The sequence below is a fragment of the Musca vetustissima genome, unplaced genomic scaffold (genome assembly GCF_032173495.1).
Source record: "Musca vetustissima isolate MV318-11 ecotype Yass unplaced genomic scaffold, APGP_CSIRO_Mvet_v1 utg8434, whole genome shotgun sequence".
Taxonomy (NCBI): Eukaryota; Metazoa; Arthropoda; class Insecta; order Diptera; family Muscidae; genus Musca; species Musca vetustissima.
The window spans coordinates 1-64076 of record NW_026877912.1 but is presented as its reverse complement, the minus strand read 5'-3'; the positions used below and the strand labels follow the sequence as shown (position 1 = coordinate 64076).

At 35.2% G+C, this 64076-nt stretch overlaps 3 protein-coding genes across 3 annotated transcripts; 1 reads left to right on the top strand and 2 right to left on the bottom strand.

Moving 5' to 3' along the window:
• The first annotated feature begins 9461 nt into the window (after positions 1–9461).
• LOC133322597 (protein kintoun) lies at positions 9462–16724 on the top strand. Its single transcript, XM_061531575.1, has 4 exons — positions 9462–10118; positions 10842–12820; positions 13767–13884; positions 16494–16724. Exons 1-4 carry the CDS (start codon positions 9462–9464, stop codon positions 16722–16724), a joined length of 2985 nt encoding a protein of 994 aa, XP_061387559.1.
• Positions 16725–23449: 6725 nt separating this feature from the next.
• LOC133322595 (DNA polymerase zeta catalytic subunit) lies at positions 23450–40468 on the bottom strand. Its single transcript, XM_061531574.1, has 19 exons — positions 40348–40468; positions 39095–39324; positions 38544–39033; positions 37947–38472; positions 37754–37870; positions 36922–37365; positions 36796–36862; positions 36624–36737; positions 34974–35143; positions 31434–34877; positions 31006–31268; positions 28612–29091; positions 28213–28547; positions 27935–28153; positions 27298–27868; positions 24626–24739; positions 24375–24565; positions 23915–24142; positions 23450–23858 (listed from the first exon to the last, which is right to left on the bottom strand). The coding sequence occupies exons 1-19, from the start codon at positions 40465–40467 to the stop codon at positions 23462–23464; spliced, it is 8520 nt and encodes a 2839-aa protein (XP_061387558.1). The 5' UTR covers position 40468; the 3' UTR covers positions 23450–23461.
• A 10548-nt stretch (positions 40469–51016) lies between these two features.
• On the bottom strand, positions 51017–60310 carry LOC133322594 (calcineurin subunit B type 1-like; the record flags this gene model as incomplete). The annotated part of the gene is made up of 3 exons (XM_061531573.1): positions 51017–51246; positions 51317–51615; positions 60265–60310. Coding segments are annotated over 3 exons (516 nt in total), but the record flags the coding sequence as incomplete, so codon positions are not given.
• Between the last annotated feature and the right edge of the window lie 3766 nt (positions 60311–64076).

Here is a 64076-nt window from a genome sequence, read left to right as displayed (position 1 = left end):
ATTGCCCTGTTCCATAACCTGAAAGAATCTTTAATCGATTTTTTCGGTTTACTCTTTTTTGAATACGATATCTAATAATAATATTTTACAAAGTATTCTCCAGAAAATGGTTTATACGCTCAATCCAATTGTTGAAACTCTTTTTGCAATCCGATTGAGACACCTCCAATACATGGTATTTAAATGCTTCAACATCATCTTCTGATGTATTTTTTTGGCCTTTATGGAATTGACAATATTTTCATATATTGGTTAAGAAAATTCGGAACAAATTTAGTTTAGGGGCTAATCTCGGATTTTTCTGAATAGGAGAAAATCTTAAATATCAGAAAAATCCGAAATGAGACCTGAACATTTTCTTAAGCCGGAAATTCTTCTTATCAATGCCATTCCACATTTTGAGTGTTTCAGGCCCATTTGTCTGCAGAAACTGTGGGAGAAAACACATTCTTAGAAAATCCGCGGTTCTTGCTCTGATATTTCCCTAAAAAATATTCATAAACCACTGATGAAAGTTCAAAAGTCGGACTATACGGGTCGACTATATGATACCCCTAACCACTTTGTGTACATACAAGATAAGCTCATACGTACAATGACTTGTCGATAGAACTTACATACTATCTTTAGAGGATCATCGACATTCAATCGGACGAAATTAAATATGTGATATACATAGATATATGTACCAATTTAAATCAACCTTTAAACATGTCATTCTGAAATCTATGCAAAATTTCATGTCATCATTCCGTGTAGGAGCTTTGGTGCACGATTAACATAAAATCGGACGAAAATATATATGGAGATATAACTAAGTCTGAGTCTACCCTCAAACATAAGATTGAATTAACAATATTTTCATATATTGGTTAAGAAAATTCGGAACAAGTTCATCGGAGCTCATCTCGGATTTTTCTAAATAGGAGAAAATCTTAAATCTCCGAAAATCCGAAATGAGACCTGACATTTTTCTTAAGCCTAAAATTCTTATCAATGCCATCCCATATTTTGAGTGTTTCAGGCACATTTGTCTAAAGTAACTCTAACAGAAAACACATTCTTAGAAAATCCGCGATTCTTTCTCTGATATTAATAACATATAAAATCGGACAAAAATATGTATGGGATATATAACTAAATCTGAACCGATTTTCATATAACTTAGCAGACACTATTCTACACTCAATTCATTACGCTGTGCCAAATTTTGTGAAAATCGAAAGAAATAAAGGGGATTCGGTGCACCATTTACATTAAATCGGAGGAAAATATATTTGGGAGCTATATCTAAATTTGAACAGATTTTCACGGAACTTAGCATACATCATTCTAGACTTTATTCAATGTGCTGTGCCAAATTTCATGGAAATCGAAAGAAATTTAGGGGCTTTAGTGCTCCATTAGCATAAAATCGGAAAAAAAATATAAATGGGAGCTATAACTAAATCTGAACCGATTTTCATACAACTTAGCACACACTATTCTACACTCAATTCAGTACGCTGTGCCAAATTTCGTGCAAATCGAAAGAAATAAAGGGGATTTGGTGCACCATTTACAATGAATCGCACGAAAATATATATGGGAGCTATAACTAAATCTTAACCGTTTTCCATGAAACTTAACACCCATCATTCCAGACTCAATTCAGTACACTATGCCATTTTTTTTTTGCAAATCGAAAGAAGTACAGGGGCTTTGTATTCCATTAACATAAAATCGTTCGAAAATATCTATGGGAGCTATATCTAAATCTGATCCGATTTTCATGAATCTGAGCACAAATTTCGTGCAAGTTGAAAGAAATCTATGGGCTTTGGTGTTTCATGAACATAAAATTGGACGAAAATATATATGCGACCTGTACTTTGTTTACAGTTTAACATGGACAGACAGACGGACGGATATGCCTAATTGGACTTGGAAAGTGATTTCAAGCATATTCTAAAAAGGAACCATGTGTCTATCTCGTTTCCCTTTGCCTGTTACAAACTTATGCACAAAAACATAATATCCTGTGTGGTCAAGGGTATAAAAATCTGCTGTTATAGTCTTGACAGTCCTTGCCATTGAAAAAATGTTGAACCGACTATTCGTGCTCTGATAGTTCCTCAAAAAATATTCTTTAAAATTTCGAGCTTCTAGATTGGAACCAAGTTTACGACTGAAATAAGATATTTTGAATGGCCACTTCATGTTAGAGGAGTTTATAAAAGTTTCGGCCCGGCATTTTTGGTCAGTCACTAAAGGCCTGTTGTGAGAGCTTGTTTTAAAACAACGTTTCTAACTGTAATAGTTTCGTAGAAAATATTAAAAACATTTACACTTCTAGTTCTGAAAATATCCTTTAAAATTAACGCACTGTTATTGATCTGGTCTACCTTCAAATAGTATTTCAAAATAATTTTCTATATATCTGATACAAGTTCTAATTTTTTAATTCACGATTTTAGCTCTGACATATTTTTATAAAAGATTCAATATACATTTATTAATAAACTTTAATATATATTCAATTTTGTATCCATTGTATCAATATATGTATCGATAAAACAAAACAAAGTATCGTGTCTAGTAGTGGTTGCTTTGGAAATGAAATAAAAAAACACCTGTTCCCCCAAAAAATATATACTTTTGTTTGTGTATCCCCTAAATTCACAATACATAACCTAGGAAACCTAAAGTGTTTTATATGCCTTAACAAAACTCACAACCCCACATCCCCTCCACATTACTTAAAGATAGTTAAAATCATTCAATATTTACATTCCTTTCTATCGTCCCACCTCTATCCCTTTTCAATGCAAAATTATGTTTTATCGAAAATTTTGTTCTACAGCAGAATAAACAAAAAAAAAAACCAAAGGAACTGAAAATTGTTAACAATAAACAGCTGATAATGAATGTATTGCGTGGTGTTGTTTGCCCCCAATATAGCTAAAGTCTCAGAGCCGAAGAGAACAGCTAGCCAACCAGCCAGCCATCCAACCAACCAATGATATTACAACAACGTTGTGTATTGCTAATCAGACGTTGTTGTTGTTTACTATTTGTTAGTTTGTTTATAGTAGTTTATTTTTTTGTCACATTATATAGATACATTTTTTATATGTATATATATTTATACGTATGTACATGAGAATATAAATGAAACAACAATACACTCTGTTTTGTTAAAAAAAATATATTTTGTATTTATTTTTTCCTGCGATTTTTCACGTACACCACATTCTTTTTCATATTTTCTTTATTTATAAAGTACACACGTGGTGTGAAAATACAAAAACAACAACCAGAACACTTCCTTTATTAAAGGACATATCAGGTCAGGTCATTATACGTGAGAATATTATGAAACAGATAAATATGGAGTAATGAAAATTAGGGGAAAACATGTGTAACGAAGAGGGTCGACAATGCACGTAATAGTATCCGTGAATTGTTATCTCACAGATGCTAACTTCCACATTTTTTTCGCTCTAATATTCACTCAAACTCTTCTTTAACCCTTTGTGGCCCAATGTTGCCCACAGGCAACAAATTGCTTTAGAGCTTATATTTTATATGCAGCTAGTAGATATGTATTATTTGGATTTCATATGTCAAGACCTGATTATGGACGACGCATATCAAAAGAAAAATCAAAAAAAATTCAAAATTTTGGTAAAGTTATGAGCTTTTCAATATAGAGTAGAGGCTAAATTTGTGTACAGTACTAATTTGTGTATACAGTCCAAATTATTTAAATCGCTTCGTATTCAAATTGTACAAATTCTACCCTCAGAATTCTTTTTGATTCCAGTAAAATTGAATATAGAGAATAATATAAAATGATTTTTCTGATGGTTTTGCATTTGGTTTTCTTGATATTGGACTTTAATTTTTCCGAAAGAATGTACTGTATCTCCCGAATGCAAGGATATATCGATGTCAAATTTTGTGCATATCCTATTTAGGATAGTTGCATCAAATCTATGAACAGAAATTTGTTCTAAGATTGCGGAAAAAAATTCTGGGCTCAAAGGGTTAAAAATCCACGCTTCTTGATGTGATAGGTCACGTAAAATATATTCTTAAAGACATTCACATTTTTAGATCTGATAGTTCCTTAAAAAGGATTCTTTATGTTGTTTGTTCTGATGGTCTTCCTCAAAAAAATATTCTTTTGAGATCCATTTATCCGAATTAGCTCAATATTTAGCGGGCCAATTTAATGGCGAATATATTTACTCCAGAAGGATATTGACCCGATAAGATGATAGTGGTTGACCTTTAAATTGATACCAATTATATTGTCGTATGTACTCGGTGTGGGAGTTATACGTAAATATTTAAAGGCGTCGGTGTGTTATGCTATTATTTAGTATTACTATTACATCACTATAGGGCCGAAATCTCGCGCTAGTCGCTTCGAAATTTTACATTTTACTTGATCCACCTTCACAATGATCATCTATATATATATATAAATAAAAGAGCTTAGTGTTAAGTGAGTGAGTGACTGACTGACTGACTGACAGATCATCGCCCAGACGAAACGGCTAAAGATAGAAGCTTGAAATTTTGAGTGTGGGTTGTTGTTGTTGTGTAGGCGTGAGAATAGGGCTGGGTTTTTGGAAATTCGAATAGAAGGGTATGAAAAGTTCTAAAATGTACCAGATATGGTACTTTTATATTAGGCGAACGGGAAGAGCTATTTGGAATGTGCACTGATGGAAAGTTAAAAGTAAAGGGTTATTGGAAATTCGACCTATAAGCGCACTAAAAGTACTAAATTTAGTTCTAATTGTATATATTGAACATATATAGCTAAAATCTTGAAATTTTTTATTGAATACAGGTTGGGAAGTGGTGTTGACGTATGGAAATTGTTTAAGAATTTCGTACTTATGTTTATAAAAAGTACAAAATGGTACTAAATTTGGTACTATTTGCAATTAGTTGAGTGTATAGAGATGGAATCCTAAAAATCAGAATTAGGATTACTGTTGGAGTACAGGATTGAGGTAGATTTAAAAAATCGTACTTATGTGTACGAAAAGTACTTAATGGTACTAATTTTGGTGCATGTTAGATTTCGGTTCACAGATGGTGCTGGAGTCTTGAAATTGGGAATTAGTACACGAAAAGTACTAAATTGTACTAACTTTAGTACATTTTGGATTTTGCTTGAATGAGCTGATGATGAGCTGAAAACCAGAAATTTGGAAATCAGATTACTGTTGAAGATTTAGCTATAGATACATCTTTGGAAATTCGAATTTATGTGTTCAAAAAGTACTAAACGGCACTATATTGGGTAAAATTTCGATTTGGGTGAACTGGAAACCTAAAGTTTGGAATAATGTTTGCTTTTGGAATATATAATTAAGATATGGAAGCATAGTACTTATGTGTACTAAATGGCACTATATTTGGTACAACTAGATTAAGTGTGAATAGATAGAGTTGGACTCCAGAATTTTGAATTTAAAATTACTTTTGGAATGTACGATTGACGTAGTTTAGGAAATTCTTAATTATGGAAACAAAAATTACTAAACTGTACTACATAGTTAACAACTTGTTTTTGTGTGAACGGATTGGGTTGAGATTCTGAAAATTTGAATTAATATTACTGTTGGAGTGCAGGATTGAGATATGTCGGTAGTTTTGAAAATTTTGTCATTACGTGTACTAAATTTGGTACAATTTAGATAAGAGTGAACGAATAGAGTTGGAAAAATTAAATTTGGAATGCAAATTACAGGATTAAGGTAGGTACTTATGGATAAGAGAAGCACTAAATGGTACTAAATAGGGTACAATTCGTTTTGTGTGAGCGGGAATCCTAAAATTTGGAATTAAAATTAAGGTTGGAGTGTAGGATTGAGACATGGAGGTAGTTTTGAAAATGCGTGATTGTGTGTATTAAATGGTACTAAATTTAGTACAATTTAGATTTAAATGAAAGGATAGAGATAGAAAACTTATATTTGAAATAAAATTACTGTTAGAGTACAGGATTGAGACAGTGTTGAAAATGCAAACTTAAAGTACGAATAGTTCTAAATGGTACTAAATATGCAACAATTTGGTTTTATGTGAACGGATAGGGCTGGGATCATGACATTTATGAATCCTTAAATGTGGACTAAAGGTTATTATTGGAGTGCATGACGGAGGTAGTTTTGGAAATTCGTACTTATGGGTACGAAAAGCACATAATTTGGTACAATTTGGTTTTTGATGAACAGACAGAGCTGGAATTCTTAAATGTTGACTTACGATTACTATTTGAAATCAGGATTGACGTACATTTGGAAATTCGTACTTATGATTACGAAAAGTACTACATTTGGTAGAATTTGGACTTTGGTGGAATTAAGATTACTATTAGAGGGTAATAAAATTGGAACTTGAATTTGAATTTGGTTGCATCCTGAGATTTAGAATTTAGATTACTGTTGAAGTGTAGTATTGAGCTATGGAGATAACTTTGGAAACTCGAATTGATGTGTACGAAAAGTGTAATAGAAATTTCGGAAAATAGTGTTTATGTTTCCATATAAAATAGCAAATCAAAATAATTGTTTTAATGAAATTACTCTGCTATGGCCTTTTTTGGATCTTAGCTCTCCCATAGTTGCTGGTGGATCTAATCAGTCCATGCTTAAACTATTATTAATATATTGTGATCATTTAGTGGTGTTCTATATAGGTTAAAATATAAATTGAGGACATAATTCGATTTGTTAGTATTCCTCACATCGTTTTTTGTTATTTTCAACTTTCTTTTCATTGCTGTTGTTGTGGTTTTTTTTATTTTTATTATATTTTTTTCTCTTTATTCCATCTCTACTTAATTGTTTTGTTTTTTTTTACAGACACACACACACTGTTTTTATTTGTTACATACATACATTACGTATATGTATATGACGTATAAAAAATATATACTAACATGTGTCTTCCATATATATACAAATATTTAAACAAAATTGTTGTTTGTCGTTTCGTTTTGTTTTTGTCGTTATTCGTCGTTTATCTTTCTACCGGCTGACAAACAAACAGACTGGCTGGCTGGCTAGCTGCCCATTACCGGCAACCAATTTTTTTGTTTGATTCTCCTCAATATTTTGTATTTTGTGTGTGAAATCTATTCACTGTTGTTCGCTCATAGCGAAAACATTAAGAATTGTTCGCTCCCTTCATCGCTCGTTTTTAGAACCGACCGCCACGAGTTTTCTGTATTTTCTAAAACGCATTTTACTTATTTGAAATCGGGGAAAAAGTTGCGTAAGTTGCTGTGTAGTGAGTTATTTGTTATTGTGTTTTGTTGAAAACCCTCGCAAATAATAACAAATATTTTTTTGTTTTGTGATGGTGTTAGAAAGCCGGTTTTCTGAAATGCCGGCTAAAAAAGAAATAAAAAGTGGATTTAAGTACATGTTTATAAAAATACATTGACTTCAAAATATAAATAACATTAAATGGATTTGAGTATTATTATTTTTATAAAATACAATATGTAAAAAAATATTCAAAAATGCAAATTTTAAAATAAAATATTTTAATAAAATATTTTAATAATTTAAATACAAACCACCACCATTTAAAACCAAATTATGAAGTGCATCAAATACAAAAACAAATGTGTAGTTGGCTATTTTATTCCCAGGTTCCATAATCTACAAATCGTGCTATATTTAATTGAATGATAATTAGATTGAAAATTTATTAAGTAAATATAACAAGATTGTGATAATTTCCATTACACCATGTTAGTGTTATTGTAAAAAAAATAAATAAAACAGATATCGAAAGCCCAGAGACACACAACATGTTCACATCTCAATGTTAATTATAGTATATCGCCTCATAAATAAGTATATGTACATCAAAGAATATTTGAGGTAAAAAATATTTGTGATTGATACCAATGTTCGTCGTGAGCACCTGAATAGGGAAATATAGAATAGAGGAAAAATTTGAGGAATAGAAGATGAGATTAGATGCTATATCTAGCTAGTAAAGCATTTGGAGCTATGCATTTTAATGGCATCTATTCCTGAGAGAAATTTCTAATCAAACAGTCGATGTCCTTTGCTACGTAGCGCCGGACACCTACATATAGCAGGTGAACAACTAGTTCTTTCTCGTCCTCACATATACCGGAGGGATCTATGAAATCGGATAATAAAACTAGTAAGACGAAACTTAATACAGATTGGGACGATAGTATAAAGCGAAGCTACGGAATATGGACTATCTTTGGCAGAGATACTCTTGATCTTATATCATCAACCCACTTCCCTGGTTGTATGGGCCATAACGCCGAAGTGCGATATGCACATCGGTATAGGGTTCGAACCAAGGAAGAGGAAAAGTTGATTGAAAACACTTTAAGAACACCCAAAGCTGGTATGGGCAATAAATAGCTTCTAACTCTACAAATCCCCGGGTCCAGATGGCATAATACCGGCCATGATGCAGCACGTAGATGAAACAGTATTGATCACTCTGCTGGCGATTTTTAGGGCTTGTCTGCGTTTATCGTATATACCAAGTCTATGAAAAAAGGTAACGGTCACTTTCATCCCGAAAGCTGGGATGCCGAGTCTCATACGCTACCTAAAGACTAAGTCTACCTTACATTTCTAAACTCTTTAGTAGAAAGAAAAATATGCTAATTGGTCTACAAGGGCTGTTCGGAAAGTTCTTAGTCTAGCACGATATCGATACTCATTCAAAAAATATGTTTTTAAAATCCAAGTTTTAAGAATTCTATATTCCTTCAAATTATTATTTTCATTATAATATTATTATTTTTTTTTCAAAATAATTTTTAAAAATTCTCAAAAAACAATAATTTTTAAACCAACAAATTTAGATTGTTATTAAATCCAAAATAATCAAATTATGATTTTCTTTTCACAACCTGCATTTAATTTGAGTCACAAACATATCAGCTGGTAGCTGTTATCAGGAAATGTCAAAATGACGTCTTAGAAAACAATTGCCGGTGAAATTGTTTCACTTTTTTTCAATAACAAAAGAGTCAAAATCTAGAATTTTTTTCAAAACAATAACAAAATCATTTAGCTAAGGTAATACGCCATACAAAACAAGGCCGAATATTTTCTTTTCAACTGATAACACTTTTTTACCATACGGCGACTCACATGGTTCGCCTATCATAAAACAAATGAACCAATTATGATTTTCAGATAATGAACTATCTTCAAGTGGGTATTATTACCATTGACTAATTCCTTTAACTTTTCTATACTATTTCCAGATAAAAACAACAAATACAATCAAATAACTAATACAACTTTTCAATACAAAAAAGGAAAAAAAAATATTTTCAAATTGTTAAAAAGAAGGCATTGCAAAACGGATCGTTTGTGTGGAATACAAAAACATTTGTTTAAAATCATCGACATCATAAAACTGTATACGGAAACTGTTCGGCTATGTCCTCTGCTGCTACAACGGTCCCATCCACCGCTCATCATAAAACTAAAACAACGACAGCAGCAACTAAACAATCATTATCAAATATCAATAGTAAAGGAACAAAATCATCTGCACCACCACCTAAATCTCCATCGTCCTCCTCATCATCAGCATCACCTCAATTCGATATAACAAAGGACGAATTTGAACGCATCTCGGAGGCATTAAAAAAGGAAGAGTTCCGTAAATTATTTCTCGACTATATTGAAGAAATACAAGATCCGGAAAATCTTCGCCGCTATGAAGAAGAAATCAAACAAATTGAGGCTGAACGTGGTGTCGATGTCACCTTTGTACATCCCCATCCCGGATTTGTTATCAAAACCTCACAGAATGGCGAACAAAAATGTTTTATAAATTGTGCCAAAAATGAAAATGTGGGCAAGCCCACAAGTCAGGTCTCGTTGAATCATGCGACCGGTCAGAGAGGATTGAGCTGGTCTATTCCCATGGCCCAGGCACCGCCACGTGATGATTTCGATAATAATAAGAAACGTTGTTGTGTCTATGATGTTGTCTTCCATCCGGATGCCTTGTATTTGGCCGAAAAGAATTCGGCATTTCATAAGTGCCTGGTCGATACAGCACTGGATGCCGTTGAAAGGGAATTTAAGGTAAGGGTAATAAAATAATAATATAGTCCATAAAATAAGTAAAAGATCACTGCTTAAAGATCCGATGATGGTCATTCAATAAATAATTTTTAAAAATCCAAATGTTAGGTCCTTATAATGGGTCAAAAATAATTTATTTAAATCCGCATATAGGCCCTTGAAAAACTATTGTTAAAAATACACCATAAGATTTCTGATAGTCCTAAAAGAAATAGTTTTTTTTTATTCACCCTTAATGATCTGAAAAAATACATTTAAGATGGTAGTTCGGAAAGTTCTTAGCCTAGCACAAAATGCGCAGTATAAACAGAAAAATGTTAAATGTTTTGGAAACATCAATTTCTGTTATGAGCACATATTAAATTTTATTTCGATCTGGCAACTTCTTCATATAGAAACAGGCGCTCAAAAAATATTTAATATATAATATCAACGCTTATAGCTTCGATAGCCTTTCAAAAACAATTTTCAAAAATACATAGATGTTCAAATATAATTTTTGAAAAGCCATCAAATCGTGGCTTTTCAGCATGAAGAATATCACTCATAAAAATCCTCAAAACTTCAGGCTTGTAGTCCGCATAAAACTTTTTTCTTTTAAAAATCCACTCTTATAGATTAGATAACCCTTAAAAATGATTTTAAAAATTCCATATCTCCGCTAACATTTTTCCAAAAAGTTCTCCCTACATCTAACAAAAATCTCCACTTTCTATTTTGCAGGTAACACTGGATCGTGTTAATATCAAATTTCCCAAGCTACAATACAAGGGACTACCCAAACGAACTGTGATACGTAAATTATCAACAAATCCTCCAAATGACGCCGAGGAACCCCATCCATTGGAACATATATATCCAGCAAAACCATCTGTCGATGCAGATAAACCCAAAATGTTGCCCATGAAAACAATTGAAAGCGTTAATAAAAAATCCGAATATTGCACCCCAAAGTACACAATAACACATCGTCATGATGTCGATCTCAGTCAATATACAAATGAATTAGATGCTAAACTAAATGCCACCAAACCTCGTGAATTAGTTGTAGACATAGAACTGCCACTATTAAATTCCAGTAATGAATGCCAATTAGATGTTACGGAGAAATCGATATTTTTGCTTAGCGAAAAAGTTGGCGCTAAATATCGCCTTAATCTCGATCTACCCTTGAAGGTGGATGATAAAAATGGCTCAGCCAAATTTGATGTGGATACCAGGCATTTGGTTATAACACTGCCTGTTGTGCAGCCTTCGCTGGCCAAACAAAGGGAAATGCACGAAACTTTGTTACATTTAAATCGTGAAGATAGTGGTGTGGAAAGTGACATGCTAAACGAAGACTTGCTCTCATCATCCAGTAATACCGACTCTCCAGTGGAGGAATTGAATTCTTCGCATTTGGATGAAGTTCTACAAAAGGCTGTGAATAATAACGTTGCCACGGAGAGTTTTCTCAAGGCAAATGTCGACTATCAAATTCCAAATAAGTTCGATTGTAATGTCCTGGACAATACCATGTCAATGATACTGCAAGTACGTAACGTACAAGAGGATTCCATAAAAATGCAACAGCATGAACGTGCTCTACAAGTACAATTTAGCTCGGTGGGCTCTGGCTATTATCCCACATATTATGCCTTTTACATTGAATTGACCGAAAGCAATGGTGGCGTTATGAAGATCAGCCACGTTGAAGCTGAGGCCTGGGAAAATAATGTCATTCTTAACCTGCATCTCAATCAAACTGCCGAAAATTTAACTAGCTATCTAGCCGGTTTGGATAGTGAACATCTCAAAGAATATTTCATTTATGGCAAAACTAAAATGGCACACAAATCAAGGCAACGGCAAAAAATGGCCAAACCACAGGTCACAGTACAGCAGCAGCAACAGACAAATTTGGATATAACCATCGAACGTTCAGAGTGTGATAAATCCGTTGATATAGAAATTAAACCACGTTTAATGGAAAATTCCACCTGTAATGCAAATACCACAGAAGATGAAGATTCTCATGGGACGAACGGAAATGCGGATAATGCCACCGTGCAGAGTTCCAAGAAATTGAATAAAAAACAAAAACGTAAAAATAAAAAACGTCGTTCATTATCTGAATCGGCTTGCGATGATATAAAGGCATATCAACAGCAACAGGAGCAGGATCAACAAGAGCAACAGGAAAAATCACCTGCCATTATAACGGAAAATGAGGCTGACGTTGACGCCGACGACGATGAGGATGATGAAGACTCCTCACCTGAACGTTGTGATAAATCGACAAAGCCACCCAATCATCCCATATCATCATCAATGAATGTACCAACCGCGTCCGCCGCATCATCCAATAATGTTTCGAATTTAAATGCCATGGGACCACAGCAACGTAACAAACAACGTAGTTTCTCGGAATCACGTGATAGCGTTATAAGCCTCAGTGCAGGAAGTTGTTCCTATAAAGGTATTCTAAAACACTATAGCCGTTATGGACCACGTCCATCGCTAACCGATTCATGCTCCTCCATCGATGAATGTTCATCGTCGGCCTATTCCACGTCCGTGGATGGCATGACAAATGCATTTAATGCTTTACGTTTTTCACAATCATTCAGCGATATACCGGAAGAGAATGTTGTCGGTCTGTCGGAGAGCTGTAAGAAAACTGTACGCTTCAGTGAAGTTATACGCAAACAAGTGTTTAGGTAAGAATAAGTATTTTTTTTAGATTTCAATTTTTTTAAAGAAACAAGTACACGTACAATCATATGTTCATGGTCGATAATAAAAACCGTTAAAAATACTCCTTTTCTAGCCATTTCAAAAAAATGAGGGTGTGCCCATCTCCTATGAAGTTTATAGATAAAATGTCTTCTATATGCCCTCCATATTCATGTGTTATTGGATTTTCAAAAATAGAATATCTATTGCATTAAATAATTTTGACTTCGATAGGCATTCAAAACTGTTTCCTATTACATTAAATAATTTTGACTTCGATAGGCATTCAAAACTGTTTCCTTTTTACCGTTTAAACACATTTATCTAATGAACCCATTTTTAACCTCAGTCTTAAGGCTATTTGAAAAAATCTACGCCTTGTACTGGTCCCTGAAAAATATATTGAAAAAATCTATGACTTTTACTGGTCCCTAAAAAATATATTGAAAAAATCTATGCCTTTTACTGGTCCCTAAAAAATATATTTAAAAAATCTACGCCTTTTACTGGTCCCTGAAAAATATATTTAAAAAATCTACGCCTTGTACTGGTCCCTAAAAAACATATATATTTAAAAAATCTACGCCTTGTACTGGTCCCTGAAAAATATATTTAAAAAATCTACGCCTTGTACTGGTACCAAAAAAAGTCTACGCCTTGTATTGGTTCTTGAAAAAATTAGTTAAAAAATCTACGCCTTATAATGGTCCCTAAAAAGTTATTTAAAAAATCTCATATGGATACATAAGGATCCTTCAAAAAAATTGATTTCCTGCATCAATTTTTCAAAAAAAAAAAAAATGATTAATATAAGACACGCATTTTACGTCCAATTCATTGACTTTCATTCATCTTTGTTCTAAATTTATTTTTATTAATACAATTCTAGAAATCACCTCTTTCATCTGTTTTTTTTTTTTTTACTTTCAGATTGGATTCCAGTATCTTGGGTCAACGTAAAAAGAATCAAAAACGTCGTGATCGAAAACAACGAGCTCTACAGCGGCGTCTTAGTGAAGGTGATTCTGCCGATTATGAAGACAATAAGGTAATTGGAAGATATAAACGGTGGTTAAACAATTTAAAGATAAACTATTATCCACTTATAACACATTATTTATTTGTATTGTAAAAAGTGGACATGAACCCACGTACGTCACCACGAGATGTATACAAATTGTCACCACGATAACAACGCTGATCATGAACCTCTTCCGTCAGTTAGTGTTGTTTATGATTAGGGCAATTTAAATCTGCTGTTGTTTTTTTTTTCGGTTCTCAAATTTCCCCTATAGTATCTGGTGGTCGCACTAGATGGCTTGCGTCTTTGTTTTTTGTTTATCAACAAATGTTCTAGTTATTTATTTAATGATTTGCATTCGCCTGATGCCAAATCGAGTTGGCGATGACGTGCGATATTTTTTTATACGTTCTTTTTACAAATTGGCAAAGTTTATTTGTTTTTATTTTTTTTAATGATAATGTTTATTTTTTTATAACAACTTTATACCCAAGTTTTTATTTTATGATAGCTATTTTTTTCTTGTTTTCAAACAAACGTCATGGGAAGTAAATGCATGCATGTTCCTTTTATTTAGAAAAAATGCAAAACAAAAAACGGCAATCAAAGTCTTCCAATAACAACGACGGACGGGCGATATCATTAGAAAATTGATGGCATTAGGCCAAGTGTGTCTCTTTAGAACACATATTACGTATAGAGTAGTGCTTTTTGTTTTATCAATACTATAAATATTTTTTATGCAATTTATTATTGTGCATTTTTATATAGGACATGCTTCTTCTTATCTATTAATTTTATTTCTAGTTATTATTTAAGAGATTAAATCATCATATACTCGCGCATACGTATTTGTGAAATATGCTCATTTGGTGTAGGTTAGTTATACGTTTGTTGTTATCGACCACAACACAAGTGTCTATCGGGGCATGTATAGAAACATTTGACATTTGTTGATAATAAAAAAATGTAAGGCGCATATTTCTGATTGTTTTCGAAATGCCTTATTTTTTATTCGCAAATTATTTACTTTCTTTAAACTTAAACAGGAATAGGCCAATGTTAGTGCAACGCAATGAAAAAAATCTTCAATCCTTTCAGAATGGTGCCCTCAGGACTGCACCACCAGGATAGCTACCGTGTTCGTCACTGTAGTATTAATCACTGTAGTTTCCATGCTATTTTCCACGTCTGACAAGGGTGAGTCGTCCGAGAGTTGATTCCGGATGCTCTCCTGACTAAGGCGAATGGAGCCGGTTTTCTCTAATAAATTGAGGTGAAGATCCGTCTGACTCTTCAGGCCTTCGTTCACGTCGTCGAGAGTAACCTGACTTGAGGCAAAAGAGTGGTCCATGGGATTAGCTTCGGTCGTTAACATGTGTGGGGTTCATTGAAGTCTGACCTTGTAGAGTTCGAGACTGAGGGTGCCAAGACAGCCACACCAGCATCAGTCAAAAATCGCATACCATATTGTTTTTGTTTTTAGAAGTGGGGGGAAGGTGGGTTTATTAAAATTCGGTTCCATAGAATATGATTTTAGTGAGGGATTGAGGTCGACCATACGCCTGAATGATCTTGTTAAGGCGCCCAGGTATCAACAAGCTGTATTATCAAAAGCATAATTAGAATTAGTCTCGAATAATCTACACAATAAAATGCATTGGATAAGTCCAGGGCCACGAGAACACCACTTCCACCTCCATCAATTGTCTCTCTGATAAGATCAGTTAAGTCTACTAAGAGAGATGTAGTACTGAGCCCACGCCTGAATCCATATTGGTATCCATTTATATATTTTCGCTCATCAATAAATTCTTGAATTTGCTCCAATATGACGTGCTCGGCGACTTTAGAAAGTGCGGGTAAAATGCTTATGGGTCTGATATTTTCTATAGTAGGTGTTTCTTTAACTTTGGGAATGGGGACTACTCTTCTATCGGTTCAGATTTTGATATAGCTCTCCTATATATAAAATCGGCCGATTTGTGGTAAATGGTTCGCCAAAGGCCCTAAAAATCTTCTGATATGCACGAAATGTGGCATAGCATACTGAATTGAGTCTATAATGTATGTTTCGTGAAAATCGGTTCAGATTTAAATATAACTTCCATATATATTTTCGTTCGATTTAATAGAAAAGGTGCACTAAAGTTCTTACATATCTTTCGTTCAATTTCGACTTCCGGCGGAGATTATGTAGTATATACCCAAAGTGGTGAAGGATATGATAGATTCGGCCCAGTCCGACTTTACTACTTTTCTTACTGTCATATTTTTTTTTTTTTTTTTTTTTTTTTTGGGTACGTCACAGAAAAATTTAAATGTATATTCATGTTTTTGTTTGGCCCGCCATATTCGTTATTCAGCTGGTTTTCAAAGTTATTTGGCCTTCCATGTTCTTGATCAATTTACACAATTTTACCCCAAATTTAGGTTTTTTGATGGTTCTAGAAAAATTTTCCAACCGAGAACAGAAATTTTAAGTAATTTCCACATATCAAAAGTCAGCGTGTGGTATATTCTTGGATAAGTTAAATCAAATCGTATAAATCATTCCATTTTCTAAAATTTAAATCTTATCTTTTGAAAAGAAATCCAATTAATCTAATTCATGTCTTTATTTAATCTATTTCTAGCCTATGGTACCTCTACCTACTACTAATTCCAGTGCTCAATATTTGAAAACAAAAAATAACAACAACAGCAACAACAATGGTGGCTCAGCAGCATCAAATAATAAAAACGGCTGCAATAAATCCAAGGATAAAAAATCTAATCCGAAAAATAATCGACCAAGACTGGAGTCGGAATCATCATCGGATGTTGATAATCACAAGAATGCTATGATGTTTGAAATGGATATGTAAAGTTCAGATAATCATATATATTTTTCCCCATAACACCCACCAGGCAATCAAAGTATGTGGAGCCTAATACAACAACAATACTACAATATTTTTGGTATTGAACAAAAAATAAAAATCGGAAATCGAAACGTTTTTCATCGTTACAACATACATGCATTCATAAATACATTCATACCATCATCAGCACATGAAATTGTTTACTTAGCTATTAGAGAAAGTAATTTTAAATAATGTTATATAAAAAACACACACACACAAAATATTGAACAACAAATGGTAGGCTAGTTATAGTTAACTATAGTAGTTTTCATTTCAGAATAGTACTAAGCAAAAATATATTCTGAATATTCATATATTAAAAGAGAGTAATAATTGCCTTATAAGAAAACAAAAACAATACCTTATAACCACAACAAAAACAACATCAGCAAAAATGCATGCTTAAATATATAAATTGCTCACAAAACAAATTTTAATATCCCGCCCAAAAACAAGGGAAATACTTAGTTAACTTGAACACAGAGGCAGCGAAAATTCGATCCTTTGATTTGTTTTCATAAATTTGGCCTTTTTGAACAAACAAAATGTTTTATTTATGTGTTTTTATATAGTTTTATAAAGAATGAAAATTATATTAATTTGATTTCTTCTTTATTTGTAACACACACACACGTATATATTGCAGTGGTAAAAATTCCAAATAATACACTGCACTACCTTATTAACAAAGACTTTAAAATTGTTTGAAAAAGAAAAAAATTGTTAAAAAATTTAAAATTTATTTTGTTGCCAATTTAATTATTTTTATTTTCTTTCTCTTTATAGAAGAAAAGAAAAAAATAGTGTTAAAATTTATTTTGTTAATTCATTAGAAAGAAAAAAGCACTAAACCACCACCCTAAAAAAAAGAAAAACCTCTGGAGCATGCATACGCGACCCCTTCTAACTCTATTATTCAAATTGAAATACATCTGAAAAAATGAGAGAGGAGGAAGAGCATGATATTTTCTTCTTCTCAAACACACAAACGGAGTATATTCATATTATATAGGGTTTACTTCTATATTCAATAATTGTTCATATCAAGCAAAAACACATTTATATAGAGATTGTATGTAATTTGTATTGAGAAATCATCTTTTTTTCTAATGTTATGCTACATATATACATATATTGAAGTTATTCCTTAACACACATATATATTATATACAAACGTTTAATATTGTAATGATTACACATACGAAGGAAGAAACCTCAAGAGTTTTTTTTATTGTAACAATATTATTATTATTATGTACGTACACACTATTTTTTTCCTTAATTGTGAATAAACGAAAATTTTAAACGAAAAAAATTGAATAGTTTTTATTTACTTTTTATGGCAAGAAAATTAAAAAAGTTATAATTTCAACCAGGGATGGTCCGTGTGACGAATTTTTAGGTTTTCGACTGTCAAAAAGGTGTAAACGTCGAAAACGTCATATACCTGTATAAAATGTAAAAAATGTAGTAAACGTCATTTATTTCAATATTATCAACATATACAGTTATTTTCAAGAATATAATATATATTTTACATAAATTTTTTAAATAAATTTTACATTTTTACATAAAAATTTCTAACCTTTTCTGAGAAGAAATTTTTGAAATTTTATATGAATTTGAGTAAATCATACGTAATTTCCAAATTTATTAATTGAAATAGCTGTTTTGTCAAAAACCTTATGGTTTTGGGTAGGTTTCCGACGTTTCTGACGTATGTATTATACGTCGGAAATGTATGTCATTTACGTCACTGTTTCTGACAGACCATCTCTGATTTCAACGAAAGCATTAAAAATTGCAATTTTGACTGAGAACGTAATGTAGAATACCCGATCAGCATACGTTATGGGCCTACACGTTAGCCGCATCTCTTTACTTATACCACCAAAATCTTTCGTTGTCACCTGTAGAAGCGTCACCACAAGCTTCGTAGTTGCAACAACAACACGTTTTGAATGTTTTTCGATTTATTCGAAATTTACTATTTGCATGCAATGTTACCGCTGGAAATTAAAAAAAAAAGATGCACAACAAATTCGTTCCCTTGAAAAAAGGAAGTCGCACCGAAATTTAATTTTGTCAATAATTAATTTTTGTTCCGAGAATGTGTCAGATACCCTTGGAACTCAAGAACAACATAGATGAATCCGAATTAGTTTGAATTTACACCTAAAAAGGAAAATTCAACTTAAAAAACACCGAGAAGAAAAGTTGCACAAGGCATAAAAAGTTGCAAACAGAGTCGCATGGCATCAAAAAGGTTGCAAATTTCAATTTTAGTCGCTCAACCGTAACCCTACCACAATGAGTTCCGCTGGGAAGGGACATTGGAGAACAGGGGCCAAATCACCGAATTCGTCATTGAGTTCTGTTTCGTATGGAGAAACATTGATTTTCTCGTCTTCGAATTTAGAGGATGAGTACAATGTGTCATTAATAAGGAATTTAGTTTTGTTGTCAAATCGCGCGACAAGTTTTGGCTCTTTAATATTGCTTGAGTACAGTTTTGCAACTTATTTTTGGCTAAGTCTGGATGCTCCAAAATAAATCCAGCCTCTTTCTTGTTTGCATTTACTTTGTTTCAGTTTTTTTTTCATGCCGCTGCTGATTGATCCTTTTTTGATCCGTGTCCCTAAACGCAAATAATATATATTCTTGAATATATTTTGCCAACTTCAGTAGTGTTGGCGGTTTATTTGGGATACCATTTGTATTTTGTTTTTGCAAAATAGTCAGGCTGAATCCCAGTTTGTTGTTTTTATAAAAAAACAACTATTTATTAGTGGGGAATGTATGGCATTGTTTGCCGAGGGGTAAGGCAGGGAAGACTATATTTTCGGATCACGCCACTGATCCTCATCAGTTCCCTTAGTTTTTTGTTGGGATATTCTCCCCAGAAGCTATTGCTTCTATACAAAAAACCTTTCATACCCAAATGTCTCTTGTAACAAAGCGAAGTACTTAGGTGACCAACGACATAAACTGCATGAGAATTTCGCTGGAGCCTCACCTCGAGGTTAACAAAACATTTACAAACAATATGCACACAACGACTTTGTTGGTGTTGCTAGTATACAGCAACAAACCAAACAGTTTAACCGTGCCTGCGTCTACAACTTCAGTAGTGTTGGCGGTTTATTTGGGATACCATTTGTTTTTGCAAAATAGTCAGGCTGAATCCCAGTTTGTTGTTTTTATAAAAAACAAGTATTTATTAGTGGGGAATGTATAGTCTTCCCTGCCTTACCCCTCGGCAAAAAATGCCATACATTGCCCACTAATAAATAGTTGTTTTTTATAAAAACAACAAACTGGGATTCAGCCTGACTATTTTGCAAAAACAAAATATATTTTGCCAAAATAAATAATTCCTATATTTTCACCAACTTCTTGTTCCTGTTTATTTATCTTTTTCCGCGCAAAAATCCCTTAGTATGTAGTTTTCGATAGCATACTACCTATCGTGAACAACTTCGAGTAGAAACAATTCGACAACGACGTAAACTACATAACGATGCCGATGTACTCGACTGCGGTGATTGGGTCCCTGCTTGGGGTCTATTCCGGAGAAAAAAGTCTAGATTATCAATTTCATATTTACCAAACTGTCGGTGTCTTCTTCCACTTGGCGATGGACACCTACAGAGTATATGTTTAATTGTTTCCAACTCTTCCTCATCCTCACATAGACGGCAATAATCCACTTCGTTAATGTCCCATATGAAAATGAGATATAATCCCGCAGTGACCTGTTATGATTCTCACAATAATTTTTATCTTCCACATTCCATGAGACTGCAGCGAAGAAGTTCGATGGCTAGAGAATTTTGGTCAGATGGTTTTTGATTTCTGCATCCATGTTCTACCAACTACCTCGCAGTAGCTCATACAAATTTTGCCAAATAATTAGTCAATAGGAGGTTGTACAGATCGCTCAATCGGTAGATTGGACGACTGTGGACCCCTCGAACAAGCTCATGGGCTATCTCATTCCCTTCTATTTTACTGTGTCCTGGAACCCAACATAATTTAACTATGCGTCGTATATCATGAAGAGCATCCTTGCAATCATGAACCGCTTTTGAGCTAATAGTGCACGACTTGTGTGCCTTAAGGGCCGCCTGACTATCCATATATATAGTCACCGGTACTATGTTGTCGACAGTAAGTGTTTTGACTATCTCGACCGCTTTCATGATTGCCAGTATTGTTAAGTTTATATGAGTTGTAGATGGCTAGTTCCCTGCAGTAAACACCTGCACCAATACCTTAACTCCATCTTCGACCCGTCTGTAAAAATTTACTGTGAAACTCTACTCTAATGTCGTTAAAGTCGTTATGAGAGGGAGTATAGTCACTGATGTTAGCTCTCCTCTCTAGAAGGTCACAAACTGGCATTGTGTTTAGTTCAGCGACTTCCAGGCATCCGTTTCCCGGAGCCCTAGGGCATATCTTGCAGCCTGGAATTTAATCAGAAAATCCAGTGGTTGGAGATTCAGGATTGTAATTAAGGCTGCCTGTGGTGTGCTGCAAGGTGTAGCCAGAGGACTCCATATTCTTCTCGATACGTCCAACCACCTCATGTAAAGCAGTATTCACTGATTTGCCTTTGATGTAGTCATGCCGGCATTTGCTAATTTTATTATGGTTGATACTATTCCTAATTTCAGAGTCTAGTAACCTTTCTAAAGTCTCAAGAAGAAAGGAAGAGATTCTAATTGGTCTATAGTCCTTGGGTAGCGTATGACTCGGCTTCCCGGCCTTCGGGATGAAGGTCACCGTTTCCTCTTTCCATAGACTTGGTATGAGCGGTAGAGGTAGACAGACAAGCCCTAAAAATTTCGTGCAGCGAGGCTAATACTCCTTCATCTGCGTGTTGCAGCATGGCTGGTATTATACCATCTGGACCAGGAGATTTATAGGGTTGAAAACTATTTATCGCCCATACCAGTTTTGGGTAGCTTATAGTGTTATCATTCAACTTCTCCTCTTCTTTGGTACGAACCATATGCCGATGTGCACACCGCACTTCGACATTATGATCTATACAACCAGGGATGTGGGTTGACGATAGAAGCTCAACGAGTCTCTCAGCCAGAATTCGTCCACGTCAAGTCGCTTCGCTTAATACTGCCTATAGACTTTTTATCTTTATATAGTACTCTGCGAACTCTGGCCGCTTCGTTGACTCATTCGATTGACTCACTATAGCAGATCCAAGACTCACGTTTGGCCTTCTTCGATTTCACTGTTGTACATATTGAACTGTTCTCTATAAACGTCCCAATCTGTACTGAGTTTTGTCTTACTAGCTCTATTGTATGCTTTCCTTGCAGCCTTCCTCAAGGGTGCAAGGTTTCGTGACCACCATACCGGCTGATATCTTGTTTTCTTAGGGTATGTTAAAGGACATAAAGCCTTATAGCTCTTCAGATGAGTGACCGTGACATTGGTCACAGCTTCCTCAACATCCTCGACCGTTTTGAGATCTTTATGTTCCAGGATTGAGGCTGCTGTTTTGGCTTTGTTTTTTCCCAGTTTGTATTCCGATGATTATAAGGCTTATTCTGTTTACCTCTGGAGGTAGGAATTTGAAAAAATATCAGTCTATGATCTGAAAAGGAGCATTTCTCAGATATTTCCCAGTTCATAACCCCAGGGTCGTCCATATTACATATGCGGGTTATGTCAATGACTTCACCTATCACTCTATTAACGAACGTTGGTATATTGCCCCTATTACAAATTCTAAGATTATAACTAAGTATAAAATCAAAAATGGACTCACCCCAGAGGAAGTGCTCCCCCAGAGGAAGTGATGTGCATTGCCGTCACAACCGATGATGAGATCACCATTGCTACTCATCTCCTCCATTAAGCGGCGTACTTCAATACTGGGCGGCTCAGGAGCCTCATAAGGGAGTTTCGTCTTACTAGCTTAATTATATGCTTTCCTAACAACATTTCCCAAGGATGCCGGGTCCCACAGTTAATAATTATCAACACTTTCACCAAGAAGGACGGTTTAGCAGCCAATATTGCCACGTCAAAGCAGGAGAAGAATATCTGAGGAGAAAATCATAAAAAAAACTTATAACAGTAAAAGCCCAAAAGTCCGCCGGTGACAGCTTATCACTACTTAGTTGAATCATACAAATATGTGAAGTCATTTTCTTTTGTAAAATCAAAAATGGACTCACCTCTCGTATTGGTGTTGCTGCTCCCCCAGAGGAAGTGATGTGCATTGCCGTCACAACCGATGATGAGATCACCATTGCTACTCATCTCCTCCATTAAGCGGCGTACTTCAATACTGGGCGGCTCAGGAGCCTCATAGGGGAGTTTCGTCTTACTAGCTTAATTATATGCTTTCCTAACAACATTTCCCAAGGATGCCGGGTCTCACAGTTAATAATTATCAACACTTTCACCAAGAAGGACGGTTTAGCAACCAATATTGCCACGTCAAAGCAAGAGAAGAATATCTGAGGAGAAAATCATAAAAAAACTTATAACAGTAAAAGCCCAAAAGTCCGCCGGTGACAGCTTATCACATCATTTTCTTTTGTACCAGCAAAAATATGTATATTTTTCTCATAAAAAAATTTTAAGTTACAAAACATTTCCCAATATAAATATAGTAATAATAATCATTTACAGCATGCATGCATACAGAAAAAAAATAGCTTAGCCTAAAATTTCTCTTCAATTAAATTACGAAAATGTACAATTTGTTGCAGATCACGACGTTTTACTTCTAAAACATACAACACCGGGCAATCCAATGAACTACATTTCAGATCACCAACTCGACCACAACATGCCTGACAAATATGCTGTGTTGTTAAATAGCCTTTTTCGATTTTGGACATTTTCGTTTGCAGGATAATCAGCGAACGTGTTGGATTGCCACAACAGACATCACAAATTCCCTGTTTCGTATGTCGTCCACAATCCACCATACAATTGGTGGATGAGAAGAATTGGGAAATTGTACTTTTCTTTGATTTGTTATTGCCACAGGGAATGACTTCGTTAGCCGATGATAGAGCTGGTGTCATTAGAATTTTACGTGGTAAATTAGTAAACCTGGAAATGGCAAAAATAGGTTAGTTCATTGTTTAGGGAGGCTGGCGAGTAGTTACCATTCATTTACATCAGCTCCAATTAAGAGTAAACAACGATTTAATGGCGGTATAATGGCTTTGGTTATATAATATATAGCATTAATTTTAAGGCCCTCATCGGCTAATACGTCATGCGGGTGACGTATTAGGCGGATTAATGGCACCCCCGGTGGTCCATTGGAGATTATGAATGGTACACGTTCGCCACGTCTTGGTATGCGACGTGGATCGGTTTGTATCCATTTTCTGTTAAAGAAAAAATTTATAACTTTAAATATTAAAATTTAACACTTTCAATAAATAAAGAACTTAACGTGCGATTTTGAAAATTTAGCTGGAGGTAACATTGAGGTGTTATTATTTTTAAAATTTTTAAAATCAATCTTAACTTCACATTTCCTTCAATTGAATTATCTCCTCAGTATCTCATAACAAAATTCAAAAAATAAACATAATCTCAGAATACTTTGCCCCTTACCTTGTTAACTCCAGTGCTGGTACACAGGCATTGGCCTTATAACCATTCATGCCTCGAAATTCTTTGGCAAATATTAAATCTTGTATGTTTGCACGACCCGACAATAGTTTTGTAAATTGCCTACAAACATATTGCTTAACTTGACTAACGTCGGCCGTTTCAAAAAGTATGCGCAGGACTTTTTCCAACATCTGCAGGTAACATGTAATTAATTCAACATTTGAAATATAGATAGCAAATTTGGCTCTTACCTTCGCCACCATGGGACAACCATCTCTTCGTACTGTCTCAATACCCTTTGCCTCATAAACGGGCTCTTCTTGGTCGGGTGTCTCATACATATAGCCCACATAACGTTTTTTGGTCTAAAAATTAAAAAAATGAAAAATCGGTTAAAAAAACTACTCTACCACGCCATAAAATTAACAACCTAAAAAAGGTCGTAAGGTTAAATATTGTCAATGCAACGATGACAATTTCCTGGCAAAGCTGTAAATGATTTTGGAGAAAATCTTTAACGTTTCCTTCGCGAATCTCCCTAAAAGTTTATGCTTTCTGTATCGAAGCATGGGGTATCGACAAAGTAGATCTTCGATATTTTCTGTTTTCTCTTCATTCTCACATAGGCGGCAAGAATCCAACTCATTATTCTCCCATTTTGAAAAAAAGATCTGATTCTGCAGTGACATTTTATGATCCCTATGGTTGTCTTTATACCTTTTCTGTTCGTAAAAATTATCGGTTAATATACACTTAGAAATTACAGGTCAGATAGATTTTGAGGATTGCTAAAATCTCTGCTTAATTGCTAAAATCTCTGCTTTTTATTTTAGCCATGTCAATGTTTTAACAAAGCTAAGGATCTGCCGGAGAAGTATGTTAGATTATCAATTTCATATTTACAGAGCTAAGGATCTGTTTTCAGCAATGGAGATATGACGACAGTCAGGCTGGATGGGAGTAGCTCGAAACCCCTGATGGTCTCTGCCGTTTATCTCCCATATGAGGCTCATGACCCGCCCGGTATGGAACTGGTGATCTCATCATCGGGTGTGACGCCAATGCACATCACTTCCAATGGGGAAGCAGTAACACCAATACGTGAGGTGAGTCCATTTTTGATTTTATACTTAGTTATAATCTTAGAATTTGTAATAGGGGCAAGGCACCAACTTTCGTTAATAGAGTGAAAGGTGAAGTCATTGACATAACCCTCACTAATATGGACGACTCTGGGGTTATGAACTGGGAAGTATCTGAGAAATGTTCCTTTTCAGATCATAGACTGATATTTTTCCAAATTCCTACGTCCAGAGGTAAACAGAAGAAGCTTTATAGGAATCATCGGAATACAAACTGGGACAAAAACAAACTAGGACAAACAGCAGCCTCAATCCTGGAACATAAAGATCTCAAAACGGTTGAGGATGTTGAGGATGCTGTAAACAATGTCACGGTCACTCTTCTGAAGAGCTATAAGGCTTCATGGCCTTTAACATACCCAGGGAAAGGATATCAGCCGGTATGGTGGTCACAAAAACTTTCATTCTTGATGAAGGCTGCAAGGAAAGCATACAATAGAGCTAGTAAGACAAAACTCAGTACAGATTGGGACGTTTATAGAAGACAGTTCAATGGGTACAAGAGCGAAATCAAGAAGGCTATACGTGAGTCTTGGGTCTGCTATAGTGAGTCAATCGAAGGAGTCAACGAAGCGCCAGTTTTCGCAGAGTACTATCTAAAGATCCAAATTTGGAGGTAGTATTAAGCGAAGTGTTGGAACGTGGACAAACTCTGGCAGTGAAACTCTTGATCTTCTATCGTCAACCCATTTTCCTGGTTGTAAGGACTATAGGGAGAGTGCGCAGTGTGCACATCAGCTTATAGTTCCAACGAAGGAGGAGGAGAAGTAGATAGAAAATACTATAAGCTACCCAAACCTGGTATGGGCGATAAATAGTTTTCAACCATATAAGTCTCCTGGTCCAGATGGTATAATACCGGCCATGCTCCAACACCGAGATGAACGAGTATTAGCCACTCTGCAGGATATTTTTAGGGCTTGTCTACTTCTATCGTACATACCTAGTCTATGGAAAGGATATTTGTGTGCCCATACCGTGAAGTTCGCCATGTCCCTATGTACTTCATTCTAAATGAGCTTCTGGTTCCATGAAAGCGATTAATACATTATTATCGCATACAGATTGCTGCCGATCTTTGCACACTACTTATTTTAGACAGCAGTGTTCTCTTCCTCAGTGCCTCTCACAAGACTAGTCATCCATAGGTAAGATGGGAAAGGACAATTGCATCCAATGTACGATGAACGAAGACAGTCCCCAGCTCTTCCCTATTGAGTTCTTGAGTCCAATTTTGATTTTTTTTTTTCTAAATACAAGTTATATGAGTCACGAGAGTAATCGGTAGAAGTTTCAGTTTTTTATATTTGCGATAAAGTTTTTCATTGCAATTAACTCAGGAGTAATCCAAGGAGGTCTATTAGAATGGATAATACGAACTTTGGGTATGATTTTCAACAACAAATTATTTAAGATTGTGTAACAATTTTCTACAGCAACTTCAAGATAAATAGATTTCCAATCGACAGAAGATATTAAAGAATTAATTTTTGGATATTTTTTTAATGGTTTCTGATTAAAAAAGAGATTGATTATTTAAAATTATGATTTTCTTCTGGAGAAGATAAGGGAGAATTTATACATACATATGTTAAATATCTGAGGAACATTAAGAAATACCAAATCTAATAACCTGTTATTACAGCTTATTAGAAGGCTGAAAAAAGGCTGACAGCTCCCCGCCTTGTGGAGTGCCTCTGTTGAGAAACCTCCCATATGGAGATATCCCCAAGGCTTGCATTAATTATCCTGCTTTTCAGCATAATCTGGCTCCAACTTACCTGCAGTATACACGGTTGATAGACCTTTTCCAATTTCAATTTAACCGGATGTGGATTCTGTTTGGTTACCACATCGGCAATTTCTTCGCCGATGCGAAATGCCTCCTCACGATTGCGACCCGGAACCAAAACAAATAGCGAATCTGTATCACCATAGACAACCTTAACATTCCATTTTTCATTGGATTCCACAGTCTTAATTGCTCTCTCTAGAGTTTCACGACCTTTGGCTACAACAGAATCACCAACTTCGACACAAGGCATGCGACCACTAAAATTTGCCGCCGTATAACCATACGTGACATTTGCCATTAGCTTCAAACCCAATTGACGTGAATGGAGAATACGCTGTAAGGCCGAATTTGTTTTGTGTAGTTTCATTGACTGTTTTACCATTTGACGGGTATCTAAAATTTCTGTCAGCATTCGCGGTAGAATACCTTCACGCACTGATGATTTAACAAAAACCACACCACAGGGTGAAATTGTAATAAGATCACGATCTACAAGTTTTCGCAGCATTGTGGGAGAGACACGCAGCTGGGAGGCACCAAATTCAAAGGGAGTTGATCTGGAGAATGTGGGAGAGAGGAATCAAAATAGGTTTAAGTTTATTTGTTTATAAGGACATATTTACATTCCCAAATGTTCCACACGGCCCAAACAAGTGGAGAAGCAATAATTATAACCAATTATCATACTAGGGTATAAACTTTGAAAATCCAAAACAATTAAGGGATCAGCATAAAAACGGGATTGTGGCTCCAAAATGAGAGGTAAATATTCGGGAGCTCTCATGTGGGCTCTTTGCTGGACACTGGGTGAGGCGGGTACCAGATTTTTGGGTTTTGCTATTCTAAAGAAGTAACAACAACATTTTATTTGAAACCTGAAGGACGATTCAAAGCGATTTACCTTAACATCATACTTTCCACACGAAATTGTGAACCTCTCGACAACACCTCATAGAATTGTATGCCGATTAATTTGGCCATTTCACTGGTGCGTCCAATCAAGTCCAATTGATCCAATAATGCCAAGGTGCCTCGTACTCTTTCCAAATAGTATTCCAAAACAATCCAACGTGAACCGGGTGAAAAATACCATTCTGTCAGGGTGCGATAGCTGTGGCAGGGGCAACGTTTATGCATTATGTGATACATAACATTTTCAAAGGTGTATGATGTGAGGGCGATTTCCGAACGCATAAGACGCCAAACATCCAACAGAATGCGGCCACATAACTTCATCTGAAACCCAAAGAACAATTTTGATCTATATTTCATAATCTCTTAAAAAGGTTTAGGAACTTACCTCCACATCCAAATCGGTAAATGAATCACGATCTTCATCAATAAATTCCCGAGTCTTTTGTGATGGAACTCTTGACAACAGCGGTGCAATATTCAAACATAAATACTTGGCCCGATCAATAATATAACCCCATGAAGACATTTCAATTTCATAGCCGGCATATATGTCTGGGTCCCAACGTGAACATAAACCCAGCAGAGCTTCCAATGCCTCAACTTCACTATTAACAATTGTCACTTCAATATCTTTATCTAAGCCATGAATATGACCCTCTTTGGTTACCTTATCGCGTGGATCGTGTACCATAATGTAACCACATGATTTCCGTGGCAGCTTCTTGTCGTTATCGATGTGATCACTGGGTATACTATTTTCAATGGCATAAAATATACAACGTATCTCGTCGACTTGTGGATTTGGAAAGAAATCTTCACGTGTGGCCACAAATAATTCCAGTGCAACAATGGTAAGATAATTAAACTGAAAGTACATGGAGGGGAATTAATTAAGAAGGAGTTCGAGGAAGTATTGGAGCATTAAATGAAAACCTATAGAAGGTTTTTTCTGTTTATAGAAGAGGTCCAGACGGTATTATATCTACGGAAGAACTGAACAACGTCTCTGGTATATATAAAAGCTATTAAAGTTGTTCTATCTATATACGATTTAAAAACGAGAACTGGAGGAAAAGTTGGACGCAGTCATCGTAACGAATATAATCACTTATGATATTAACATATAAAATAAAAAATAACGGGCCTAAAACAGAACCCTGCGGTACACCACATGTAACTGGAATAGTGATGAAGATGACCTCAATCTACCTTCTAAATCACCAGAAGTAGAATTATTAGAAACAAACGAACTGTTTAAAGCATTAACACCAAAATTACATCCCGTTCCCCTAAGAAACCGCTAAAAAGCAGTAGAACTCACGGAACTACATTTTTTAGAGTAATAACTTATATGCTTACGTCGGATAATCGATTTGGCTTTATTTCTGAACTTACAGTACACTTTCCAATTCTCGCTGTTCTTATTTTATTGGTAGGCTTTGAATGCCATACTTAGCTGCCTTATAACAGAACGGTTGTTCCAAAAGTCGAGCTGAAAAAAGATTTTGAGGCGCTTCCCTAGGCAGCAACTTGGAGGACTCTCCTTGCTTCGGAGGAGACACCATAGTCGCTACCGTGTTTTTCATCGTAGGTCTAATCACTGTAGTTTCTTCCTCGTCTGATAAGGGCGAGTCTTCCCAGAGTTGATTCGGTATGCTCTCCTGGCTAAGGCGGAAAGAGCCGGTTTCCTCGTATAGGTTGAGGAGAAGATGCGACAGCCTCTCCAGGCTTTCGTTCACGTCGTCGAGAGTGGGACAAGAGGCAAAAGAGAGATCCAAGGGGGTAGCTTGTGTCGTCAACACTTGAGGGGGTTCTTTGAGGTCTGGCCTTGTAAAGTTCGAGATTGGGGGTGCCAAGGCAGCCACACGAAGGCAGATTTCCTTTCTCGAAGTGGATAACTTTCTTCGAAAGACTATCCTATATAAGGTTTGAGAATGTGCAGTTACTAACTTTGAATGCAACACTCGGAGATCGTCCGGTCCATTGTGATCATCCAAGAAGAAAGATTGAGAAATCTGTAGGGGAGAAAGGGCATAGAGAAGACAGAAGGTAGTGTCGATGATTGTAGAAATTTGGACAAAAACATATTACGTGCTTAGGTTGAACTGTACCAATTATCATAGCATATTAGTTACCACCCCGTTCAGCGGAATAAATGGAACTGTAGGGCGGTTGAAGTCGGTAGTATTGCTATAAGAAGTAATTGTAGTGTTTTTGGATCCATCGGTAAAAAGAAAAGTGTGGCCCTCCAATTTTTTTATTAAAAAGTGAATGATATAGCGATGCGTAAGTGTTAGATTAAAAAAAAACCTAGAAAGGGATGTGTCGATAATGTCATTTTGATGTGTTCATTTTTGGTGATTATTAGTTATGTAAGCTTTCATTATTATTGGTATTTGTAGTGACGTACAATATTTAATTAATATGTAGAGGACTGACAGTATTTTGGGGATTTTCTAGTAATTCGTTACTGTTTCCTTTGATTTTCTCACCAGTAATACAAAGTTGCTCGAATTAAGGGAACCACCCATTCTCGGGGTCAAATTTTATTTATTTTTTTTTATTTAATTCGAATCTACACTAATTCAAGAATGTCCCTACAAAATTTCAAGTGAAAATCTCAAGAACTCTTGAAGATATAGCCGATTTATTGTGTCAGCATCAAGTGACAGCTAAAGGGCTTCTCAAACTTTTTTTTTCCCTTAATACAAAGTTGTGTTTCTGCTGATTGATTCTGACCTCCTCTCTAAATAATAAAGAAAAACAAGTTCTTCCTTACCTCAATATCAGCCTTGGCTTGTTGTAGATTTTCCAAAGCGACTTTAAAACCATAGCTGCTGTTAAATGTTGTATCATTACTGCGACCACTACCGCCGCCACCACACATCGTAATATCTTGAGCCTCAATTTGCCGTAAAAATGAAGAACGCTCCAATTCAGCAAGTGCCGTCTGGCTTGATACACTTGTTTCACTGTTTTGTGAGGAATGTGGTAGGATACTCTCATCCGCTGACGGAAGAAGAATTTCTTTTTCTTTCACATCTTCTTGTTTGTTGTGGCACGGAGGAGGATTATCCTTTTCCAATGCTTCTTGCATTTTCTTATTCAATGATACTCGCCGCAGCACACGTCTATTGTGACGTCTTCTCGTCAACGGATTAAGGCGTTCCAATGGTATCTTCTCAAATTTCGTTGTGACGGGAGTACAGCTTTTATTTGTGGCTTCTTTGGCTTGGGAATTTTCTTTTGCCGCCGGAGTGGCTGGAGTTATGGGCGTTAGTGTTAGACTCATTGAGGAACAATTTAAACTGGTGTCACTATCGATGTAATCTCCATCACCATCATCACCTTCATTTAACATCATGGTTACCTTTTGCCGCCTAACTTTTATGGGACTATCTTCCTCGGTTAAATTGCGAATTTTATCATGCTCCTCCTCCTCATCTCTGAGACTGCCTTTTTGTTTTAATAATTCTCTGGCCTTAAGCCACAATTTCACATCATGTCTGGAGGGAGCTGACATTTGGGGTTCAATGGTCACACACTTTTTCGTGGCCAAATATTCCCGTACCCTTTGAGAGTTACGATACTTGTTTAGCATTTCTGGTCCACATAAACGTATCAATTGTTGACGTCTCCATGTCGTAAGACCTTTAACGTCCGTACCCAAAATACTTTGATATTCCTCCAGATCATTCAGTTTATTACTGTTTATTTGTAATATTGTAAAGCCAATTTCTTTGTGTTTGGTAACATCATCGGGATTGCTATAATACGGTTGCTGGAATTCATATTCGGGCAGTTTGAGTTTTTGACAACCTTTTATTACTTCCTCTCTTGTCGGTGGTAAATCGAGTGGGGTTAATATCAATTTCGATTCGAAAGTTGGTGAAGACGATTGTTCACTGCTTTCATGGGACGATGATATATGAATAGCATTATCCTCCAAGGAGTTACTTGGCGGTTTGTTTTGTGTTAGGGAACATGGACTTGAGTTTTGGGTAAATAAGGATGGACTATTTTCATAAAAACTTAAAATTCCATTTTTTACGCATTTTGTTTCAACGGTTGGATTTGAAATTTCCTTGTTTTTTAATTTGGGTTCCATGGGCGGACTGGGTGTTTCGGCAATTTCATCGTCGGAACTTTGACAGAAAAATTCTATGGAAGGCGACCTTGAGGTATGTGGAATATTTGTTGGAGTCTTTTTTGATTCTTCAGTTTCAATTGGTTTTCCCAAACTTTTACCCAATTCCGATAATTTTAGTAGGGCATTTATCAAATTAGCATTGTTGCAGAATTCCATTGAATCTGTAGAATATTGCTGAGAAGACCTTTGGGAATCCAAAGATAATTGCTTTGAGGAATTTTCGGAATCAGCGCATGTTTGTTTGGATATTGGTCTTGAATATTGTTCAGAATCAGCAGATGTTGGTTTGGAAGGGACGGTGTCACAACCATCCGATATTTGTTTTAAATTTTCATTTTGTTCTGTATCCCTGTTATCTAAAAGTTCCTTATTTTCGCCTTCCATTGCGAAGTTATTCTCAACAAAACTTAGATTGTTGTCATCATCATCGATAATTAGACTTTTATCATCATCCCATTCTTCATGGCACTCAATCATCTGGTCGATCATTGATGTTTCTCGAGAACCCTCATTAATTTTGAACACTTCCTCAGAGTCTTCACTTGTTTCAAATCTTAACTGTTCCATGGTACTTGAAGTATCATTGTGTTCAACATTTTCGGATGTAGCCTCATGTACTTTTGGTTGATTGGTTTGGACTGTCTCCTCCTCCTCCTCGAGTTGCATTCCAATGATAGGTTCGTTGCTAGGTGTTATTTCTTTTGTAGATTTAGTTAATACTTGAGGAATTACATGGGTTTTATTATTGTCCTCGGATACATATTGTTTGGACTGGTTATTTCTTGAACTGACAACATCCTCAAGAAACATTTCCTGTTGCATTTTAATGGTAAGTTCGATTTTCGATTTTCTTTCATTTTTCGAGTTAGAAATTGCCTGCGGTAATCCTGATGCGTTATCTCTTACACTGGGATCCTTCAGCAGGGGGTTTTCTTCACGTGGTTTCCTTTCTTTTCTAGATATTGAGGAATTTGATTCAAGTTCGTCCTTCTGAATCCCCTTTTTTATATTGTCCACCTCAATAACAGGTTCTTTGTTTCCCTCCATTATAGATTTTGAAATTCCTCGAGTAACTCTTGTATGTGTTAGATTTATCAAGTTATTTTTGGATTTATTTGAGCATTCCTCTGGCTGATTTTCTACGGCTGGAATGGTCACTTCCTGTTCCACTTTTCCCATGGGCAAATCATTGATATGGTTTACTTTTATCGACTTTGACGTTCTTTGAGCAGCTCTTCTAGACCTTAAATTTGGCAAGATATTTTCAGATTTAGTGGGACATTCTTCCGGATGGGTTTCATTTGTGGCTTTTAAATTATACAATTCAAGTGGAGATTGTGGATCTTTTTTATGTCGTGAACGATTTATGACATTCGAAGTGATATGTTGCTCCACATTATTATGACATTTATCTGTCTGACTTTCTATTGTACTACCAGCTACAATTGTATCACCTTTATTTGGAAATTTATTTTCCATGATACTTTTAGAGAGTCCCTGAAGTACTCTTTGACGTCTTAAATTTTCCGAAGAAGCTTTATCATCCTTTCCATCGTTTGTTATTGTGTATCCTTTATCCATTCTCATTAGGGACATGTTTTTGATTCTTCCTCTTTTGCATTTAGACTGTCCTTGAGAGACTGATGTAGTTTGATTTGTTTCCATATCATCCATTTCCTTTTGCTCTACTTTTATAGACGTACGTAGGCTCTCAGAGACTGTTTCAACTAGAGGGTTTTTTGAAATATAGCTAGGATGGTCTTCATCACTAATAGTTGTTTTAGTTGTTTGATCTTCAGTCTCCTTAAGGACTTCCAAGTTGTGTTGTGTCTTCAAATTCAGATTTGTAATATTTTGTTTTGCAATGTCATGGATATTCTTATCGCCTCGTTTTTCGCTTTCCAAATTCGTAGAAGGTCTTAGGCATACTCTCTTTAAACGTACACGGCATTTTTTCAACGCAGATGGATAATTTATAACATTATCACTCGCTGCCATAACTATTGTTTCTTTGGCTTCCACATCGAAATTTTCTGTAAGGGCTTTTGTGTTGGAAATGTTCTTGGAATTGACATTCATAAATATTCTCTTCATTTCGCCATCTGTTTCTTTGGGTATATTTTCAAATTTAGATGTATTATCTTCTAAATGATTTGCCCGTTTATTATCCAATTCTAAAGATTTCAAACAATTTCTTTCATCCAATTGTTTTCCGCTTGATATTTTATCAATACCTTCATTATCTTGGCATTTTATTTTACGTCTCTTAGCTGAATGGGACGATGAAAGAAAACTACGTCTTAAACGCTTTAAATTTGGTGTTTTACGAAATTGAAACGAAGGATCTTCTACAGCAACTACCTCGTCAGAGATAATAATTTCCTCATTTTCTTCATCCGTTGCTTTGTGACCAGAGATAATAATTTTCTCATTTTCTTCATCCGTTGCTTTGTGACCAGAATTTGAAGTATTATTTTTAAACAGATTAGATTCAACATTATCTTGAATATTTGAAGAAAATATATTTCTAATGGCATTTTTGTTGTTGTCGTTGGAGTTTAAATCATGATGACTATTTAGATGACTATTTGTTTCACCTTCTGTGTGGATGACATCATCATTGACGACTTTCTTTTGCTCAACATTTTCACTGCCTTCAACACTGTAGACTCTTAATAATTTTTCACTAGTTCTACGGGGTGTTAGATTGCAGGTTACATGGGTTTTATCTAAATTTACAGTCCTTCTCGAACGTCTACGATTTGAACTAGATAGAAAAGAAGAAAATCGATTAGTATAGGGAAAAAAATCTTAGGGGAAAAGTTTGATATTTAAAGTAAAATAATTTATCTCAAAAGGTGGTGAAGAAAGTGAATGGTGAATAGCAGCAATAATCTGTCGGGTATAAATTACTGTTAGATCTTGAAAATATCAAAACCAGATACCAGATTCTAGTTTTTGCAGGTCCTCACACCATGATTGGTCGCCTGATTGTATTGACATCTATTGTATGCAGCCTACAACATTTTCCTGTATTTTCTTTCCGACATCCCCGAGAAATTTCATCCATTCCCAGTAATGTACCATATTTCCCTCACATAGAATAAGGAATATTGATTTCAACTCTCATCATGGATGTATGGTATTCTCAACACCCATATGATTCATGCGGTAATATAGGTACCAAACGAAAGAAATAGATAAAACCGATCTTATTAGATATCCTGGTCACTGTAGAAAAACACAGCGATATAGTGGAGCTCAACTTGTCGCGACTTTCAGCTGTTACTATCCACAACCAGAGTAGTAGAGGCCATAATCATGGAGTACCAAACTAACATTTTACCAGCATACTTAGCTGGCTTGTGACAGAACATATGTCGAAAAAAAATTTCCAGGCGCAAGACCATGTTCCGAAATGTTCTCTTGCGCTTGATATTTCCATTGAATTCATGGCCTTCCCCTTCTGCGTGAACAAGTCGGCTCGCTTTTATATGCATTTTGTGCTGGGGCATCCTAGTCCATTCTCACAACATGACCTGGTCAATGTAGTCGCTGCAGCTCGATGCGTCTGACAATGCCGATGTCCGAGAACAGATGGTACAACTCATGGTTCATTCGACGGCGATATTGACAGTCAATGCAAATCGACCCATAGATCTTTCGGAGAATTTTTCTCTCAAACACTCCAAAAGCTGCCTCATCTGCTTGCGCAAGTACCCATGCTTCAGATTCATACATCAGCACGGGTAGTATCAGCGTCTTGTAGAGTGTAAGTTTGGTTTGGCGAGAGGTGGCCTTGTTCCTATATTGCTTACTCAGGAGGCTGATGTTACAATCATTGGACATGTATTCCTGTAGCTAAATTGTACTAATCAGTGTGTGCATGGTGCAAGGAGTCCTTTCGTCAAGAAGGTGGGTAAGTTGAGCGAAGTAAGGTTCTGCTATTTGTTGTGTTTACAGCTTTTGACGTCTAGTTTCCTTTACAAACCAACATTTTAGAACTATAAATTTCTGGATTTATAAATTTAAATATCTTGAATTTTTGTAAGATTAGGTTCGGTTAGACTTCGTCACACCTCGGGTTAGATTGGACTTCGACTACCCTCGCAAGTTAAGATGTTGTCAAAAGAATCGAATCGAAAGTTACTCAAAATTATTAGCGGAATTAACGAATCAAATCTAGGCAAATGGACCAGTAATTGACAATTAATTATATTTCCATTTTTTTAGATTTACTGACTTACTGCGTATTTTCTTCAAGCACAGGATATTCCGATACATTTTCTTGTTCCGGCATTTCCACAGAAATACTTTTTCGTCTCAATTCTGATAAAGCCAATCGTTTACGCAATGATATACTGAAATTAAAAAAAGTAAATAATATTTATAAACCATATAACAATTTGATAAACTTACATATCCTTAGTTTTGTCTTCCGCAGATGATTTTGAAGGCGTCTCAGAATCGGGATTGGTTATAATTTCTACAAACAAAATATTTTTATAAAAAAAAATAAAATATCAAATCCTCTCAACTACATACGTTTCCCCGTCGAAAGATTGGTAATAATCAATGGCAATGCTTTATATTTGTGACCACTTTTGGGAGTTCTTGGTGAACGGTGAGAAGACGGTGATGCACCCAGTGTATGTCGTCTATTCGGTGTAGTTGGTGGTGTACGTGGTGGCGTTTTTGTTGTATTTGGAATGGTTTTTTTATTTTTATTCGGTGTCTTTTGTATATCATCTGAACCATCGTGCTGTGGTAAAGATGTTTGTATGGGCTCTGTTTCTGTGGCCTTTGTTTGTGTTAGCTTCAAAAGAAGTTCATCTAAATCATCCAGGGCCATAGAAAAATCATTAAGATTATCATCGGTGTCATCGGTTTTATTTAAATCATCATCAGCATCGTCCTCACTGTGGCAGTGAGATTTTTCTAATGCTGCTACAGCGGTTTCCTTGTCCAATAGTTCGGGAGATAAGGCGACTATGAGGATATATAAAATGAAGGCAGTAATTGTTAGTAAATATATGAATAATACTTTTAGTATTTCATGCCAATTTTTTAATATTCCATTTTCAAAGAATCAGCTTTTTTGTTTTTTGCTTCAAAATGTCAGCATCATTTAAAGGTAGATGCAGTTAAAATTTTGAAAAATTATACTTAAGGGGCATAGTCCCCATTTTGTTGGCTTCTGGTTTTACTTTGACACGAAGACCGTGAAATGAGTGGCTTAATCACAAATCGATAGAGAACATAAAATCAATGATAGTAGACACAGCATCCACCAAAATAAATTTTGGAGGTCAATATCTTTATTTTCTATTAGGATTCATAATCATTTATTTTCATAGACAACTTTCAACATACTTACAATCTTTTTGGTTTTGTGATAAAGGTGCCAAACTGCTATCCAAATCAATTTTCTCAATGTTATTGTCATCTTCCAGTTGTTGCAATATATCCAACAACTCCATGTCTTCTTCACGTACTAAAAAATCGAAAAAAAAATATAAAATTTTTTTATTTTATTTTCCACACAATCCCCTTGTTCATGCTTTGCTTACATGTTGCATTATGTGGCACATGTTGTTGCTGTGATTGTGTTAGACTCAATATCAAATCTTCATCAACTATGGTATCTTCTAGGAAAACACTTTCATCTTCTGTCATCTCCTTTTCATCATTTACGTTTTTTGTTAAATCCAAGAAATCTTTGCTCAAAGACGAAGAAACACTTTGTTGAAAAACATTATTATTGGATAGATGATTTTCGACAACTGAAGCATTTATTAAATTTTCACTTTCCTGCGAACATTCTTCAGGATAAACAGCATTTTGTAACATTTTCGATAAATTGAAGGTTCGTTTTTGTTGGTGTCGTGTTGCTCCAAGACTTGCGTTCAATGTTGTATTTGACATATTTGCTTGTAATGTACAATTTATGGTATGATCTGATGATTGTGTAGTTTCCATTATGGAATTTTCCATGGTTATAAGTTTACTAACTAAGGCAGTGCGATAAAATATTTCACTTTCTGTTGGATAGGCAATTGGACGTTCTTGTGTTGGTGGTACTTCGAGGGTAGGTATCTGAAGAAAAACAAAAAACCAACATGCAATTTGAACAAAGAAAATAAAATTTAAAATTTTCTACAACTTACCCCTTTCAATTTCTCCTCATCATCTTTAAAGCTCTCGTACATTTTCTCCCTCCTCAGCTTTTCATCATTCCATATCGATTCAATACCCGGATTTGAATGTGTGGAATTTTTACTTTTCGTAACAAGTTGAAAACGATTTAATATGAAATTTGAACCAATATCACATTCAACACTACAACAAGACATCTTTTTGGCCATATCACAATCCAAGAGTTGAGCCTCAGTAATGTTTTTTATCGGCACAATATGGGTATCATCTGGACGACGAAATTTGACAATTTCCAGCGGTACATGTATCATGCTCATCCCGTATAAATTATAATCAATCATAAATTGTAAAATATACGGCACATGAGCTTCGTGTGGATGGAAATTTTTATTCATAATAGCACCATTTTGTAAAAGATTTGCGGCTCGACGCACAAAACGTGGATTGAACATGTGTATTTTTAGATATTGATGTTCGGAACGATGATAGCCATAAAAGGGTCTGCAAAATGAAGGTGGATTTTATAATTATCTTTAAATTGGTGTACTATTTCTTTACTTACATGCCCTTAACCAGTTGCACCTTGAATACATGTTGAACATTTGAACTTCCCTGACTCAGTGATATGTTAATAGCTTTATCTAAATTCATGGCTATTTGATAAATAGCCTTATTTACCGATTCGAAATCTTTCTGATCGTAGGGAACATAGAAGTAAGGAAATACGCCATGAACATGCATACACGTCTTCTGTCCTTGGGCATTGGAGCCAAATATGCGAATAATGGGAACCTGTTTGGGGAGAAAAATAACAAAATTAATACACTAATAATATGAATTATTTATTAATATATTGTATGCATCTGATCTGTTCCCGAACCTGCAGGAACACATTCTAAGTCCATTTATGGCATGTCAGTCCGTCCGCCTGTCTGTCGATGTTAAATTGTTAACAAAGTATACGTCACATTTATAATCCGAATTGGATGAAATTTGGCACAGTTCATTAATATAGCCCAAGGACGAACCCTATTGAAAATCGGTTCAGATTTAGATATAGTTCCCATGTATATTTTCGTCCGATTTAATGTAAATGGTGTATCAAAGTCTCTATATATCTTTCGATCTTCACAAAATTTTTTACAGCGTACTGAATTAAGTCTACAATGATGTGTGTAAAGTTTCGTGAAAATCGGTTCAGATTTAGATATAGCTCCCATATATATTTTCGTGCTATTTAATGTAAATGGTGTATCAAAGTCCCTACATATCTTTCGATTTGCACGAAATTTGGCACAGCTTACTGAATTAAGTCTACAATGATGTGTGTTAAGTTTCGTGAAAATCGTATCAGATTTAGATGTAGCTCTCATATATATTTTAGTCCGATTTAAGGTAAGTGGTGGACCAAAATCCCTGTATTTCTTTCGAACTGAATTAGGTCTAGAATGATCTGTGTTAAGTTTCGTGAAAATCGGTTTAGATTTACATACAGCTCCCATATACATTTCCTTCCGATTTTATGTAAATTGAGCATCAAAGACCTTAATTTTGTCCCATTGATACACAATTTTGTACAATGTATTGAAGTTAATATAAATTAATCTCTTGCCAAGTGTCATTGAAATTTGTTCAGACTTAGATATAGCTCTTATTGGGATTAAATTTTGAACAGTGCGGCATACCGAATAGCGTGTATCGTTTGCCGTAAATCGATTAGTCCCTTGTACGCAAACGTCTTTAAAGTATATTGTACTCCCTTATATAAATTATATGAACTTTTCTATAAATAGGATTCACTTCCAATACACCAACCTTTTTAATTTCTTTGCCGCGAAATTCCGAATAAACAGGATCTAAGCCCGGCACCGGTTTCTCCATGTAAAAATCGGCGATAACCAGCCGTAAAGAAAATATTCCATCATTTGCCGCCATATTTATTATCAGTTGTCATTGACAAAGCAAATTAAATAGCATTTTTTTCAAAATTTTATTTAAAAAAGTAAACTTGTGAAATTCCCATGGACTAGGAATCAAAACAAAAACAACCGAATATATGATAGGGTACTAAAGACGGAAAATGTCAGATGACATGGGCTTTAGAAATCGTTTTTTACTAAATAAACAGCTGTTCTCCTATAAATGATTCGATAACACCAAATGTTATCGGTATAAAGAGGTTCACACTATATGCGACTTCATTGCAGAAATTTATGCAAAAAATTGTACTTACGGGAATAGATAATATTTAAATTCTTGCACAAAGATAAAATATTTCAATTTTTCCTCCAAATTTTTTTTTTCTGATAAAACAGAAAACCCTTTAAACGATATGTATATAACTTTTGACGTGTTAACCCCCTCTATGGCAATAGTTCCGTTCCAGAACCTAAAATAATCTACTAATTTTACAATTTTGCAACTTTTTACTCGAAAACCTTTCCTGAACCCACAAAACTGGTAAAACATTAATTCAAATTTAAGAGAGCCCAAAACAAAAGGGCGTTCTCTTTGTAAACTCTTTACTCGAGAAATTTGGCCGATTAAAAATGGCCAGCAGGCATATTGAGCAAATTGAATACGGGAGCACTTTTAATAAAGAACAATTTCAAATTGTATGCGTTCCCAATTTTCCTATTGGATGATTTTTAAAAGCATAATTTTTCAAATTCATATTGACACTAGTCTTTCGTTGGAATCAAATCAACTGGGATTTGCTGTTACCTTTTTTAATTGGTATATGATATATATATATCATTGTACAATTATGCAAGGTAGGGTATATTTTGTCAACAAAGAAAAAAACTCCTCTACATTGTGGGCTATAATATCAGAATAAATAAAAACAATTTTTCCTCTATGATATCGGAAGATCACCAAAGAATAAGAAGCTATTACTAGATCTTGACCTAGGCCTAGGTTCGTTGTGTCAGAACTCCTCAAAGTTCCGAAAAAGATGACAGATAGGTGGTTTGATTGAGCAATCGATTGCTAGATCTGTAGATTGAGATCCTCGTCTAGCTAATTCGTCTGCTTTTTCATTACCCATGATGTCACGGTCTCCTGGTACCCAACACAGCCGATAGCTGTAAGTGAGTGTTTCCAAAAAAGCTCTATACTCAAGGACGAACTCATATTAATAATATGAGTTCGTCCTTGAGTGGCTTTAAGAGCCGCCTGACTATTCACAAAGATAGTCACCGGTTCAACGATCTCTGCATCCAGACTTTGCTAGGTTCAAGTCGTCTCTACTAGGGATAACGACACCTAGTCCGTTCAGGATACATCGATTTTCGATTATCGATTTTGTTCATGCAGCCTTAGGGCACTACGCGCTGCCTGACGCTTAATGCTGTGGCACAGAGTCCTTAAGTTCAGCATTGCGTTCAAAGCTGCTTGTGGGGTGCTTCTCGAGGACTCAGTTATTAGAATCGAGGCGGCTCTTTGTACCTTGTCGAGTTTACTGGATGTCGATTTGTGGCGCAAGTAATGCCACAAAACAAGAGAACCATAGGAAAGGATGGACCTTACTACCGTGTTATATAACCAGTGTTGCCAAACGAACGAAACGAACCAGCTGTACCAAACGAAACCAGTGTATATTCGATGGTTTTAGCCCCCAATGGAGTTCTTGCATGCATAGTGTCATCTGCTCTCTCTCTCTTCGCCCGTTCCTATTCCATCGTAATGTACAATCCAGGATTGTGCCATTTTGCTTCGGACGACGGATAAAGCTGCACTCCATCCAGTGTCGGTGGAGCAAAGACGCCGAGCTTACGTTTCCTAGTGAACATTACCAGATCTATCTTTGTTGGATTTACTCCAAGGCCGTTAGCCTTGGCCAGCCTGACAGCATCGATAAGGCTCGTTGCATAATCTCCGAGATTGTTAACGGAAAATTTCCGGAAATCAATATCACCTCGTCGTCCGCATAGCTTAAGACTTTGATACATTTCCCGTCAAGTTCCATCAGAATATTGTTGATTACCAATAGCCATAGCCAACGGTGAGAGCACCCAGCCCTAAGGAGTACCTCTTGTTACGTTTTCCTGATTTTCGTATCCCCTACATTTGAATTTATAATTCTGCTATTTAGCATTTTATCTATGCAACAAGTAAGGGTTTCAGGAATACTAACTTTTTTAAGTGAGTGGTTTGCGGACTCAACAGACTTGCCTTTTATATATGCGTGCTGCGAATTGCTAAGAGAGGTAGTCGATCAATCTTTCGAGAGTCTTGAGTAGAAAGGATGATAGGCTAATGGGTCTATAGTCCTTTGGTGCAGAGTGACTTGGTTTACCCGTTTTGGGAATGTAAGTAACCTTTACCTCGTTCCATAGACCCGGAACGCACGAGAGAGTTAAGCACTCCATATATTTCTTCTCAAGGATCAGATATATACATGGCGGGATATATACTTTGTAGCTATTCTGAAATAAAGTATCATTCTAGTCTATAAATGTGTTAAAGCTGTCCATACAAAATTTAAAACATTATAAATATTTTCCGGGTTAACCAACTCTATGAGGATTTATTTGACATGTATGGAATTGACAATAGAAACTCACTGGGTAACGAAATCCAGTACAATGTTAATGAACTATCACCTGACTCTGAGATCTCGCAGACTGGGGACATTGTGGCGCCCAACGTTTCAGAGCATCACAGGCCACCAATCATGGGAATTTATTGTGGCGCCCAACGTGTTTTTTCCTTTGATCTCAGATTTGCTTCAGATCACAAAAATTCTTTGCTCCTACAACAAATTGTCAAAAGTAAAGAAAAAAAATTCTCAAAGAATAAAAACATTTGTTGTCACATTAAAGTTTTTTTTAGATATAAATCATCTCAAATTCATCACTTTCAAATATCTCATTTCCGTATTTTTAAAGGGTGAAAAATAGATTTGTAGAACAAACTATAAATAAAATAGGTATAGCCCACGCCCCTATTTTATGTATTTTAATGGTCCTTGCTCCGACGGAAGGCAAAGATGAGCAGACCAAGGACATATTTTACGAGCGCCTAGAAACAGCATATGACCGCTGCCCTGGCCATGACATTAAAATTCTGCTAGGAGATTTTAATGCAAAAATCGGAAGGGAAAATATTTCAAGTCCCACCGTCGTAAAATTCAGCCTCCATGAAGAAAACTCCGACAACGGCACGAGGTTGATTGATTCGCGGCAGCAAAAAAATGGTAGTTAGCAGCACTAGATTCAAGCATCTCGATATATACAAGGCCACCTGGATTTCTCCTGATCAAGTAACGTGAAATCAAATTGATCCTGTTGTGATAGACGGAAGGCATTTGTCTAGTGTTTTAGACGTTCGATCGACACGAGGAGCGAATATCGATTTGGACCCTTACCTTGTGGCAGCAAACAAAACAAATAACAGAATCATACTCCTCTCAACTTACCCACTTGCTTGACGAAAGCACTCCTTGTCCCGATAATAATATAGAAGCACAATGGCAAAGAATTGCCCACTCCCTACACACAGCAGAAGAAACCCGTGGTACGATCAGAAGTGTCGTAATGCTACTGAGGCGAAAAACGCAGCGTATAGGGTAACACTGCAGACAGTAGCAACACGTAATGCGATGGAAAATTATCGGGAGAAACGGAGAGAGGAGAAACGTATTTTCAGAAAAAAGAAGAAAGAACAAGAAAAACGTGAGCGTGAACAAATCGAGATGTACAGGAGTCAGAATCAAGTTCGGAAATTTTACCAACGAGTAAAACACCTAACCGAAGACTTTGGCGCAGGCACATCTTCCTGTAGAGATGAAAATGGAAACCTGGTGACAGATACAGATAGCGTGATAAGGATCTGGAAGGAGCATTATGAAAAGCTGCTGGTAGCAAATGGTGATGCTTTAGAGTATATACCACCTAGCCAAGATGAGGTCAGAATAGCAATCAATGGGCTGAAGAATAATAAAGCAGCAGGCGCCGTTCAAGACCGGTGATAAGATGCTGGTCAGGAACATGCAACAGCTCATTTGCACAATTTGTACAATCACTAGAGGAATGCATGCCCAGCATCCCGTGTCCCGTGCACAAAAAAGGACACAAGACTCAGACACAAAAAGGACTCATTCGACAGAGGTGTTTAATGTCTGCGTTTGACATTCCTGCAAAATTAGTACGATTATGCAGGATAACTTTAACTGGTACAAAGTCAGCAGTTAAAGTAGAACACGACCTATCGGAGCCCTTGAATACCGAACGAGGATTCAGACAAGGTGACAGTTTGTCGTGTGACCTGTTAAAATCCTGCGAGATGCAAATGTGAACAGAATTGGCACTCTGTATACAAAGCAGCATATGTTACTCGCATACGCCGTCGACATCGACATAATGGGTCGAACATTGCGAGCGGTAACAGTCACCTTTGAACGAATTGAGAAGGAGTCTGCCAAAGTGGGACTAGCAGTAAATGGCGAAAATACCAAGCAGATGGTATCAACGTGCACGACGTCCAGTAGACTCGGACCAACTGTCGAACTTGAAAACTGCAGCTTCGAGGTAATAAACGATTTTATATACCACGGTACCGCCATAAACAAATCTTGAAATATTCTTAAAAAAATGATGCTGTCATTAAGTTTTCTTAATTTTTTGTTGTTGTATTTATTTTTAGATTTTCTCCTTTTATTGTTGTTTATTTTCATTATAACATGTTCATAGATTTCAAATGTTAATCTGAGTATGCAATTTTTTGTGAATGCAATATTGTTGTTGTCATTTGTTTTTTATGAATTTCAATTTAAATATTTCTTTGTTTGTGTTGGTTGAATTTGTTTGTTGTATTATTAATATTATTAAAATGCTTATTTTAATTTATTATTTTAAATTGTATTATAATATAAACATTGTTGCTGTTAGAAAGTTTAAAAAAAAATTATAATAGTAAATCGCTCGCTAAATTAAGATACAAGTTATTTGTGTTTTTTTTTTTTTTTTTGTAAAGAAGGCTTTTTAGGTGGATTTGAAAAAAACGTGTTTCAAATATCCATTTACCATATATATAACTAATAATGAAATAATGCTTGTTAGATTTCATATCAGTACAAAATTATGTCGAGAAAGAAATGAATGTCAATGAAAATATTCGCTAGACAATTTAGTTTTTTTAATTACAATGTTTACTATATATTTTTTTAATTTGGTTACAATTTCCTCCATTGTTTGCGTTTTTTGCAAAGTTTTTATTATTTTATTTTGTTTTATTAATTAAGAAAAACTTTTTCTGGTATTTAACTTACTTGTTTCAGTTTGAATAATAAGATTGTTTTTTATTTTGAATTTTGTTTAGAGAGTGCTTTTTTTTTTGTTTTTATAAGTTTTTTATGCTTAGAAAAATTATTTTGTTTTAAGAATTACATACTATCAATTAATAATCATTAATTTATTTTATTATTTAATAAATTTTACAAAGTGCACATTAGTTATGATTTTTTTTTGTAATGTGAAAGTTTTTTTTTATTTTTTTACTAAGTTTTATGATTATTTTTTATTAAATACAATAAATAAGGATTGCTGATCATAAACCCAAGTTAATTTGGCAAAAATGACAGCAATTTTCCACGTAATAACTTGGAGTAGTGTTAAAAAAATGTACCACTTTTTACCTCTTTTGATATTTATGTATGTAATTTTGGTCTGTTCCAGAACCTGTAAAAATAAAAAAATCCTCTATGATATCAGAAAAATAGTAAAAATTAGAAGATTCTTATATTACGGGTGCGGACCCTTCGTATTATTCGTTAAATATATTTTCACAAACTAAGACCAATTGTCGTAGAAAATACCCACCTTGTGTTAAACATTCTTATTACCAAATACAGCATGTACTAATTCTGTATGCTTTCTAATCGAATATACAGAAGATTATTAAGAAAATACTCCATAATTGTTATATGGAATTCTGTCCACTGCCCTTTTGACAAAACAATCTCGGGAACTTGATAATAGGTTCGTTCGTTCGTTTATTCAATAATTTGTACAAATTATTACAAAATGTTTGCCCTTATACCCAAAAGATCAGTAGAAGAGAGTGAATTGAGAGAGAGAGAGCAGATTAGACAGTTGTGTTACTGAGTACAAGATCTGTCAAGGTATATTTAATAAGGTAGCCGCATCGGCCCAGCTGTTGGTGCAAATAAATATCAAAAATGTTGTTGTATGTTGAACCAAGAAAATAAAAAAAAAAAACAATACTCTACAAGAATTTGTGTAAAAAAATCTTGTCAATCTGTTTGTTTTGACAAAATATTTTTGAGATATCAAAATACAACAGCCGATGTTTGTTGTAGAAATTCGCCGATTCGGCTACCTTGAGATCTGTTAATAAGGTCACACAGGTAGCAATCGAAATCGGAAAACAGCTGTTATTTCTCAAGTCTAAATTTGGACTTTTTGTTTACGTTTCGACCTTATGTATGGGCCTTGACTGAGTATTTGCATTTTTTCCTTTATTCATTCCACTTTGGTTTAAATCTCTTCCCATGTTTAGTTAATTTTTCTTATTGCTAGAACAATAGTTCTGCGCCACGTATTTCTAGGACAGCCAATCTTCTGGAGCCTTAAAGATTCTAATCAAGTGCGGCTTTGGCTATGCTTTCGGGATAGTTCGTTCGTTTATTCCACAGTTCCATATTTCATATTTTGGTCGGCTATAAATACGCCAATGATACGCAGACAAGGAAAATTTACTCAGTAAGAATTTTCTTGTACCAACAGCTGATATTTAATCAACTGTTTTGTTATGTTTTGTAAACAAACAACAAAAAATGTTCTTTTTTTCCTATTTAAGTTATTGGTCCGCCTCCCGATTATCGAGTATAATAGCGCCACCACAGATTATGCAGACTTTGTCTACGAGCCTTCAAAATACATTCAATTTTAACACTGCTTTCCTTGGTTAATTGACCAAATCGTTAGGATAATTCCAATGATAATGAAATCCTCAACCGTTTGGATTCCATTGAACGACTCGGACTTTATAGGTTATCCGTATTCGAAAAAACACGTGTTAGCTAAGCGAACGCTTAACAAAAGCCATTTTGTAAAAATCTATTTTTAAGCCCGTGGGCGTATAATGCTTTTTTAAACTTTCTAGATCACGTCCTTCTTGTGAGCCGTCCGAAGACGAACTGACAAAAAAAAATGTTCTAAAGCTGTGTCTAGTTACTTTTCCAGTAACATTTACTCAGTAAGTTCTATTTTAGAGTAAGCCGTTTTCTTCTTTTTTCCAATAATACCGACGAAAGTAAACTAACAACATTCAGTACGATTCAGCAAATAATCTGCAAATTCTTGAATATTCTTCCATTTTCTACATTTTTTATACAATACAGCTTAAAATTGCACTTTGGAAATTTAAATATTTGGATATATTGCACAAAATTGTTGTCGATTGGTCATAATATAGCTGATCAAAAAATTCAGAGTTTGCAAAATCTTACTGCATAAAATTCTTTCAGTAAACTCCAGTAAGTTTGTTGTTGTTGAACTGTCAAACTTACTCTCTCACTTGACTCTCTTTTACTGGATTTTTGTGTAAACAGACAACATTTAGTAACAGAGCTAATAAGGTCACCCAGCCAGCGAAAGTCAGCTGATTTTTCTCAAGTCTGATGTCAAAAATGTGGCTTTTGTTTGACGACCTTTACTGGAGCAAAGCCTATAAACTCCAGTAAATTTTGTGGTTGTTGAACTGTCAAACTTGCACTCCCACTTTACTCTATTTTTTGGGTAAACATACAACATTTTGTAATAACTATTATCAAATATCCAGTAAACAGACACTACTAATATTTTTACTGGATGTTTTACAAATTTCTCTCTTTTGAGAACGAAGGGTTCATTTTTACTCTCTGCAAATTCTTACTGATTAATTGTACTCCCGATAGAATTGTACTCCCTTCATGGCAAGGAACGATTTTGTTCAAAATAATACATGTTCGAACTGTTTCTAAAAGCTCTATTCATGCTATTTTAAATCTCCAACCACTCGATTTTCTGGTTAAATTCCAGCTAAATTCCTGTAACATGTGACCTGAGGCTCCGGGAAACGGATGCCTTTAAGTCACTGAACTTTGGCCTATCCTAAGCACAACGTCAGTTTGTGGCCTTCTAGAGAGCCGTGCTCACATCAGTGACTATACTCCCTCTCATAACGACTTCAACGACATTAGAGTTTCCTAGTAGGAACTCCTGGGCAAGTGACTCCTTACCTCTGGCCGGTCGACTGGTCGAAGATGGAGAGGAAAGTACTGGTGCAGGTGTTTACTGCAAAGAACTAGCCATCTACAACTCATATAAACTTAACGATCTTTGTAGAGTTTTTCAGGCAAAAATCCTGGCAAACACAAAAGCGGCTGAGATAGTCAAAACACTTGCTGTCGATAACATAGGACCGTGACTATATATGTCGTCTATGTGAGGATGAGGAAGAGCTGGAAACAATTGAACATATACTCTGTAGGTGTCGATCGCTAAGTGGCAGAAGACACATACAATTCGGCAAATATGAAATTTATGATCTAGCAGTCTTCTCCGGAATAGACCCCAAGCAGATCCTAAGCTTTTTTAAGACTTTGACATGGCATGGCAAATGTCGGCATCCAAATACGTTTTTGTCATTAAATTTACCATTGGAACAATTTATGGAATCGTTCCTGAAGTTTCGAGGGGATTTGTTGATTTTATTTTTGGAAATAGAAATAAAAAACAGGCAGACATAGCTGAACATTATTCCGACTAATCAGCATCCTTCGAGCTTCTCATAAAACATCTATATCGCCTTGCGCAAGTATCATAATGAAGGGGCTGAGCCGAGGACAAAAAAATGATTGTGGCGCCCGATGATACCTACCCAGCGCCATCAACTAAGGGATATGCATAACATGAGAAGTAGGTAGAATGATTTTAGTCTTCTGTGGATAGAAAAACAATTCAAAACTTTATGAGGTTCTGACTTGAAAAAGGAGTGATCTTAAATCATTTTGAATTCCATTTCATTTTCCATTCTGTGGGAAATTCGTGGAATTTTCAAACATTTGATTTGTATATATTAAAAGTAGGCATTTTTTTTAGAAGGGAGTGGCTTTTATTTTAATAATTCCATAATGTTTATTATTATTATTTGTGTTTTCTTTCTTAATTAAAAATTAGTAAATTTAATGTTTTCAAATGAGTTGATGTGGTGATGCTTTGTAGTAAAATGTTGCATGTATTTTGGTTTTGTTGTTGTTGTTATTATAATGCATAAGTTCGTTTATTGCTGATAGTTGTTGTTGTTTTAGTTTAAAATGTTAAATTTGTAGTTTTTTAGAGATGTTTTTTGTTTTCAATTTTTTTTGGTAATACTCTCCTTATGGAAGTTAATGTTGGTAGTTGTATTGTTTTAAATAAAGTAAATTACTGCACATTATATTGTTGTTGTTGTTGTTATTTGTTATTATTACTTTAAACTGTTTTCTTTTTTCAATTTTTTTAATTAAGAATTTTTTGGTATTTGTTGTGTTTTTTTTAATTATTAAACATTTGTTTTATTTATTTTATGCTTAGGAAAACATTATAAAGACTTTAACAAACTTAACATTAAAAAAATAGAGCAAAAAATATATAAACAGTTCTAAATAAATTAAATTTTACAAAATATTGTTGGATAAAGAAAGTGGGATGGACACAAGGAAGGGTGTAGGAGGAAGAGTGAGGTACAATAATTCGAATTTTTTGCTTAAATTCAAAGGAAAAAAACTAAAATTTGATTAATTTTTTAAGTGTAGCAGAAGACGACAGAGTTTTAGTGAAATTTGACATTGGAGATTTTTTTATATAAACATATGTATGTATGTAAAAAAATGAAAATTGTTTTTTTTTTTTGTTTTGTGTTATAATTGTTGCTAAAAATTTGAATTTGATTTAAGTTGTTGATGTTTTTTATTTTATTATTATTATAAATATAAATTTGTTAAGAATTGTGATAAATTTATTTTTTTAGTTTAAACTTTATCTCTTAGCAAAAAATACAATTAAAAATATATGTATGTATATATGTAAATATTAGTTAAGTATATAATTTTCTTTATGGCCAAAAAGTGGGGAAAGCGAGAAATTTTCCTTTAGTTTTCGACCATGATGATGTTGTGATGTGATTGATTGATCAATAATGGAGATTGGTGTTAAGAAAGTGATATAATAATGAGAGGAAGAGGGATAGTGAGAGCAGAGAAAATAGTAAAGGATTGAATAGTAATTCGGTGATGTACATTGTTGTTGTTTGTTGGTTGTTAAAGGGACATTTGAGACGGAGAAAAAGTAGGAGCTGGGGGGAGTGAGGTGGCTGTTTTTGTTTTTTGTGGTATTATCGTAAAAAGGGATTCTGAAGATTTGTTTTATTTGTGATTTTCATTCTTTCCATTCTTTTTTTCTTTGTTTGCTGTTGTTGTTGGGTTTTTTTAAGTAAATATTATTTTTGTTTGTTTGTTATATATAAAAGCGACGTTTGTTTGTTTTTACAAAGAATTTAAACGTCAACAACCATTTTTTTGTGTATATCTGTATTGCCGACCACCGAACAGAATTCATCGAATGAAATTTTACCATCTTCATCCTTATCGGCAAAACAAATTGTCTTATCCACAATTTGTTGTAATTGCGTATCCTTGAGATTATTGCCTACCATCATTTTTAAGACCTGTAAAAATATATTTTTTGTTTTATTTTTGTCATTTTAGAACAAAAAAACTGTAAAATTCCATTCTCACCTGAAACAGTTCTCCGTTCGATATGTAACCATCATTGTCCATATCATATATACGAAATGCAAAGCGTAATTTTGATAGCTTATCGCCTTTAACGCTAAATTGTGATACACCTTGTATGAATTCCTTAAAATCTACTTCACCGTTGCCGTCCGCATCGAAAATATCGATGACACGCTGTACCAAGGGATTCTGTTGCAATTCTGGCAATGACATAAATTCATCCACGCTCAAGGCACCGGAATTATCCAAATCAAGTTTTCGGAAACGTTTACCCAAACGACGAATCTCATCGGCATCGACTAAGAGAATAATAAGAAGAAAAATAATGTATTTAAATAATGTATTTTTCGAATGTGGATTTTTGTTATAAGCTTGTAATTCGAGGACAATCAGAGAGGAATAATTGTAAAAACTTAAACAACCCATTTATTTAGAGGTTCCATCGATAATGCCATCGGTAAACTAATAATAGATACATCAACTAAAGTTTTCAAGTAATCAAAGAAGAAAGAATAAGCTGAAAGCTAAAAAACTTAACCGTAAACACAATATAGAATTGTTGTTTAAATAAATAAAACATTATACAGACCGCCAGCGTCTAATATTTAAATGGATGTTTTATTTTTACCAACCATATTCATTTTTATTCTAAAAATACTCTGTATATTTAGAACACCTACAAGTCCATACACCCATACCCATAAAGGGTATCCATCTAATCTGCCGGATTTGACTTAATAGACATTAAATTTTTGGTTAAACCGTCATGATCAACACATGAACACGAAAAGCCAAAGTCATTATTAACAAGTGAAAAAGCGGTAAGTTCGGCCGGGCCGAACTTTGGATACCCTCCACCATAGATATATTGACAGGTACTAGAAATGAAAATATAGGGAACATACCAAAAAGTGGACCTATACCGACATTTCTAAAAACGGATTATGTAAACCATAATTAAAAATTTTAGAAAATTTTAAAGGATAATTATACTCTCAGCCTTATGGCTAATGAGGGTGTATAGACTTTAACACGGTGAAAATGTGTCTCATCGAAATATTGGTTCTAGACCCCATGTTTCTTTGGACCAAATCCGTTTCAGAAAATTTAGATTTCATCCAAACTTTGCCCATCTTATTATTTCTTCCAAGCTTAGTTCAAATTCTCGAACTTCCAATCAGGGGCTAGGTCTAAATGCGGCTATAGTTAATTATCGAACCTTACGTTCTAATTGTTTATCTCTCTATCCTCCGCAGGTGAAATGATTACAAAAGAGACTTAGAACCAAACTCAAAACGCGGAACAAATCAGATAACTATTTTAATATAAAAAAAGGGGGTTATATGGGGACTACCCCAAAAAGGGGGTGAATATTAAAAATTTTTGGTAGAGAGATTTGTTACCATATACGACTACAAATTACCAAATTGCAGCAAATTCGGTTGAAAAATGCGCTCAAGAACCCCCAAATACCGAAAATTGGGGGTACCCTTATATGGGGGCTATCCGAAAAAATGGACCAATATTCATAATTTTTGGTGGAGAGATTTGGAACCTATTAGGAACCCAATGTACCAAATTTCAGCGTATTCGGTTGAAAAACGCGCTCAAGAACCCCAAAATTCCGAAAATTGGGGGGTACCCTTATATGGGGGATATCCGAAAAAATTCACATATGTTTATAATTTTTTGTGGAGAGATTTGGTACATATTAAGAACTCGAAATACTAAATTATAGCCAATTCGGTGGAAAAATACAATCAAAACCCCCAAAATACTGAAAATTAGGAGGTACCGTTATATGGGGGCTACCAGAAAAAGTGGACCTATATTTATAATTTTTTGTGGGGACATTAAGTACCCAATAAGAACCCAATGTACCAAATTTCAGCGTATTCGGTTGAAAAACGCGCCCAAGAACCTCAAAATACCGAAAATTGGGGGGTACTGTTATATGGGAGCTATGTCTAAACGTGGACCGATATATCCTATCTTCGAACTTGACCTGCCTGCAGACAAAAGACAACCCTATGCAAAATTTCAGCATCCTATCTCAATTCCTTCAGAAGATAGCGTGATTACAACAGACGGACGGACGGACGGACGGACAGACGGACGGACGGACATGGCTAGATCGTCTTAGAATTTTACCCTGATCAAGAATATATATACTTTATAGGGTCGGAAATGAATATTTCGATGAGTTACAAACGGAATGACAAAATTAATATACCCTCCATACTATGGTGGAGGGAATAAAAACCATGGTATTCTGGCAAGTTATTTAGCTCATCAGCATTAAGGTCTCAACGATACGACTTATATCTGCAAGACAATCACATGCTCCGAAAAAATAGTGTTCCCAATTGCAGACACTCTAGTTGGACAACTTTAACCGGACTTTTTTTAATTATTTTTTTTTTTATTCAAAAGGATTCCAATGTGTCGAATTATAGAAATTTAGAAAATTCGGTAAAATATTATTGAAACCCCAAGAAAGCCAAACTTTTAGGTGGGCTAATACGAGAGCAATTCGGAACGCTCTTAGCCTAGCACAAAAAGCGCGATATAAACAGAAAAAAGTTAAATGTTTTGGAAACTTTCATCTCTGTTATGAACACATGTTGAAGATTGTTTCGATCTGGCAACTCCTTCATATAGAAACAGGAGTTCAAAAAAGACACATCCGCAATTTTTATAACCTTCACCACACTTTGGTACAGGGTATTATGTTTGTAACAGGCAAAAATAAACGAGATAGGCACATTGTTCCTTTTGAGAATATGCATAGAATCACTTTCTAAGTCGATTTATGCATGTCCGTCTGTTCATGTTAATTTGTAAACAAAGTACAGGTCGCATTTATGATCCGAATTGGATGAAATTTGGCATAGGTCACTTATTTGGCCCAAGAACGCACCCAATTGAAATTGGGGAAAATCGGTTCACATTTTGTTATTTGATTTGCACGAAATTTGGTATAGTGTACGGAATTAGGTGTAGAATGGTGTGTGTTAAATTTCCTGAAAATAGGTTCAGATTTAGATATAGCTCCCATATATATTTTCCTCCAACCTATTGTAAATTGTGTACCAATTGAATATATATCTTTCGATTTGCCCGGAATTTGGACTAGTGTACTGAATTAAGTCTAGAATGATGTGTGTTAAGTTTCCTGAAAATCGATTCAGATTTAGATAATGCTCCCGTATATATTTTTGTTCCGATTTAATGTAAATGGTGCACCAGTCGTATATATATATATATATATATATTTCGATTTGCATGGAATTTGGCATAGCGTAATGAATTAGGTCTAGAATGATGTGTGTTAAGTTTCCTGAAAATCGGTCCAGATTTAGGTATAGCTCCCATATTTAATGTAAGTGGTGCACCAAAGTCCAAATATATCTTTTGATTTGCTCGAAATTTGGCATAGTGTACTGAATTAAGTTAAAGCTCCCATATATATTTTCGTCCGATTAAATGTAAATGGCGTACCAAAGTCCCTATATATCTTTCGATTTGCACAAAACGTACTGAATTAAGTCTAGAATGATGTGTGCTATGTCTTGTGAAAATCGGTTCAGATTTAGATATAGCTCCCATATACAGTTTCGTCCGATTTTATATAAATGGTGCACCAAAGACCCAAAGTTAGGCCGATTGACACAAAATTTTGCACAACGTACAAAATTACATTTTTTGAAACTGAGAATGAAAAAATAAAATTAAAAGAAAAAAAATTAAAAAAGTTGCTTTAGTTTTGACCAAACAAAAATTGGGTCAATTTAGTTTTATATACATTTTTTATTTTAAAATAATTTTTGTGTTTATATGTTTTTTTAATAAAAAAAATTCATATTTATTTCTGAAAAAACTTTCACCATAACTTTATATTCAAAAAAGTTAATGGTGATTTATTCAATTTGCAATATCAGTTGCTTTAGTTTTGGCCACCAGTGTGTATTCTACCTTATGGGTATAAAAAGGAAATAAGGAGACCGCTTTTTTTATGCCAACTAAAAACTTGATTACCTTTGGGAAGTTTGTAAACTAGCGACTGTATTGGATCTTTCTATGAAAAAGACTACAATTTTCAAAGACAATCATGGTCAATTTTTGGAAGCTGTCAATCAAGTCTATTATTTGTAAAAGTTTTAAGGCTTTCCTTTAATTTTTATTTTCATTTAAAAATTTAGATTTTTAGCAGACTCCAATAAAATTTTGACCAAATGAGCGATTAATACGAAATGAAATCACATGCCTATATCCATGATGGTACAGATGGATGCATACATTGAGAAAATCGAATTTACTTGCAATGAACCGACATACACACACGAATAGTACATATACAGATTTTTTTTTTTTTTTGACAATTTGACTAGCTCAGTCAGTCAATGTCCCATGTCCGCAAAAATAACAACAACAAAAATGAAAACACACATTTTCTTGATGTTATGTTCTTACTCTAATTATAGAAAAGAAAAAATCCTCAATGTCTAACAGCAATGCCAATAAATAGATCTATGGTGTGCTAGTAATATGACTGACTGATATATAGTTAATATTATTTTAATCGGGTTCTTCTTTGTGTTCTTGTCAGAAAGAAACAAAAGAAATTCCTCAGGTAATCGGTATAAAAACGTACAAAATAAGAAAGAAGAAGGAGGAAAAATTTATAATTCATTCATAAAATATATTGTATGTATGTATATTTTCTCAAAATACTCGTATATGTATGTAGATAGTATTTCTATAGTTTTGTTTATGTTATGATCATCACATGATGTCTAGATTTGTTTTTTTGTTTCTTCTTAACACTGTGCAACAAATTTGTTTGTTTGATACATCAAATTATTCTTTGGAATGGGCAAGTTATGAGAAATAGTAGAAAAAAATATACATTAGGACTTTATACAACATAGGATATTTTAAAAAAGTAATAAACATATATACACTAATGACCAAAACTAAAGCCACTGAAATTACAAATGTAATAAATCACCTGTAACTTGTTTGAAAATAAATTTAAGGAGGAAATATATATATATAATATATAAACCCAAAATTTATTTTGAAATAGAAAATATTCTATAGAAAACTGAATTGACCCAATTTTTCAATTGTCAAAACTAAGGCAACTTTTTGATTTTTCTTATAAATAAGTAAATTTTGCTAGTTATCGACAGTATAACCATTAGCCATTGAATCAATAAAATGCTCAATTTGATCCTTGGGTATACTATTCCTTGCATCTTGAAAATACCCAGGGGAAGTTTTATCTCCCTTTTTATCATTTTTTATACTGCTGTAATTCGACCATCTTAAAAAAAAGTTTGTAGCCTATGCCGATGATGATGATGTTGTTGTTGTTGTAACAGCCCTATTGCTTTTACACAATGGGCTGAGGTGACAGATGTTGGCCGAGTATAGGTTAGGTTAGGTTAGGTTTGGGGATGTGCAGTCGCGTGTATGACTGCAACACTCTGAGACCGGTTAGGTCCGTTGTGATCATCCACAAGAAGAGAAGCAGCGAAGTGAAGAGATAAGGGATAGATCTGTAGGGGAGAGAAGATTTGTGAAATTAAAGGAGTGAAGAGTGAGGGTCGATGGTCCCTATGAGTCTGACAGAAAAGTGTTACGTGCCAAGGTTGTGTGCTCCTAACCACTTTAAGCTTCTAATTATGCTGTAGATTAGAGCAGGTTCGGTTGTTGAGAAGAGGCTGAGACTAGGTAGAAAGTGAGCCCCCATTAGTCTGTGCCGCCTGTAAGCAAGGGCTGGGCACTGGCACAGGAGTTGCTCAATTGTCTCCGTCTCCTCTTCGTCAACACAGAGTCTACAATAATCAATTGCATCGAGGTCCCATTTACTTGGCCGAGTATAACTCGGGTCGTTTCGGATCGTAGACCCCTCTGTCGTGGAAACGTCCGATGATGTAGTCTTGCTGGTTGGTGAGATATTTCTAATATTATGGAGGGCGCCCTTTCAACTCTGTCCAACTGGACACACACCAAGGGTCTTGGTGTAAACCCCACTAAGACAAAACTGGTGCTCTTTACTAGGAAACGTAAGATTCCTAGTTTCCGCCTGCCAGGAGGAGTGACTTTATCCCTTTCTGAAGAAGCAAATTAACGTGGAATAGGAATGTTGAGTAACTCCCCAAGAAAGGACTAATAGCATTCTCTTGCAAGAACTCCATAAGAAAGAACTGGGGACTAAGACCAGAGATCATAAACTTGTTTTATGTGACGGTCGTTCTCCCCATTCTTACATTTATCGTGGCTGGGGGTAAACAAAAAGATTCTGCTCACAAAATTAAATTCAGCACAGCTCTAAGAAGCACACCGCAGGCAGCCTTGAATGCGATCTTGAACCTCCAACCACTGGACATTCTGATTAAATTCCAAGCTGCCAGATGTGCCCTGAGGCTCCGAGAAACGGATGCCTGGAAATCGCTGGACTATGTTCACGTTAGTATCCTCAACATAACGCCAGGTTGTGATTTCTTGAGGAGAAATACTCACATTATTGACTATGTTCCCTCTCATAGAGACTTTAATGACATCAGAGTAGATTTTCCTAGTTTCTTGCTGGTTGGTGAGATATTTCTAATATTATGGAGGGCGCCCTTTCAACTCTGTCCAACTGGACACACACCAAGGGTCTTGGTGTAAACCCCACTAAGACAAAACTGGTGCTCTTTACTAGGAAACGTAAGATTCCTAGTTTCCGCCTGCCAGGAGGAGTGACTTTATCCCTTTCTGAAGAAGCAAATTAACGTGGAATAGGAATGTTGAGTAACTCCCCAAGAAAGGACTAATAGCATTCTCTTGCAAGAACTCCATAAGAAAGAACTGGGGACTAAGACCAGAGATCATAAACTTGTTTTATGTGACGGTCGTTCTCCCCATTCTTACATTTATCGTGGCTGGGGGTAAACAAAAAGATTCTGCTCACAAAATTAAATTCAGCACAGCTCTAAGAAGCACACCGCAGGCAGCCTTGAATGCGATCTTGAACCTCCAACCACTGGACATTCTGATTAAATTCCAAGCTGCCAGATGTGCCCTGAGGCTCCGAGAAACGGATGCCTGGAAATCGCTGGACTATGTTCACGTTAGTATCCTCAACATAACGCCAGGTTGTGATTTCTTGAGGAGAAATACTCACATTATTGACTATGTTCCCTCTCATAGAGACTTTAATGACATCAGAGTAGATTTTCCTAGTAGGACCTCTGCCAGGTCTGTAATTTTTTACAGACGGGTAAAAGATGGAGGAAGGCACTGGTACCGTGGGGAATTAGAAATATAAAACGCATATAAACTTAACAATGTTTGTAGCTTTTTTCAAGCAGAAATCCTTGCAATCACGAAAGCGGCCGAGATAGTCAAAACACATATTGCCGATAATACGGGACCGGTGATTATATATCCGTATCGTTTGTATGGTATATTAAGCATAAGTCATTCATTAATATCTCAATAATCAAAAAGGTTAAAACGTTTATAATCTTTATACTCAAACCAACTATGTTTTTTCTGTGTTTTAAAAAGGACTGAAAGAAATATGAAACTATGAGATAAAAAGAAAGGAAATTGCATCTGACTATTACTGACAACAAAGGATGCTTGGCTAACAAGAAAATAGTCAAATAACGAAGTACTGCTAGTAGGTAGATTAAGATGCGTAGACAAAGAGTTGTGGAGACAATGAAGACCACATCGAGAAATGACAGAGCGGAAATTATACGATTTGATAACAATTATATTAGAGAAACGATCGATGATATCTGCATGTAAATTTTCAAATTCGTCAATTGTACCACTTGGTAAATATACCACACCCACAATGAACGAGGAATTTTCACCAAAAACCTCCACAAATAAGGATTCACATACTGCGTATAGACTGCCCCTAAAAATAACTTTGCATTGCAAATTCGAGGAAATATACAAGCATACACCACCGCCTCTGTGGGTAGTACGATCATTTCTAATCAATTTATAGCCGGGCAAAGTCCGAGAGCTTGACAAAATTTCAGGTTTGAACCATGATTCCAATATCCCAATTTTCGGTATTTTGGGGTTCTTTAGCAAGTTTTTCAACCAAATTTGGTACATTGGGTGCCAAATTTCTCAACAACAACAAAATATAAATATACGTCCACTTTTTCTCGTAACCCCCCTATAACGCTACCCCCTATTTTCAGTATTTTGAGGGTTTTGATCAAATTTTTCCACCGAATTGGATATAATTTAGTATTTTGAGTTCTTAATGGGTACCAAAACTCTCTACAAAAAATTATGAGTATAGGTCCATTTTTTCGGATAGCCCCCATATAAGGGTACCCACATTCTTAAATAATGGCCTCATATCGACAAAATCGGTCGACATTTTGGGGTTTTGCGATTTTAGGACAAATATCCATTAAAAATTGCTGAAATTTGTATTTGGTATACATTATGGTTTAAAACAACAATTGTTGGTATAGGTATGTTCCCCATATTTTCATTTCATGTAACTATCAGTATACCAATGGTGGAGGGTATCCAAAGTTTGGCCCGGCCGAACATAACGCCTTTTTCACTTGTTTTAACTCCTACTGTTGGGGCTTTATTCTTTGGACTAGGTACCAGATGATTCTTTAGAATTTCCAAGGCTCTAGAAAAATTGAAAATGCATCAGTGACTAAATATTTAGCTCCGTCTTTCGTTAGTTCATATAAAGCTTTAGGTAAGCATAATAAAACTTGTGAACACTCCAAACTATTTCAATTTTCATTTGTCTCCACATAAAACATTGTTACTTAGTGTTATATACATATATTAATTAAATATCAAATACAAATTACCTCAAGCTCGAAAAATATATTGTTTTATTATATAAAAATACAAATTAAGATATATATATATATATATTTCCAACAAATAATACTCACAGTTGGAGCACATCTCCATAGGCAGAGAGGTTTCATTTCCCTGAAAAACACAAACAAAAAAAGAAAATTCAATGTAAACAATTAATAATGTACTTAAATATAAAATAATGTTATTGAAAATACCTAGTTTTATAATATATAAAATACCTGGTTAAATAAATTGGAACCAGTGACCGGAGTAGTATAGTCGGACGGGGCCGACCATAAAATACCCTACACTTCCACGAAAATCTAACTTTCTGTGGTTCATGGACAATATTTCGCGATATTTGCACCCTCCTGACCGACTAGAGGTCAACGTTTCCACGACAGAGGGGTCTACGATCCGAAACGACCCGAGTCTTACTCGGCCAACGTCTGTCACCTCAGCCCATTGTGTAAAAGCAATAGGGCTGCTACAACAACAACAAAAACTAGAGGTCAACAAATATTATAAATATTCATTACAGCCCTTCTAATTACTTGTCCAGATTCCATTCACCGTGGGTTTTGTTGTGATATTCGGCTTTCATTTGTGGCCTATAAACACACAAAAAATATGTTTTCGGTCCTCTTAATCCAAATATTATTATCATCACCGAAAAGTATTGGCGTTTTCCTTGACCATACCTGAATCCACATGGAAAATTTCAAAGCGATTAGCGATATATTTTCGGCCTCAAGTGTGGTAATGGGTTACTAAATGATATATTAATGCGTAAGCACCTGTAGATATTTAAGTGTAACTCCCACATCCGAGTAGATACGACAATATTATTGGTATCAATTTAAATGCCAACCACTCCTCTTGCATATAATATCAACTTCTCGGGTCTATGTCCTTCATGGGTAAATCTATACGCTATAGAAAACAAATTTTGTACTTTTTCACACAAAAGTCAGGGTCTCTTTAAATATTGGCCGATCTTTATCAAAACAGTCTTGCTTATTCTTTGACCCGATCCCCTTCTCCATGTAAAAAATCGTAATGTTTGGGCCATAATTGCGGTCTCTTGAGCGACCAGAAAATTAGACAAAAATAAAGTTTTTGGTCCATTTCATCCCCTAAATATTAACCGATCTTTTTGTTTTTGTCTGTTAGGGCGATGATCATTGATTTCTGTAAGAGTGAGACCTAGGAAATGTCACCAGTGTAAAAATTGATTAAAAAAAAATATTTTTTCTTCATTTTTGTGTATAATTTAGAAAATAACTGAACACAGTAAAAAGTAATGAAAGGTGAATGAGAGAGAGACAATGATAGAAAACATTTCAATGATAGAAAACAAACAAATATAAATTAAATGCATTTTTTTTACGTACTGTCTACCCGAAAAAGTAGACATTCTTAGAATAAAATTTAGCATTACATATTGGCAAAAGAAGACATAAACATACAAAGCTGAGGGGAGTCTTTATATACAAGCTGAAGGGAATCTTTGTAGACGAGCTGAAGGGAGTCTCTATAGACGAGCTGAAGAGAGTCTTTATAGATGAGCTGAAGGGAGTCTTTATAGATGAGCTGAAGGGAGTCTTTACAGACGAACTGAAAGGAGCCTTTATAGGCGAGCTGAGTATTTAAAGACATTCTGAAAGGAGTCTTTACCTAACAGACCTCGCGTAAAATTTTACGACTATTTATCAACGTCCGTCTGTTTGTTGTAATCACTTTAGCCTCTAAACGAATTGATATAGATCACCAAAATTTTGCATAGAGTTGTTTTTTGTCTGCAGGCAGGTCATGTTCGAAGATGAGCTATATCGGTCCTAGTTTAGGCAAATCTCAAATGAAAGGATACCCCCAAATTTTCATGATTTTGGGTTTCTTGAGCGCGAATTCGCTGAAATTCGGTACAATGGGTTCTTATTGGGTACCAAATGTCTCCACATTATAAATGTCATATAACATCCTCCAATGGGTGGTAGCAAAGATCTCTCAATCGGAAGATTAGACTTTGCTATGTCCTGGAACCCAACATAAATTAACTATCCGTCGTATATAATTAAGACCGGACTTGCGATCAAGAACTGCCTTTGAGTTTATATTAGTGCACGACTTCAAAGCCTTGAGGGCCGCCTGAATATCGACATATATAGTCACCGGTCACATATTATCGGCAGTAAGTGTTTTGACTATCTCGGCCGCTTTCGTAACTGCAAGGATTTCTGCTTGAAAAACGATGCAAAGATCGTTAAGTTTATATGAGTTGTAGGTTTTTAATTCCCTGCAGTAAACGCTTGCACCAGTTCCTTCATCCATTTTTGACCTGTCTGTGAAAAATGACAGACCTGGCAGAGGTAAGAAGTCACTAGTGGCAGAGGTAAGGAGTCACTAGCCCCACTAGGAAACTCTACTTTGATGTCATTGAAGTCTCCATGAGAGGGAACATAGTCACTAATGTGAGTATTTCTCCTCAAGAAATCACTACCTGGCGTTATTTTGAGGATACTAGCGTAACCATAGTTCAGCGATTTCTAGGCATCCGTTTCTCGGCCACATCTGGCAGCCTGGAATTTAATCAGAATGTCCAGTGGTTGAAGATTCCGGATCGCATTCAAGGCTCCCTGCGTTGTACCTTTCGCGCTCCGGTAGTCAGGATCGAAGCCAATCGCCGTACCGAATTAAATTTTGTCAGCAGTATCTTTTTGTTGACCCCTGCCAACATACAAGGTAACCATATGTAAGAATGGGGAGAACGGTCGTCACATACCACCAGTGTATGATTTCTCGTCTTAGTCCCCAGCTCTTTCCTATGGAGTTCTTGCAAGAGTAGAGTGCTATCAGTCATTTCTTGAACGTTCTTCAACATTCGTTTGTTCTTCAGGAAAGGATAGGGTCACTCCTCCCAAAGATGGCAAGCGGAAATTTGGAATCTTACGTTTCCTAGTAAGGCATGTGCCCAGCCCAGTTAGACACAGTTGAAAGGACAGTGTGGTAAAGGGTCTACAAAAAACTGAAGATTGGTAATCTGTAATAAATACATTGGCGAACAGAAGGGATCCGCATTACATGAAATATGGGAGCCTTGTTGAGGAGCTCAAGGGAAGGCGAGCGGAAGACAAAGAATCTTCATAGGCGAGCTAATGACAGGCAGTCTTTATAGATGTCGTTAAATCTAAAGAAGACTCTATACATATACAGCTGCGGTCAAAATAATAGCAGCGTAATGCATTGAGATATTCGTACTGAAGCGTTATGTCTTCTCTTCATATTATAGTTAAAACATTACCAATTGCTATCTATTTGGTAATTATAACAGTTTTGTATTTTTAAAATATTGCGTTAAAAGGGGTATATTCATGAAATCAGGTCGGTCAAAAAAAGTAGCAGTTGCAATGAAAACATAACATAAATTTCTATTAAGTTTTTATATGAAACTTTTTATATGAATTTTATTTACCTCAAGCCGAAAAAAAGAATATAAAAAGTCATTAATCATTATGGCGGGCCAATTTGTATGGAGCCGAAAAATTGATTAAAACCAGCCCCTATGATCATTCTCTGGACTATTCTAATCAACTTTGGTGAAGAAACCATAGGTCGATGTCGATTTTCGAGTCTCCACGCTCATTGAATTGAAATATTAACAAGGATTTTTTTTTAAATTAATAGCTACAGGTATTTGATCACACAATCAGCTGCATTTTGTCATGGTTTAATGTTTCAAAAAGGACTTGAGAAAATCATTTGTTCCCAAAAAAATATGAAGTTTCGAAGATTATATACAAAAATTCTACGCAACCTTAAATATTTACAAAAAAATGAAACGACTACTTGTTTAGTTAAACAATAATAAAAAAATAAATAAAAGTAATTTCAGAAAGGGGTGTGT

Bases quoted from the DNA above. Each gene is read 5' to 3' on its own strand.
- LOC133322597 (XM_061531575.1), top strand. From the start codon at position 9,462: ATGTCCTCTGCTGCTACAACGGTCCCATCCACCGCTCATCATAAAACT. The intron at 12,821-13,766 runs GTAAGAATAAGT...TTTTACTTTCAG, and splicing joins ATACGCAAACAAGTGTTTAG to ATTGGATTCCAGTATCTTGG. The intron at 13,885-16,493 runs GTAATTGGAAGA...ATCTATTTCTAG, and splicing joins CCGATTATGAAGACAATAAG to CCTATGGTACCTCTACCTAC.
- LOC133322595 (XM_061531574.1), bottom strand. From the start codon at position 40,467: ATGGCGGCAAATGATGGAATATTTTCTTTACGGCTGGTTATCGCCGAT. The intron at 39,034-39,094 runs GTAAGTAAAGAA...TTCATTTTGCAG, and splicing joins GTGCAACTGGTTAAGGGCAT to ACCCTTTTATGGCTATCATC. The intron at 36,863-36,921 runs GTATGTAGTTGA...TTTTGTTTGTAG, and splicing joins CAATCTTTCGACGGGGAAAC to AAATTATAACCAATCCCGAT.